Source organism: Dendropsophus ebraccatus, chromosome 8, assembly GCF_027789765.1.
Source record: "Dendropsophus ebraccatus isolate aDenEbr1 chromosome 8, aDenEbr1.pat, whole genome shotgun sequence".
In the NCBI taxonomy this organism is placed as follows: Eukaryota; Metazoa; Chordata; class Amphibia; order Anura; family Hylidae; genus Dendropsophus; species Dendropsophus ebraccatus.
Genome location: NC_091461.1, coordinates 86,917,558 through 86,979,936, shown reverse-complemented (window position 1 = coordinate 86,979,936; position 62,379 = coordinate 86,917,558). Strand labels below are relative to the sequence as shown.

Sequence of the window (62,379 nt, the reverse complement as noted above, 5' to 3'; positions counted from 1 at the left end):
GTACTGGGTGAGAGGGAGAGTGGAGGAGGGGCATGGTCTGCATAGCGGGGTCTACAGCACTGTATTCTGACCCAGTAAGTCTCCCTCACCTTCCAAATCATGGCAGATCCTCAGGCTGGGGCTTACATCAGGGTACAGGACTGTGGAGGTAATCTCTCCATAGCTGTAACCCCTCTCTCCCCAGACAGTGCTGCATGTATGCGCCCACATATATCCTGCTCATTCCTTAATGCTCCCTGCTAGAGATGAGCGAACCTAGAGCATGCTCGAGTCCATCCGAACCCAAGCATTTGGCATAGCGGGTGCTGCTGAACTTGGATAAAGCCCTAAGGCTATGTGGAAAACATATCCATGTATTAATGTTTTCCAGACAGCTTAAGAGCTTTATCCAACTTCAGCAACCCCCGCTATGCCGAATGCTTGGGTTCGGATAGACTCGAGCATGCTCGAGATTCGCTCATCTCTACTCCCTGCAGTCCCTGTCAGCCCTTGTGTTTCCTATCTTCATTACTGTACAGTAACTTATAATATAACATATTCTGCTGTTTCTGAATGTTTGTTTCATTTGTTTTACATGTTATTCGGAAAAATAAATCATTATTTTTGGGCCAATAAACCAATAAGCCGATAAACATGCAGGGGGGATGGACAGGCACTACGAATAGGCAGGACTTATATATAAAAAAAGCGCTTTAAAGTGTCACTGTCGTGAATTTTTTTTGTTGCAGAAATCAATAGTCCAGGCGATTTTAAGAAACTTTGTAATTGGGTTTATTATCCGAAAAATGCATTTTTATCATGTGAGAGGAATGAGTTAACCCATCCAAAGTTTGAAGGAAGAAAATAAGAAGAAAAATAAAATTCTTTTTATAATGAACTTTCCTATATGACTGAACTTCAAGGACACACAGCTGGTCCACCACCTGTTTCTAGCAGATAATAAATGTTATTTTATTATTCACATTTTTGTAAGTAGATAACAAAATGTTCATGTATCAACATCCTTATGTAAACAATTTTTAATATCAACATCCTTATGTAAACAATTTTTAATTGAACATTTAATCTTATTGTATATCCATATCTGTCAAAACATATCTGTAGTTATCCGTTCTTTTGAAGTTGATGACTTGCATAGTGTATGACTTTGCATTTTACATTCATATCCATTGGTTTTTTCCTGTATAAATAAAGGTGGGTTCTTAGAGATAGGAACACACCAGACTTGTTTGCAAGATACGTAATCTGTGTCCTCATTCTAAGTGCATGGTGTGGGAGAGGGGATCCGGACCCATTCTCCAACTCAATTAGGAAACAGCCAACAACAGTAGGCCTTCTTTGGGAAGGCACCTCGACATTTTTGGCGCCCGAACAGGGACACGCCCATTACATCAGGAGATCGGATGACCTGCACTGCTGTACCAGGAGAGAGAGGGGTGAACAAGGAGACCACAAAACCTGTCCAGGTAAGAGTAAAAAATTTTGTTTGCTCTTTTCTGTGCTCTCCTCCTTCACATCTTTCTTACCTACCTCTGCAGAGTAAGTTATCAAAGTGAACTCACGATAGGCGTGTCAATTTGAACTTTGTTCTCCTCTTGTTGGCTGTTCTATGTCTGTTTGTCCTAACCTGTGAGGGATAGTATATAGTAGGCGAAGAATTGCTCATTCAGGCTAAAACTGTTACCCAGAGCCCGGCCGTGGTTGTCACAGGTCCTCACAGACACGGAGCGTTGTGCGGTGGGAACAGTGCCAGTGCTAAAACCACTTTGGAATGAGCCTAGTAGCCTAACTATACAAGGACGCTGGACAGTGGTCTGGTTGTTTCCAAGGGAAAGATCTGTAATATGCTAATCCCTGTCCTCTGTATACTTGGGGTAACTTGTTTTGCAATCTACATAGCAGCAAGAGTATATTTCAACATAAAGAAAGGAAGCCCTGAACCGTGGAATATTCTAAGTCCCAGCTTTTGGTAGTGATCCGTGGTCATAAGTGTACAGGACACAAGAAAGAAAATCATCAGTTGATTATTCTGGGTGCCTCCTGTTATACGATCACGAAGTAACATAAAATGGGACAAACAGAATCAAAAGGGGTTTCTGCAACCCACATAGTGACCTGCCGATATGGCAAAGAACAAGCAAAAAGGGCAAAAGCAATGTTGAAATATTTTAACATCCAACACGATGCTGTTTTTAACCCCAATACTTGGACGAAAGTCCAAGGAGAAAGGGGAGGATTAATAATTGATAATGGATGGGAAATCACAGTTGCCCATATGAAAGATCTATTTCAACAGGCAAAAGACCAACAATGGATGTATGACTGGACAGAGGGAACCTGGGATATAACCCAGAGGGGAGATAACAAAAAGGGACCGAGCCTTACTTCAGCCTCAAATTCCCCTCCTTCTTACACAAAAACAGTAAACGAACCCCCGGGATGGGTATGTTTCAACTGTGGTCAACAAAACCCAGACTGGGAAGACACTTGCTTAGCATGTGGGGCACACAAGCCTCATCCTGATTTTTTGCACCCTGTGATTGAGAGAAGGGCATTTATTAAGGAACCAATAGATCCTAATAATCCTGATGCTCCACGAGATTACCAACTAAGGACATTTGATGAATATAAACCCTGGCAACCTGGGGATCAAATGTCCCTGTTGCAGAATGCACCAAATCCTGGAATAGCTCCTGTTAGTTTTTGGAGGTACCTAAATCAAATTCAAGGTACATATAGAGCCGCTTGGATAGACATGATGGATCTCTGTAGAATGAAAATGAGCCCAGTTCAATTTTCCCAATTCCAGGCACATATTGGCAATCGTGTACCTCATGACATAAGGTCAATGGCATCAGGACAACAGTTTATGCCACATTTAAATGCTTTTTGCCAAATGCAACAGAGACAAAAGGGATCCGCAGGACCAGTAATACAAGGTCCTCAGGAATCAGTGACTGACTATTCTTTCAGACTAAACCAGTCATATCAAGATGAGGGACTGGATATACAAGATGCAGCAGTCAGAAGATTGCTAGCAAGAGCTTTCATAGATGGTTTAAGACACCCAATTGCAGATAAACTGAAATTATGTTGCCCAGAGTGGAGACAGGCAGATAATGTGGATGATATGATTACAAAAGCATGTGGAATCCAATTGGATTTGCAAGAAGGAAAACAAAAAAGAGTAGTGGTAGCTGTGGCCAATGAACAGCAACCTGGCCAGAAACCACGGAGAGGTCCCACTTGCTACTATTGTGGTAAGATAGGACATGTGATCAAGGAATGCAGAAAAAGAAAACGGGATAATAAAGAAGAAGAAAAGGAGGAGTCAGAGCCAAAGAAACAACAATGACTATATGCAGCAGAGGATAAGGACACTAGAGGACCATTTGTCAAAATACCCATACAAGTCTCTGGAATTCAAACCCAAGCTCTAGTAGATTCAGGAGCCTCAAGATCAATGATACCCTCTGATAAGTTGTCTCCCAATGATATATCAGATGATGCAGTGAGTGTATCTGGCTTTGATGGTCAACTACAACAAATTTCTCTTACCCACCCACTAAAAACAAAAATAGGTCCACATATATTGGTATCCAGATTTCTTGTGGGTGGATCTGGGACAATGGCACTTTTGGGTGCTGATCTTTTGTCCCGCCTGTAGGGGAACATACAATATATGGAAGATGGGAATGTTATGTTGAAAATTCCCTCAGACCTACAATCTGAGGCACTGTGTCAAATACTCAGCCTTGAAGAGCAGAATGACAGCATTCCTGCTACTTCTCAGTCTACACTCCTTGATTCCTTACCTCCCATTTTATGGGCTAAGGATAAAATTGATGTAGGAGACATGCCAGTAGCACCAGTAAAAGTGAAATGGAAAGAAAATATCACACTGCCTCAACTTCAACAGTACCCTCTTAAAGGGGTTGTCCGGCGATAAAAAATTATTCACAGAATAACACACATTACAAAGTTATACAACTTTGTAATGTATGTTATGTCTGTGAATGGCCCCCTTCCCCGTGTCCCACCACCCCCACCCGTGTACCCGGAAGTGTGGTGCGCTATACATTACCTGTCGCGTGCCGACCACGGTCTCCGATCGTCAGCAGTGACGTCTTCTTCGGGAGCTTGGCGGATCTTCCCGAGTGCCGGCCGCCCTCTGCAGCGTCATCCGAAGCTCAGCCGCGATTGGCTGAGCATAACTGTGCTCAGCCAATCGCGGCTGAGCAGCTGATGACGTGGCCGCGTCATCAGCCGCTCAGCCGCGATTGGCTGAGCACAGTTATGCTCAGCCAATCGCGGCTGAGCTTCGGATGACGCTGCAGAGGGTGGCCGGCACTCTGGAAGATCCGCCAAGCTCCCGAAGAAGACGTCACTGCTGACGATCGGAGACCGTGGACGACACGACATGCGGTGAGTATAATGCACCACACTTCCGGGTCTAGCGTGGGTGGGGGGAAACACGGGGAAGGGGGCCATTCACAGACATAACATACATTACAAAGTTGTATAACTTTGTAATGTGTGTTATTCTGTGAATAATTTTTTATCGCCGGACAACCCCTTTAACTCTGCTCAAGAAAAGTCATTATCTGAGCAAATAGAACCATTGTTGAAAAGGGGGGTACTGATTAGATTAAAATCTGCAGCCAATACTCCATTATTCCCTGTTAAAAAGAAGACCATCAAGGGACAACCAACTGTTTACCGAATGGTTCATGACCTCAGAGCTATAAATGCAATACTGGAACCCCTCACTCCAGTAGTCCCAAATCCCCATACGCTGCTCAATCAAATACCATCTGGAACACAGTACTATACTGTCATTGACTTGGTCAATGCCTACTGGTCAGTGCCATTGCATCCTGATTGCTACCACCTGTTCACATTCACACACAAGGGTGTTCAATATGCATGGACAAGATTGCCACAGGGAATGGTTCACTCGCCAACTTTATACTCTGCAGCAATGGCATCTGTCCTAGAAGCCTTTCAGCTGCCACCAGAGACTGTGCTCTTACAGTATGTTGATGATTTACTTCTTTGCTGTCCAACAAAAGAAGTTTGTGAAAAAACAAGCATGGAATTACTGAATTTCCTTGTTACAATACACTGCAAAGTGTCCAGAGACAAATTACAATTTGTCCAGGAGAAGGTCATTTTTCTAGGACATTGTCTATCAGCTGGCCAGAAACATCTGAGTCCAAATCGCATACAAACTGTACAGCAAGCCAAACCTCCAACCAATGTGAAGAAGCTTCGTGCTTTTCTGGGACTCGTATCTTACTGTAGGCAGTGGATACCAAATGCTGCAAAACTAATGCAACCATTGTATGACTGCACAAAAGAAATTCCTTTCAAATTTCCAGCAGAAGCGGCAGCTGCATTTCAAACTCTCAAGCAAGAATTGTTGAGAGCCCCTGCCTTGAGTTTGCCAAATTACGAGTATCCTTTCTTTCTCTTTATTAGAGAAATAGATGGGTATGCTTTGGGAGTCCTTACTCAGAAACATGATGGCAAACATAGACCTCTGGGGTACTATTCAGTCAAATTGGACTCAGTGGTCAAAGCAGCTCCCACTTGCCTAAGGACTGTTATATCAGTACAAGTCATTGTGGATAAAGCATCAGATGTATCTTTAGATTATCCTACCACCATTCTAACTACTCATGACGTCTATGCCATACTAACACAGGTCCAAACTAAGCATCTGTCAATGGCTAGACAAGTCTGTATGCAATGTGCACTTCTCCTTCCTCCTAATTTCATCTTTCAAAAACTTACAAGTCTAAATCTGGCTGAACTTCTCATATTCACAGATTTGGACAGGGGGGAAAAGGACAATGACAATGGTGAAGAAACACTTGAAATCATGGAACACGATTGTGCTGAACTAATAGAAGCAGAGTCACAACCTATTCACAATATTTCAAGAATCCCATTGCCAAATCCTGTGCAAGAATTTTTCATTGATGGCAGCAGGTTTGCTGATGAGCATGGCAAATTCCATACTGGATATGCTGTGGTAACCCTGCATGAGACAGTGATATGTGGCCCTTTGCCGCCAGGCTGTTCTGCCCAGGTTGCAGAATTAACAGCACTGAAAAAGGCCATAGAACAAGCAGGAGATGATGCCACCAATATCTACACTGATTCAGCATACGCACATGGCGTAATCCATGACTCAGGCCACATTTGGGCAGTAAGAGGGTTTCTGACTGCAGCAGGAAACCCTATTAAGCATGGGACTCTGATCAAAGAACTCATAGAGACAGCTGCAAAAACCAGAGATCTTGCAGTGATAAAAGTGGCTGCTCACACACGAGCAGATACCAAGGAGGCCAGAGGGAATGATTTGGCCGACAAAACTGCAAAGAAAGCAGCTCTTCTTCCACTAGAACCTGATGAAGAAGTGGATACTGTGAGTGAACAAACAGAATTATAGAAAGTCATTCAGTCTATGACAGAGGAAGAGCTTGACGAATGTACAAGAAAAGGGGTGTTGGTGGATGGAATATGGCATATTGAAGGGTTACCAGTTTTGCCAAAAGCCTGGTTTCCAACCCTTTACTCAGCCCTACATCTACCTAGCCATGTCAGTGCAAATGTGATGTTGCAACAAAGCAGAAAATTCTGGTATGCACCAGGATTCAGGCACTATGTGAATGGACGCCTAAGGGTATGTCACATCTGCCAGGCCAATAACCCTGGACAGACAGTAAAAGTCCCACAAAAACATTTACCAAGGGCTTATTATCCCTTTCAGAGACTTCAAATTGACTACATCCAGATGCCAAAGTCTGGTCCACATGAGTATGTACTTGTCTGTGTGGATCTCTTTTCTGGATGGCCAGAGGCATATCCGGTAAAGTCAGCCAATGCCAGAAATACAGCAGCTAAGATTGCTATGGAACTGGTTCCAAGATTTGGCCTACCAGAAGTCATTGAATCGGATCGAGGGACGCACTTTACTGGTCAAGTGTTCCAAAATGTGTGTCAAGCTTTGGGTATAGACTCAGCACTACACCCCCCCTACAGGCCACAGGCCTCAGGAAAGGTGGAAAGGCTGAATGGTACCCTTAAGCTGAAAATACAAAAAACAATGCAAGAGACACATAAACCATGGCCACAGTGCTTACCAATTGCTTTGTATTCAGTGAGAACAGCCCCTCAGGGCAAGACTAAACTCTCTCCGTACGAAATATTGTTCGGGCGGGCACCACAGTTGGGGTGTTATCTACCACAGCAGTTGGAAATGAATTGCGATAACCTATCTGCATATGTTATCAGTTTGCAAAAGCAACTAAATAATAACCATTCTAGAGTTTTCTCTTCCCTTCCAGACCCTGAGGCTGATACTGGAAACCATAAATTACAACCTGGTGATCTTGTCTATGTAAGGAAGCATACTCGAAAAAGTCTTGAGCCCAGATTTGATGGTCCATTCCAAGTGCTTTTGACAACACCTACATCTGTCAAGTTGGAAGGAAAGGAGACATGGATCCATGCCAGCCATTGCAAACTTGCATCATGATTTTGATCCTAACTGGGTTGAGTATATCCTTGTTAAAAAAAATCTGAGTCTCGAGAAAACATGTTACTAACACATCACAAATTACTTAACATGGAACTAAGTGTATCTGACTGTTGGATATGTACCCACTCCCCAGTAACCGCATCTTCTCTTGCTTATCTAGCTATTCCTGTCCCATTAGAAGAATTTCTTGATGTTGATTCCTGCTGGGACCAATTAGCTAATAATGATACACAGTACAGTAGTCAGTGGAATGTCAGTGTCACAATTCCAGTAGTAGGGTGGATGTCTTTTCCATGGTGGGCGGGTGAAGTGAGGTCTCCAACCAAAGGTTACCAATACCTAGCATTCAAAGGGGGTAGTTGGGTGAGGAGAAACTCTACTCAAATAATACACATGGGAGATGTGCCCTTAGAGAATGTAAAAATAATATTCAATAGGACAGATGCTAGTAAAGGGACATCAGATGTATGGAAACCATCCCTATTAGAGAGAAAGATCATAGATTCTAAATGGGAATGGTCACATTTATTCAAAGGTGGTAATGAGACAACCTGTCAGAATGAACAACATAATTTGTGGTGTGATGATTCATCGGCATACAGTCCAAACGATCCTACATGTGGAAACCCAGATGCTGGATATTGTAGCCCTTTGGGACAAGATCCTGAGTGGTGTGCAATAAAGAGTGTAAACAAATTGATTGATCTTGCCCATCATCTATTTTTACAGCATTCTCACCTATGGGACCTCCCAGGAGGAGTGTATTGGCTCTGTGGAAGGAACGCCTACAAATGGCTCCCTGTGGGGATAAATGGTACCTGTACAGTGGTAAGATTGACACCTGCTACCTTTATAGTACAGACTGACGACCTCCCAATAGGTAAAGTCCCTAGACATTCACTGACAAAAAGGGCCAAGGACAATAAACCGCGACATAATGGAAGACCTCATCTAGTGCAGATGTCAATGGCCAACAAATTCTTTAGTACTTTATTTCTGTATCCTCTGGTGATGCAAACTTGGGACAAATTAGTTGAAGCCACAGACTATTTAGATGATCAGATATTTGACATACTGGATATACTTAACACCTCAGTAGCAGTGCAGAGGCAACTTATGGTAGTTACTAACCAGCACACTGTGGTACTTGATTTTCTGACTGCTACTCAAGGGGGGATGTGTCAGGTAGTTGGCCCTACATGTTGTCATTATGTAAATGATCAGGGAATAGTGCAAATCACAGCAGGACTGGATAAAATTGCACAACTAAGGAAAAAACATGAGATGATTTTGGCAGACCAGGATAAATGGTGGTCAGGGGCATTAGCTAGCTTAAATCCTGCAAATTGGTTCAATGGTATGGGAGGATGGTTCATGGGAATACTACAAACAGTTTTTCAGATAATGTTGTTTCTTTTATTGGTCTACTGTGTAATCAAAGGATTATGCTGTTGTTGTCAACAAGTTACAAAGACTAAATCTTATACTATATAAGTAATGATGTTTGTTTCTTTTCCTTCTAGATTGGCGTTATGATGAGGAAATTTCTTGGAGGAGGATATGCCCATGTGGCTCTAGGTGATGGTGTTGGACCCAGAAGCATCCGCACCCTGACAACCCTCGCCGGTCAGAGAGTGTTTAGGGTACATATTGGGATTTAATCCTGTCCAGGACCCAGATTTCTTCATCATCGCCAAAAAGGGGGGAATGAGAGGAATGAGTTAACCCATCCAAAGTTTGAAGGAAGAAAATAAGAAGAAAAATAAAATTCTTTTTATAATGAACTTTCCTATATGACTGAACTTCAAGGACACACAGCTGGTCCACCACCTGTTTCTAGCAGATAATAAATGTTATTTTATTATTCACATTTTTGTAAGCAGATAACAAAATGTTCATGTATCAACATCCTTATGTAAACAATTTTTAATATCAACATCCTTATGTAAACAATTTTTAATTGAACATTTAATCTTATTGTATATCCATATCTGTCAAAACATATCTGTAGTTATCCGTTCTTTTGAAGTTGATGACTTGCATAGTGTATGACTTTGCATTTTACATTCATATCGATTGGTTTTTTCCTGTATAAATAAAGGTGGGTTCTTAGAGATAGAGGAACACACCATACTTGTTTGCAAGATACGTAATCTGTGTCCTCATTCTAAGTGCATGGTGTGGGAGAGGGGATCCGGACCCATTCTCCAACTCAATTAGGAAACAGCCAACAACAGTAGGCTCTCTTTGGGAAGGCACCTCGACACATGAAAAAGCAGTTTGAAGCTCTCCCCCCTGTCTTCATTGTTCTCCTATGGAGAGAGCTAAAGACCAAAACAGGACAACAAAGAGTTAATCTTCAAATCCCTCACGGGATATCTCCTGTGACAGTCACCAGTGACCTGTCTGAGCTCAGATTACAGCTGTCACCCAGCTCCATGCCTGTAATCCTCTGTTATCTGCTTTCTGCTGCCGGCTAACTCCCTCCTTCCTCCTCCTCCCTCCCCTCTCCCTAGAACAGACAGGGTACGTCTCCTGCAACAAGTCACAATTTTCAGATTTTTCAGAGTGGATGAAAAAGAGGAAGGAGGGGGGGACCTGGGAAAAGGCTTTTTACATGCAGATAATGGCAGATTTGGCTAATAAACCGAATTACAAAGTTTCTTAAAATCGCCTGGACTATTGATTTCTGCAAAAAAAAAAAAAAAAAAATACGACAGTGACTCTTTAACTGTGATGGGCTGGCTAAACTATGCCTCCTAAGTATACAAATAGGGGTGGGGGAGATTTGTCAAAGGGTGTAAAATTTAGACTGGTGCAAATTGCCCATAACAGCCAATTACAGCTCTCTTTTGTTTCAGCAGAGCTGAAAGCTGAGCTGTGATTGGCTGCTGTGGACAGTTTGCACCAGTCTATATTTTACACCCTTTGATAAATCTCCCCCAGTGTGTCCATGGTCCTATTTTTAACGTTTACCGATAAATGATTGCAAACAAGATTGTTTATCGTTAACCTGAAATCGTTCACCATATTACACAGAACTATAGTTGTTAGCTCCGATTGTTATAGTGAACGTTACTAAGCTCGTTTTATCCATCTGATCCCAGCCAAACAATGTGCAATTACACTGAACGAGTAGTAAACAAATGCGGAACTTGAGCGAACGAATGTGGAATTACAGCGAACGATTAGGTGGTGTCCTGAGGTGTCATTGTGCACTTGGTGGCCTCCAAGTAGTTAAATATTGATCCAGAGTATTTTTCTCCCATAGACTATAATGGGATTCGATATTCGATCGAATATACGAATTTTGGGGGCTATTCGAATCAAATTTTTCACTATTCGCTCATCTCTATTGTCCTTGAGCTATTGGGTTATAAGTTATAAGCAATCTAAGCTGAGTGAATCCAGCTCTGTGGTGGGCTCTAACAATTGTTATAAAATCTCATAGTCTCTACATCTTCTTTATTTGCCTTCCTTTCATTCTAACCCCATCTCATCTCCATCGGACACAGTGTAACATGATGAGTGATGGTAAGTTTTCTAAAGGCCCTATTTCACGGAACGGTTATCATCCGTATTCGGCCGATATCTGCCGCTACGGATGATAATCGTCCCATGGAATAGAGTGCAACGATCAGCCGACATCGTTCATGTCGGCTGATCGTTGTAGTCGCTTGTTTTTCAACATGTTGAAAAACAAGCAACTGATATAGCAGCGATCTTCTGCCGTCGCTCCGTTGAATAGGAGCGTCGGCAGCAGACGCTGCTATATCCTATGGGCTGCCCGGACGATCAGCGATCCCCCGGGCAGCCCCCTCCCGCACTCACCCGCTCGCTTGCTGCAGCCGCGTTGAGAGTGCTCGCTGAGAGCGCTCGTTTGCTTCTCTTAACGACCCATGGAATAGGGGCTTAAGCCTGTTTATTTTATCCCAATTAACAGAGACTCCTTTTCACATTCCTTGGGTTTGACAGACTGTAAATTACCGCTGTTTGATAGCGGAATGTCCAGTTTTTTACAGTCTTCAAACAAGTATGTGCCAGCTTGAAAGTAGGAAGTGTACAATCTTACAGTATATACTGTATGTGCTGTATTATTGACGGCTAGTTGTATCACTGAGAGTAATGCTAGATTAATCAAAATATATATATCTGTGGAGAATTGTCATTTGTCAGAATGCAGCCTAGTATACAATGACTTAAAAGGGAACCAATAATGTTCAAAATCAATATTAAAGTGAATGTACCATCAGTACATTTGCTTTAATTTTTGCACCTTCACTAGTTATACATTACACTTCATACAACAAAAAGGACAAGTCAGATTGATGAAGTCACTCTGAGGTTTAATACTTTTCCACAGAAATGTAAACAATACACACATCCCATGTTCATTGTTAGGTAACGGAATACAGTCCTGTGTTGCAGTCAGTAGTAACATGGTGTAAAAAGAATGAAAATCTAAACCAAATACTGTCAGATAGGTAAATGCAGTTAAAGTGTAAACAATTCTAATCAATACCTGACGTTGGGAACAAAAAACGGTACATAAATACCACACCCAAGCTTGGGTACTGTACTTAGAGGGTCATCGCTTTGGAATGCATTTTCTCTGACAATGTGCGTTCTCATATATTCAGATCAGATGAAATTTCTGAAGAACCTATGCTTCTCTAGTATAGGTGACTTACTGCACACCAGTGTTCAAGTACATAATGTATCTGTAGGACATGAGAGATCTACTTAGAATCACAGTGGCTAAAATTATTTAGTGGAAACAAAATGAAAAAATTTTTTATACCAAGACCAGGCTTTATTTAAAACATGTGTCGCTGAACTACAATACATAACCGTTTCCAATATGTTTCTATGTCATTTACCTCACAGGAATTTTAGCTGCATGACAGTTTTATGGTATTAAAAGGGGCAAATAATAAGCCTGTGTGATTTCTAATGAGGAAAAAAAAATAGCTAAATGAATATAGACCATAAGCATATGCATGCAACACAACTGGCATGTGTCACATGCAGATTTTTCCACAGGCTTCACTCTTTACATAGCAAGTATCAGTCACAAACATTTCCAACAGAAAGAACATACTGCAGAGTTGAAAAGTCACAGCATGCCCTCAAATTTCTGTGGATTTTTCCCCAGTGTGTGCTTGGGGTTTTGTGTGACCAATGCTCAGTTGCACTTTTACTGCATGATTATTGCTACAAATTTTGCACACAGAAAATGTGCAACTAACAAAGCATATGCATCCTGATATGAGAGCTAAAACGATGATGACATCAGTCTATATTTTACACCCTTTGATAAATCTGTGCCAGAGTGTAGACAGCTTCACGCCGCTGTATATCAGTCAGTTATTGTAAGCCAAAACTTTGGGGGGGGGGGGGGGGGGGGGGGAGATACTTATCAAAGTCTGCAGTTGGCACAGAGAGGCAAGAATTTACCACATTTGACAAGTGTTCAGGACTTAGTGCTGATAAGAGTGTTTTTGAGTGATGGGGTCTTCTTTGAGCAGCAAGTTTACTACAATACCTGCTAGCAGGCACAAACTTTAGTTGAAAGCTCTAGGCAGATGTAGACAGGTAATGGTGCCACACAGGCACCTCACACGCACCTGGATTTATAAGAGGTGGGAACCTCTTGATAAATCCAGAACCATCATGCACTGCTGGAGGTTTGAGACCAGGGTATGACATGCCAATCTTAGTAAATTCCCCCCTATGAGTTTTAGCTTACCAACACTTTATCTCAGTGTTTGTTGCTCCACTCCTGCTTCTGGTTTATAAATACTAAAGCAGAATAGTGACCAAAATGCTGCCATGTGATAGAGGCCATAGAGACAGCTAGAAAGATTATAGAAAAAAAAATAAAATGGACTAGCCCACGTCATAGATAAAAAAAAAAAAAACAAACTATTAAATAAATAAAACAAGTGTTATTGGAGTAAACATAGCAGCAATGTTAATAAAAAACATAAAAAGTGTACCTGTCACTTCAAAACTTTTCATGTCTCCACACTTCTACTGATTGGTCAGGGTCTGATCAAAGAACATGGCGGTTAAAGCACATGGCCAAGGAGATGGTCCCCTAGACTTTCCTTAGCAAAACAGTCTTTGGTGGCGCACACAGAACTGGAGGAGAATGCACACTTCTCTTGGCTATATCTAGCGATCAGTGTGGGTCTCAATACTAAGAACCTGATCAATCTAAACGACATAATAAAAGTTTTTGAGGTGACAGTGGGTATTTAAAACAAACTCTTTTACCCATTGTAGTCCAAGCATTCTGCCCATGGTAGTGTTCAATATTAAAAGGTTATTTTTAGCCCAACTGGTATTTATGCGACAAAATGGGTTTACCAGCACCCTGCCTTGACTACCCCACTCCACACCCCCTGGTATCTGTTAACCCATTTTTTAAAAAATTGGGCTTCTCTTTCATTTTACACATCTATAGCAGTTATTATATACCTTATATATATTGTTAGCAGAATATGGTTCCTTTTTAAATACCGGATACAGAGTTTCTGGATAAGACTTACATGCATGTTTTTTAAATTTATTAAAGCCAAAGCCATGTTTACTTATAGGGCTTTGATGCTGGTTTATGTGCACTAGGAAAATATCTGAATGCTTTGAACTTTTGCCGTTATTTGACTGATGCACATTTGCTAGTCTGCAATCCTTCTATACTTAGGCAATGGGGGGGGGGGGGGGGGATCACCTTTCATAAGGTAAAGTTCTGCAATCCATATGGGTGCTTCATGCTTCCAAAGTACCCAAATACATAGAAAACCAAATGAGGCAACAATGGAACAATGGAATAAAAATGCTGCAGCTCCAAACTAAAAATCATTGTCAATGGGTCTAACATTTTTCTGCTTCAGTCCCTGGTAATTTTCTGCTCGAGCACAATAAATTAACTGAATAAGTTTTTTAGAAACGTAGGCCTAGAGAAGGGCCAGCAGTACTCATTAGGAACGGGTCCTTTTACATTGCATTCAAAGAAAGAGAACATGGGAAACCAGATTCGAGCCCGTCTGCTCTGTTGGTATGCACGTGTATTGGCCAAAGTGTGGTAATAGAGGAAGAGTCTTGTGGTGATATAAAATGCAATGAAGACATCAATGGAATAATGTTCATGAGCAGCCAAGATGAAGAAGATGCCAAACAGGTTGAGGACCCAGGAAAGAGTATGTAGGAAGTTCCAGCTTCGAGGCGTGTCTGAAATAAAGAAGAGTGTTTAATTATATATGTTCATCTAATATTTTCCTTTCACAACTACTATACTGTAAATTCTGGTTGTGTAGTGAGGGGGATGCATCTGCCACACTAGTGTGTAACTGAACAGGGCAGCATAGGTTATGCTTTCTTAACTTATAGAATCCATCCCACATAGAACCTAACTTAACCCCTTAACGACATCGGGCGTATATTTACGCCCTGATGCCGGTAAGGACGTTCAGAGCGGGGCCGCGCGGCGACCCCGCTCTGAACGGCGGCGGTCCCGGGTGCCGCTTGTAGCCCGGGACCGTAGGTATTAGCGGGCACGCTCCGATCACCGTGCCCGCTAATACAGTAATCAGATGCAGCTGTCAAACATGACAGCTGCATCCGATACCGGATTCAGCTGTTCCCTGGTGTCTAGTGGCGGAGATCGCTCCCCCGGGATGTTATCCTGGAGGAGCGATCTCAGTTTCTGAAGCAGGCCGGGGACCGCTCCAAGATGGCGCCGTCCCCGGCTCGGCACTCGTTTACTTCTGGCTGCAGCAGCCGGAAGTAAACGAGTGCCTATCTCATGGATCTCTGCAGCATATCTATGCTGCAGAGATCTCTATGAGAGATCAAAGCACTTATACTAGAAGTCCCCTAGGGGGGCTTCTAGTATAAGTGTTAAAGTAAAAAAAAAAAAAGTGTTGTTAATAGTAAAAAGCCCCCTCCCCTAATAAAAGTCTGAATCACCCCCCTTTTCCCAGGTTATAAATAAAAGTAAATAAATAAACAAACATGCTTGCTATCGCCGCATGCGTAATCGCCCGAACTATTAATCACATTCCTGATCTCGCACGGTAAATGGCGTCAGCGCAAAAAAATCCCAAAGTGCAAAATTGCGCATTTTTGGTCGCATCAAATCCAGAAAAATTGTAATAAAAAGTCATATATGCGCAATCAAGGTACCGATAGAAAGATCACATCATGGCGCAAAAAATGACACCTGACACAGCCCCATAGACCAAAGGATAAAAGCGCTATAAGCCTGGGAATGGAGCGATTTTAAGTGACGTATATTTGTTGACAATGGTTTAAATTTTTTACAGGCCATCACAATATAAGTTATACATGTTACATATCGTTTTAATCGTAACGACTTGAGGAACATATATAACAAGTCAGTTTTACCCCAGGGCGAATGGCGTAAAAACACATTTCCCCCAAATAAACAAAATGCTTTTTTTTTCAATTTCACCACACTTTGAATTTTTTTCTGGTTTCGCAGTGTACTTTAAAATTCAGCCTGTAATTGCAAAGTACAATTAGTGACGCAAAAAATAAGGGCTCATGTGGGTCTCTAGGTGGAAAAATGCAAGTGCTATGGCCTTTTAAGCACAAGGAGGAAAAAACTAAAAAGCAAAAATCGAAATTGGCTCTGTCCTTAAGGGGTTAAAGAGATTTTAACACTTCTCCCCTATCCTGTAGACAGTTGATAAGTGTCTAAATGCCAGATTGTCCCTACCAAAGAGTGATTTGGATAAGAAATGGCAGGACAGTTCAAGGTAAACATCATTTTCAAGAAGCTTTGAGGCAAAGGGGAGAAGTAAGATCTGAATAAAGCAGATGAGCGGAGGGAGGGCTTTTTAAGGATGGGTTTGATGGTTGCATGTTTACAATGATGAAGGAAAGATTCCAGTCTTTAGTGAAAAATTGAAGTGATGGGTTAAGACTGGGATAAACACTACAGTAAGGTAGTAATAAGGTGGGAAGGGATTGAGGTTGTCAGTGATGTTGGACAAGTGAGTTATCGAAGAAAAGCACTGTGCAGGTGTGAAGATGGGATGCGAGGATAGCAAGTTAAAACTTTGAGGAAGCAGTGCATTTTTTTTAATTATTATTTATTTCCTCCCCTGCTGCTGGCTTATATGTACACTTAATATTGGTGATCAGTGCGGCTTATTCTGGCGATACGGCACCATTCAGGTTCTGCTGGCGGTGACTCTTCTGACCCCCTCCTTTATTGTTTGATTTTGAAGACCGGAAGTTGGGGTCTCCAATGCATCTCAGAGTGGTCTCCTAGAGATACATTGAAGAGTCTGACTTCCAGCCACCGGCTGGCCCACAGCTAATGAGAATAGGTCACATAGGCATCAGTGGGACCCAAACCGGGCTGTACCACCGGAATGAAGCCGCGTTGCTGATAACCGATTGCCAATGGTAAGTACACATATCAGCCTGCAGCAGGGAAGGGAATTAAAAAAAAAAAAAAAGTGTACTTCTTTGCTTCTAATGTTGTCAAACTAGTTTGAAGTATTTGAAAAAGTCCTCAGCCAAGAAGAGAAATGTAGAAGGGTGGCAGCTGGGGGCGAAGGAGGGAGTTGAGATTTTAAACCATTGGAGTGGGTTTTCTCCCAGCATCAGCCCTAGAATCTTGCCTTTGTTTTGTCAGATTGGTGCACCAGGGGTGTCTATTGATATGACCAGTTCTACTGTGTCTGAACTGAGAGCTGATTTATTTAAGGCCCTATTACAGAAAGCGATTATCGGCCGTATTCGTCAGACACCGACCGTTACGGCCAATAATCGTTTTGTGCAACAGAAGACAACGATCAGCCGATCTGCGTCTTTCAACATGTTGAAAAGGCAACAACCAGGATAGCAGCGATTTGCTGCTGTCACTGCGTGGAATTGGAGCGGTGGCAGCAGACCGCCACTATCTTCTATGGGCTGCCCAGACGATCTAGTGATTACCCGGGTAGCCCCCCAGCTTTAATACGCTCCCTGCCAGCACGTGTAATAGAGCTGGCAGCAAGTGGGGAACGAGGAGCAAATAAGGGCGCTCGTTGGCTCCTTTGACACACCCTGTGTAATAGGGCCTTTAGTGACTGCGACTGCATCATGGAGAATGGATATGTTGCAGATAGGCAAAAAAGTGGCATAAGATCTCAGACCATGAAATCAAATGTATAGAGGCCCCCCCATTCCCCCCCCCCCCCTTCCTTTTTTTTTTTTACACTAAATAGGAAAGCACAATTCATTACACAATTGTTCACTGAGGCATCCAGTGGCAAACAATATGACTCTACATATAAATTGAAAGCTCCCTTTAAGAAATCCTTCCAATGTCTACTTTAAGAGAAGGTTCACATTAAATGTGACCAGAGTCAGAGGTATAAGAGTTTGCATGCAACTGCTACATTGTAGTAACAAAACATTTTTATCCTTTAAATTTAACTTACATTCAGTGACAAAAAAGTTTAGCATGGTAAGGACTACAGTATGACCGCTGAACATGTAGTCTCCACAAGTGTGCACTCCAGTTAACGTCATGCCAAATCCACTCCAGATGGCGAAGGCACGCTGAAGCTTGGCCCACATATTGTCATATAGCTGAAATGACAAATCACAATATTGCTTAGAAAAACACAATAGGAGAAACTTAACTTCGTTGCAGGTTGCATGAATTTCTGTGCCAGTAACAAACAAAAAAACAAACAAACATATTGTGGCACATATATCAACTCAGCATGTTTTACTATATATTAAAAGCAACTCACTAGGCATGTTCTATTCACTTTCTCTTGCTTACGCCCCTTGTGGCTGGTGTACAACAATAATCTGTGCCATTAAAATGCAGCACTTTATGACGCTTGCCAGTTCCTTTTCTTGATATTTTTCAAAAAGGGATTTTCTAACCCCCATAAAAATAAATATTTTCCTAAACAGTCGATAATTTTATAATAAAACAGAAGTAGTAAAGCTCACCTAACTTCCTGCAGATACTTCTCTGGTCTCACCGTTATCAAGCACTAATATGGTGTCTCAATATGTGATCGCTGGCTATAGCAGCAACATTGTGACACAGGGGCCAGCAACTGCCTGTAGCAGTCATGGCTGGGCGACTGAGGAAGAGTTAGAATGTCAGATGCAGGATATTAGTAAGGTTAACGCATTTAATCCTTTTGATTTTCAGTATTACATACTGCTACTAATAACTATATCAGTAAACTAGTGGTGGCATGCAGGAATCCTCCATATGGTCCCTGCTCCATTCAGGAGTTAACTCTGCAAAGCTTCAGAAATTACCTCTGCTTTAGAATGAAGAATAAACAATGAAGCCAGAAGGTGGCAGCAGCAGCATACAGTGAAGCAGCTTCCTGCTCATGTCAGGACTTGGCAGATGTTTTCTGCCAGCAATGGATGAAGAAGATGCAGTGTCAGTTTAACTAAGGTCTCAAGAAGGCACAGGCAGAGAGCCGTGACTAGTCACTTTTTCCCCCACTGTAAAGCTACCACTGCAGACACGGCTGGTAAATTGGGGAGTTGCACAACAGTGCCATGCTGTGCAGCAGGGAACGTATCAACACAATAGTGCTGATTAGTTCCCTTTACGGCATCAGTAGTTGATTTGCCCATTTTCCTAATTCAAATAAACCATGGCTGATGTGACCATGCACAAAATCCATAACCTTGTGCCCTAAAACCAAGGAAGCAGTTGCTGAAACAAAACTTGGATCCCTAAGGCAAAAATATATTCTGTGTTATTCTACTGAAGTGGCAAGATTTATTCTTGGACTGATAAAACATTTGGACTATTTATCAAATTGTGTAAAACAAGAAACAGGAAACTTTTACACCATTTGATAAATCTGGGCCTTGGTGCATGAGAGATAGACCTCCACGTAGTTCTTCACAGATCAGCAGATTTGAGGCAACAGTTTGTTGGTTCACCCAGTTATTCAGTGGTTCCAGAACTAGAACTACAGTACGATAGCAAATCTTAGACAACTTCCTAAGCTAGCTGCCTGCAGCCTAGTTATGGGCACAAAGATCCCATTGTTGTATTGCCTCCAGCACAAATAAGAATTGGGCTTAGCCTTATACTTTGTTTTCTTTGGAAATAAGTTGACAACTCAAGGGCACTTAGAACCTCTCCCACAGTGTGTCAGCACTAGGACTGTCAGTGAATGTCCTCTTGCAGCGGTGCAGCTACCAGGGGGCCTGTCTTAACATTGAGAGGCCTGTAATAAATTTCCCTCCCTCCTCCGTTCTTAGTATCGTACATCATGAAGTAATGTAATTTAGAGGCTGCCAAGTCACCTGTGCCCGCCAGCCTGTACCGACTCTAGGAGCTGTCCACCTCCTGCTGGACTCGCACCCGCTGTTTCTTGAGTGTTTCTGGTGCTGGAGACAGCGGTCCAGCTGCTGCATCTGCACAGATCTAACACTTCTCCCAGGGAGCTGCCGCGCCTGCTGAAGATGATCATCCTGGTGTCCAGAGCCACCCTCCTGCAGCCATCCACCTGGGGAAGGTCGGCAGCTGGGCGCTGCTCTTCTTTCTGGTCACCAAACTGCTCACATCTGAGGGTCAGTCTAGCGCTGCTCATCCACCCCAGGGACAGGTCCCACGGCCTGAGCAGCAGTGATCACAAAGGTGTGCAAGTAAGGAGGAGTCAGGGGCCACCAGTGTGTGTGTGTGTGTGTGTGTGTGTGTGTGTATGTGTGTATGTGTGTGTGTGTATGTGTGTGTGTGTATGTGTGTGTGTGTATGTGTGTGTGTGTATGTGTGTGTGTATATGTGTGTGTGTATATGTGTGTGTGTGGGGACTTATGAGGGGTCACAGGTAGGGGGATATGTGGGGCCACAGACAGAAGATTGGGGGGATAGGTAGGACCCCAGCAATAGTGGGGAACATTAGTGAGGTCACTGGAGATTACAGCAAGGACTGGCAGGAGGCATGGAGGTTCAAGTGATATTGGGGTCTGCCTGGGCTGACTCCCCCCACCCCATTGCTGCTGGATACAGGGGGTGACTGACACTGAACCAGGAGGATCCGTTTGCACCCACCTGGTTCTCAACATTCGGCAGCCAGTACAACCGCCCCCTTCCCCAATTCTCAGGTTTGATCTCAATGTTTAAATAAGAGTTGTGAGGGGAGCCCCATGAATCCTAGATATCCCCCTGTGTAAGAATAGAAAAAACTTGCCTTTCTCTCACCACGCTGGCAAGCACAGCAAAACAGTTTCACATGCAAAACTTTAGTACTAGGTAGAAACCTCATAGCCAAACAGGGAAAACCAAGAGTTCAGGACAATGCAACATTACTTTAACCCACACAGGGGAGTGATTAGAATTCGATTTCTAACTTCCTGACCCCTCTTTGCTAAGCCTCTGCAAACACCAATAGATTTATTTTGTGCGGGAAAGTGCAGGCACTGATACTAAGTATGTGGCAGATTTACAGCATTTTAAATACCCATCTAGTTTATCTGTGCTGCACACATATGTATAAGGTGTATGGGCACCTTAAAGTGGAAGTCTGGCGGATTATAAAATCCGGCAACGGGGGAATTGATTAAAAGTACTAACTCCCCATGCCAGCGGTGAGCGTCGGGACCCCCGCGGGTATGTGGGATGTCTGGAATTGACACATCACGACAAAGTAAAGTGGTAAAAAGCTGCTCACTTAGATAGTCAGAAGTTTATTAAAGGGGTAGTGCGACGCTAAACAATTATTCACTAAATAACACACATTACAAAGTTATACAGCTTTGTAATGTATGTTATGTTAGTGAATCCCCCCCTTCACAGTTATGCTCAGCCAATCGCGACTGAGTAGCTGATGACGCGGCAGAGGGTGGCCGGCACTAGGGACGGTCGGAGCGGTTCAGCCGTCCGTATGAAGATTACATCATTGGCACAAGATGGCGGACGGGGGTCGGCAAGAGGCAGGTATGTATAATAGCAATCTAGTTTTGGAGGCCAAAGGGAGGATACAACTAGTACTCATCAGCTATTGCTAAAAGCTTCTTTCACACCTGTAGAGCCACAGATCCCTATAAACTGAGCTGGTGCTGCTGGTGACAAGTACATGGGCAGCTGGAAGGTTACTGTGACTTAGAGGTACTGTACATGGGGACCATTAGAGAAGTTGTATTGGGTGCTTTATGAGGCACCCGACTGGCTTTATGTATAATGTTAAAGGGGTTGGCCACTTTATAGTAAAATAGTTCAGTATACAGTATGAGTAACTCTACTCACTGTATATACTGACAGCAGCTCCCTGTGTACCTCATAGACCTAAAATCAGACTTCCTTCCTCCAGGCTGTGCTGCCCTGCTCTGTGGTGTTCCTGTCAATAAAATGGCCGACATGGAGGAGCATGTGACCGTGCCCCGCCCCCCAGTGTCCACTTTTGAGCCTGTGTATGTCTATGGAGGACATCGGGGGGAGGGGCATGATCACATGGAGGCATGCCCCTCCATGTCGGCCATTTTATGGACAGAAACAAAACAGAGAAGGACAGCACAGCCTGGAGGAGGGGAGTCTGATTTTTGCTCTATGAGGTACACAGGAGGAAGCTGCTGTCAGTATATACATTGAGTACACTTACTAATACTGTACACTGAACTATTTTACTATAAAGTGGCCAACCCCATTAATTTAAACATTGAAAAAATAAAAACGAGTATTTTGTAAAACTTATTGTGGTCACAACACTTGTTGATTTCTTTAAAAAAGGTGTCTGCTGCGACACTGGGAAGATTGAGTGTCTGCTCTAATGACTAAGGAAGAGGAGTGACAAACACTTAATGGTATTATTAAAAAATTTGTTTATGTCACAACTATTGTGTAATATATCACCATAAGGTCTTCCAGGAAGATTGCTGTGCATTTATTTTTTAAATGTGGAGCAATCACTCCTTAACTGAACAGTATGGACCAGGGACTACACATTGTAGTTGTTGTCTCCTAACTTTTGGAGCTGGTCCCTAGACCTGGTCTGGCTATTATATGCAAAATATAAATAGACTGGAAATCTGTTATCATACATCTAAGCTAGTCTTCTCAAAAAGGTAATGTTTCAAGAGGTTTCAATGTAATATAAAAGAAACTTTATTGATGAGTATCTGTATAAAATTTAGACGTCTAAGGGCTCGGCCACACTAGCATTTTTCCTTTGTTTCTAACGGATCCGTCTATATTAATTAAACGGATGAGCATAAACTGATGAGCAGACTGATGCAAACGGATTGCAAAATGTTCATCTTTTTTTAATGGTCCGTTTGTATTTTGGCTTAAAAAAACTGACTTTTGTGCATCAGTTTGCATCAGTCAGCATCCGTTTTTCGATCCGCTTATTTTTCTTCTTTGGTTTCTTGCTGCTTCTGCGCATGCTCAGTGCAAAAACGGATGAAAAAAAACGGATGTGAACGGAAATACCTTCCTTTTTAGATCAGTCCTCATTGACTACAATGTAAAAAAAAAAAAAAACGGAAAAGCACTTTCCGTTCGTGATCCGTTTTTTTAAGTGGAAAGAAAAATACTGCAAACACTATTTTTTCTTCCGTTCAAAAAAACAAACAAACGGATCTTGAACGGATTGCATGCACAATTGGAGCACAATTAGGGCAAACGGAGCACACTAATATATCATGGGAGTCTATGGGGATTTTAACGGATCCGACAGTTTCCGTTTTGCTTACTCCAAAACGGAAAAGGTAGACGGAATGGTGTCGGATGGTCAAACGCTGATGTGAACGTAGCCTTACCTTTCCTGAACACTGCAAATGTTCACCAGGAACAGAAAGAGATGTAACAAACATGGTGACACATCTTAAAAGAAACACAGTACCCATCAAGCTACAGAGTCGACGTAAAAGGATAGACCTGGAAGAGAATAAAACTGGATTAAATAATTATGTACAGGGACGTTTAAGCTTTCTAAAACATTGATATCATATTGCTGAACCACACACCGATTATTACTTTTCTTCTCCAACCCTCTAAGGGGAAAATACCATTTAGCTAGCAGAAGAATATTTATAGTAAAACTTTGGACGCTGCTTAACCAAAAACTATTAACACAAAACTGACCGCTGCAGAAATCTTGGAAATAAGCAATGGTGAATAATGAAGTGACGAAGTAGGAATCAGCCTGTCAATAACCTACCACAATGTAGGCCAAAAATGTTAGAAATATAAGGCCGGTGTGGTAATGACAATACCCTGATGGATATGGGAGCACATAACAGGTGAAAGGCAGCAAGGAGGCATCTATTTGAGCAGTTAAAGGTGTCTGCAACATAAAATGTATTTAAAGACTAAAGCATTTATCTTATTTTATCCAAGGGACCTAAATAATATAGATGGGAACCACAGTCCTAAATAAGAATACATTTAAATACACAATCCCACAGAACAGAAATCTAATTTAATTTATTATCTTACTAGCTCTGTATAAAAAGTTAAAGGGGTATTCCACTCAAACATAACTTTTGATATGCTGCGGACCATGGTGAGACTAACAATTTCTTCCTGATGTGAAGGGGTTGAAGAGATATTCAACTCAAATTAAACTTTCAATATGCTGCTGCCCTTGTGGAGAACATAATATCCCTGCTCCCCCAGTGTCCTCCTAGGTCATCTTCAGGCCCCAACTGATCAATCCCACCACTTCAGAGACGGACTTGTTTTGGGGTAACAGTCCACTCACTCACTAAGAAGGGACAACACAGCAGCCAGTGATTGGCTGTCACACAAAAACACAGAAAAATGCAACAGCTCACCGCAACAGCAAGATACAGACCCACCATAGACATGAAAATAGTTAAAAGCAGCCCCCCCAACTGCTAAAAAAAAAACTCCCACAAAAATATTTTTGTGGGTTTTTTTTTTTTTTTTAGCAGTTGGGGGGGCTGCTTTTAACTATTTTCATGTCTATGGTGGGTCTGTATCTTGCCGTCGCGGTGAGCTGTTGCAATGTGTTTTTGTGTGTTTGCGATTTCGGCCTTGGCGACGTGCTCCTGCCTAGTGTGAACGGTGTTCTAGGAGAGCTGACCAATATTGTCCTTTTTTTTCAGTGTTTGGCTGTGCGGGCTGTTTCCCCTGGAGACAAGTCCATCTCAGAAGTGGAGGCAGTATTGTTCAGCCGGGACCCAAAGATGACTTAGGAGGACATCTGAGAAGAGCAAAAAGGTAACAATAGGCTGTCCATTATATTTTCCCAAAAGGCAGTAGCAGATTATAAGTTTAATTTGCACAAAATACCCCTTTAAACATAGCTTCCGGAGTACCCCTTCAAGTTTTTATCTATATTTAACAAATCTTGAAAATTTCATTGGACCTCTTACAATATGCCAGGGGTGTCAAACTTGCAACCCTCCAGCTATTGTAAAACTGTCTAGGCATGAAGGGAATTGTAGTTTTGCATCAGCTGGAGGGACACAAATTAAAACCCGTGCAATAAGCTGACACTTTCCATTTCAGAGATGACTTAGCAGCTTGTGCTGTGCAAACTGAGGGCACGGTCAGTAGTAACCATGTTATCATTAGCGGTCAGGATTACAATGACAGGTAAGAGCTCTGCTATAAAGCTGTAGGCAGATAACACAGGAACATTCACACCAGGTAATAGACACAGCTCAGCTCTTTTGCACAGTAATGACCCATTAACACAAGCATGAGTCAGAGGGTCATTCTTCAACTTGCCAGCAATTTAAAATGTGGTTATTTTAAAGCAAAAGAAAGACTGTCAGGGATCTGACAGGACATGTTCACTTCGAAGGGCAAGGCTAGCATAGTAGTTTTCTTATGTTACAAATAGGCTCTGTTCACACATCTGCTTGATCCTACAGTCAGAAGCATTCTATGAAAGGATTTGAGGAGACACACGAAGTGTCGCCACTTCCCTGTGCTCCTCTATCGCAGCCAGGTGTACGGGCGAGGTCAAATAGCAAAAGAACCAAAATGCTCTGGGGCGCTGTCCGGAGGGGGCAAGTCAGGGGGACGGGGAGGCCTCTACACAGCGTGCTCTGCATGGCCTCATCTTACTACTAGGAAGACTGCACCGCTCCACCGCAGGATCACCCCCAATATAATACTACAGCTACTACTACCCCCAATATAATAATACTACAGATACTACTACCCCAAATATAATACTACTACTGCCCCAATATTCAGCTCCTCTACTACAGCTGCTACTACTCCCAATATACCAGTATACAACTCCACTACTATACTAAAAACAAAAAATGGAATAAAAAAAGAAACTTATTTGGCATCATCGCATGCGTAACTGTTCTATTAATCCCTTCAGGACCGGGCTAATTTTCATTTTTTTTCCTCCTTGTGTTTAAAAGGCCATAGCGCTTGCATTTTTTCACCTACAGACCCACAAGAGCCCTTATTTTTTGCGCCACTAATTGTACAATTTTTTTCCATAAAGTACGCTGTGAAACCAGAAGAAAATTACTTGTGCAGTGAAACTGAAAAAAAATAAAAAAATATATTTGTTTTATTTTGGTTTTTTGTTTTGGGTTTTGTGTTTACGTCATTTGTTCTATAGTAAAACTGACATGTTATATATGTTCCTCAAGTCAGTACGATTATGATATGTAATTTATATGACTTAAAAATTAAAACCTTAAAAAAAAAAAACTAAAAGCAGTCAGATAAAATAAATGTGTTTAAAATTGCTCTATTCCCATCCTTATAACGCTTTTATCCTTTGGTCTATGGGGCTGTGTGAGGTGTCATTTTTTGCGCCTTGATCTGTACTTTCTATCACTACATTGATTGCGTATATGCGACTTTTTGATCACTTTTTAATTACATGAAGATGCACAATTTTGCACTTTGGCTGGTTTTTGCGCCTACACCGTTTACCATACGAGATCAGAAACGAGATAATTTAATAGTTCAGGCGATTACGCACACGGCGATACCAAATATGTTTATTTATTTTAATTTATAAAATGGGAAAAGGGGGGTGATGCTAACTTTTTTTAGGGACTTTATTAATAAAAACATTTTTGTTTTAACTTTAACTTTTAGTCCCCATGGGGGAATTTTAGTATTACTGCATTGATCTCCCAGAGGGATCACTGCAGTATTCTTAATATGAGTATTCAGATCATTGCTGTATTACTGTAGCAGACCAGATAAATCTATTGCCGAGCTGGGATCAGCGTCAGTGCGACGCCGAGCGGATCTCCCCTCAGCAATCGCATCGTGGGGGGGCGGGGGCTGGGTCCGTAAAAGTACGGACATATTTTAATGTTTTTTTAATACGTTATTAAGTATCAAAATGGCATAGAGTATGGAAAAAAAAAAAAAGTTGATATTGGTATAGAATTTAAAATTCTGGTATCGTGACATCACTAGATCACATACGGTAAAACATTAAATCTAATTTCCAGCTATTACCTGTGTTTGTGAAGAAGTAATACAAGAAGCCAGATATAACAAAGAACCACTCCACACATCTCAGTCATTGCAAAGGCCCAAGGAATACGAGGAACGCTGCAAAAATAGAGGAAATATTAGCTACATTATATTCTGTATATATCTGTAATATAACAAATATTATTATTTGATGCCTCTCAGATTAGCACAATGTGCCTCATCATGGCACGTGTGTTGCATCTGCATCTTCATGTAAAGAAGCAAAGAAGATTTCTTGTAACATCTGAACTCCCTTCTAGACAGACTGACATCTAGCATAAACTGAGGTAAAATTGCAAAGTAATATTTTTGTTTCTATAGGAAAAAAGTAAAAAGTCAAAAAGCACTGTCAAATTTAAGACACAGCCTTCATTGAGCAGCCAGTTGCACCCTAAGGCCTTATTCACGCGTCCAGTAATTTTAAAGGACCGTGATTTAGTCCTGCTAGCAAGATATGTGATCCGTGGAAAACTATCTGTGATTGCATCCGCTTTTACATCCATGTCTGTGTTTTCCACTGATGTGCATCACATCACTCCAGTATGTATTCCACCATGTGTAGGCATTATGCTGTGCCCTGTAGTCCCCCTCTATAGCATGCTGGGCCTTGTAGTTTCCCTGTATATGGCATGCTGGGCCTTGTAGTCCCTCTGTACATGGCATGCTGGGCCTCCCCAGTAGGGGAGGTCGCAGTCGGGGCTGTCAGGTCAGGAGACATGGAGCTGGCATACACATATTGGCTTTAGCCAGCATAGTCCCCAAGCATTCGTTCTCCCGTCTCCTGGTGCCCAGGTGACGTCGCTCATGCGCTGAAGAGCCGAGAGAAGAGAACGGTGGACTACACTAGTTCAGATCAATATGTGTGTGCCCATGCCACATCTCCTAACCTGACAGCGCTGTGAAATCAGTGAAAAACACGGATCCCATAGAGTTCTATTGGGGGGATCCGTGTTGTGTATATGCTCTGCACAACGTCCTGTCCCATTTTTTTGCAGCACGGATTATGTGAATAGGCTCATAGGATTCAATGTCCATTAAAATTGTCCAAGGTCATGAATCCGATCGCAACCAATTTCACAGGATGGGTGAATAAGGCCTAACACTTTTCCTGACACGATCGCAGTGTCCGGCAGACTCAGACTGCCATCACCGCTCACTGTGCTAGAAGCTAAGAGCAGAGTCAGCGGTAACAGCAGCCACCACCCTGTCTGTTGAGATTGATTGATACAGCAATTTTGTAGGGCACTCCGCCCTCATGTACTGTATATGAGAATGTACAGTACACGGGGGGGGCTCTGCTCTTTATAGTGCTAAACAGAGCAGGGGGATTAGGAACTGCAATGCTCTATTTAAAAAAAAAAAAAAAAAAAAAAAAAAAAAAAACACCACACACAATGGTGGCAGCAGTGGGGCCTTACTGCTGCCACTAAAGTGAGTATGTATGTAAAAAAATATATTCATATAAAGTAATATTGCTTTTTTAAAGTTATGTATTAGCAATAAAAAAAAAATTGTTTTCTTCATGATTTTTCATTCACAAACTAGCGTTTTTGGGAACAACCTGAAATTGTTCACTATAACACACAGAACAACACTGTTTAGTTACAATTGTTACTAAGATTGTTACTTATTCTGATTCCAGCAAAAGGAGGAACGATGTTTACCTACACAGAAGATTAGTGAATATTTAGAGAATTATTAGCATTGATTTTAATGTCAGCTTATAAGATGCGACCAACGACACGCGAACGATTTTATAATCTCATGTAGCAGGACCCCAACAGTCCTAATACACAGTGTTTAGGGGAGAGGCTAAGGGCACCTTTACACACAGATTTATCTGACAAGTTTTTGAAGCCAAAGCGAGGAACAAGTCATAAAGGAAAGACTGAGATTTCTCCTCTTTTCAGAGCCATTCCTGGCTTTGGCTTAAAAAAAAAAAAAGAAATCTGTCAGCTAAATCTCTTTGTGTGAAGGCACTCTTAGGGTGCTAACACACACGACTGATGCGCAGAACATGTGAAGAATTTGTGCACCCCCCCCCCCCATAAAGACAATAGTTAGAATTCTGCCTGCGTTTACGCAGATAGATTTATCTGACAGAGTATTGAAGCCAAAGCCAGGAACAGATTTGAAAAAGGAGAAATCTCAGTCTTTCCGTTACGACCCGTTCTCTGTTTATAGTCTGTTCCTGGCTTTAGCTTCAATAATCTGCCAGATAAATCTGGCTGTGTAAACACACTTTTATACACCCAATGGATCAGGAAAAGTTAAGTCTTTCCCTGGGCTTTGCATAGAAATAATAGAGCAAAACCTGCCATTGACAGTCACCAATACGTTCTATTTCCTGTACCCTCTTATCTCATACGACTTCAGAAATGGTTCCCCTTAGACAACCCTTGCTACCTACACTTAACAGAAAGTGAGAGGTGGTATTCAGATATAGTTGGGTGTGTAATGCATAATGACGTATTTGGAGATACTTACAAAATTACCTGTTCTCTAACAGATGTGTCCTTAAAGGGAACCTGTCACCCCCCGTGCCGGGGTGACAGGCTCCCGACCCCCCCCCCGTTAGAGCCCCATATACTTACCTAATTTCGCCGGGTCCCGCTTCTGGAGGTGGTCGGGTGACGGAGATCTCAGCCGCTGCAGCCCGGCGCGCGCTCTGAGAGATGAGTCCAACACCCATAGAGAATGACAGGAGAGTCCAGCGCTCCGTCATTCTCTATGAGCGTTGGACTCATCTCTCAGCACGCGCGCCGGGCTGCAGCGGCTGAGATCTCCGTCACCCGACCACCTCCAGAAGCGGGACCCGGCGGGATTAGGTAAGTATATGGGGCTCTAACGGGGGGTCGGGAGCCTGTCACCCCGGCACGGGGGGTGACAGGTTTCCTTTAATCAAAAGTTACTATTGATAACACAGCAGCACAGAATATGCACTGCTTGTGTGTTTGGTAACTGACAGAATTGATATTTGCAGATCTGTGTGGTTAGTTTCCCTTTGCTATGGTCCCTACATCCCGTTACACACGAAAGTGTGTGGCCAATGGCGATAAATTTTAAAGCCAGTTCAAAAGATGCAATCAGCTGAGGATCGGGCATTTTCCCGTTCCTCAGCTGATCGCTGTCACTTTTTCATGTTTCTAGCAACGCTTCTGGATGAGGATTCAGACTAAGAAAAATAGGAAAGGGGATAACAAGCTGAGAGGGGAGAGGGTCCGACTGTTGGGACCACCGGTTCAAAAATAAAAAGGAGACATTAAAGGATTGTCCCAGGAGTTATTGGTGCACACTGACATGTCACTGCTCCCATCATTATCTAAGTGGGAGAACTGTGTGCCTGGTCTCAGGATAAAACACCCAACGTTCAGCTTATTATCTTCTTTTCTATGCACAGGAGATGATTTCATGGGATAAAAATGTCCCCTTCCTTACCATTCCATGAAGTTTGTCAGTGACTGAGAACACACTTGCTTATTCCCATAGGCTGCAGACCTGTCCACCTCTCTCAACTGAGTAGTGCACCATTGTATTAAGTCTAGTACATTGTTCGTTTTTTTTGTTTTTGTTGTATGATATACATTAGTTGACACTTTTCTTTTTGCTGAAGAGAGCATTTAATCCCAGAACTGCTTTGCGATCACTTGACATTTGAGCCATGTGATTGGAATCTCAGAAGTCACTGTAGTTCACCCTCCCTTGTAGTGTAGACATTGCAACATTTGTCTCACAGCTCAATGTGTTACTCAATTTCTCTCCTGAATCTGAGCAGCTGATAGATGTAAACACACATTTGGCCTCATTATAAAGTGTAATGTAAATGTTCTTACAACGTACAATTTGGAATCATTAATGGAGTTGTCAAGTATTTGTATTCTACTTGACACCACTACAAGAAAACACGGGCTCTTTTGGATCTTTGCAATATTCTCATATACAATATATATTTACGCACCTGTCTAGGAAGATGTCTGGCAGCGGTGGGTATGTCTGCATGTCAGGAACTCGCTCATGTACGATGACCATGACAAAGGAAGTAAAGCCAAAAACTATAAACACGTAAATACAGCTGATGGCCGTTTTCCAATACTCTGGGTCCAGTCTCTTTGGTGGATGTTTGTTTTTTCCATTGGAGTACTGGTGTGGTTCGACACTAGAATCTGTTGCATGTCCATCAAGGTCTCTTGTAAGATCTCCATTACATAACCAGTCAGGACTTGGTGGTGAACTTATGCTGAGGGCTCCTGAGGCTGGCTCGTTGCTTAACCCCAACTCTTCCAGGACACTGACATGCTGTTTTTGGAGTTTGCGGATAGAAAGCATAAGACGTTTGATATCCCCTAACACTTTAATTTCCAGTGGCGGAGAGCGCAAGTCATATTCCGTCAATGCTAACAGTGCTGTGCCATCTAGACGATGTTTGTTGCACAGAATATCTACATAGTCACAAAAGCCTTCTTCTCTCAGCCATTTGGCCACATGTTTTGTAGTCCATCGCCGAATACATAACTGACTGTTTGACATTGTTTTAGCAGATACCTGTAGAAAGAGAGAAAGTTTTTTTTATCCTGGCTTGTACAGATGGCTATTTACTCCAATCTTAACTACTACATTTAAACAATGAATACTTCTAGCTCCATTGTACATATACACAAAAATGTTTTACTTTTTGACACCTTGCTAAAGGTTGGTAAAGGCAAAGCATGCCTAATTTACTAAAATACATGCTAGATACATACTGTAAATTGCAGCTGAAATCATGTCATTTTGGACGTTGTCTAGATTTCACAGCACATTAAAAAGGGGCAGCAGCTGCATGGCCAGATTCATTATGAAACATGCATCTCTTATGGTCCTTTTAGACGGAACGAATATCGTAATCGTACGTGTAAATACAGCGAACGATCAAGCGACGAGCAAGAAATCGTTCATTTTGATCTTTCAACATGTTCTCAAATCGTTGTTGATCGTTCGCAAAAAATTCGCAGATCGTTCAGTGTAAACAGTCTTTCAACGATTTCACCTATGTGTGAGTTAAGCTTAAGCGATCGCAAAACGATCACAAAACTATTTTTCCGTACGATGTATCGTTCAGTCTAAACGCTGATCGTTATAAAAAACACATCATTCATTCAAAATAGTTTATCGTGCGATTGGGCAAATTATCGCACCGTCTAAAAAGACCATTAGTCATAGGGCTATATCAGGGTCTATTTACACAGAAAGATTATCTGACAGATTATCTGCCAAAGATTTGAAACCAAAGCCAGAAAGACTATAAACAGACATCAGGTCATAAAGGAAAGCCTGAGATTTTTCCTCTTTTCAAATCCATTCCTGGCTTTGGCTTCAAATCTTTGGCAGATAATCTGTCAGATAATCTTTCTGAGTAAATGGACCGGGGGGGGGGGGGGTGGGGGGGGGGGGGGGACTTTTTCAGCTGGGACCGGGGAGGAGGTGGCTGAGGGAAAAGACGTCCACTCACCTCAGCGGCGGGTCCCGCATTGTGGCGCTCCGGTGCCCGGCCGCTTCCGGGTGTCTGACGCGGGCCCGAGACATGACGTCTCAGGTCCGCTCAGCCACCCAGTGAAGGAGACGGGATCCGTTTCAAGTCCACTCAGATCCCGCCTCTGTCACCGAGTGGCTGAGCGGACCTGAGATGTCATGTCTCGGGCCCGCGTCAGACACCCGGAAGCGTCCGGGAACCAGGCACCGGAGCGCTGCGATGCAGGACCCGCCACTGGAACTGGAGAGGTCTTTTCCCCTCAGCCACCTCCTCCCCTGTCCCAGCGAAAAAGTGCCCCCCCCTGCCAACGTCTGCAGTATGGGGTTAGAAATGCCTTAATTAATGTCTTAATAAACCTATGAGTCTGTCAACCATTGCAAGCAGTCACTGTGAAGTGTTCATTTATCATGATTGCTGTAATTGGACAATGTGTATGCACCAGACCAGTGACAAGGTAATCGTACAGGGAGGGAAGGAGGTGAGAAGGGTGGACCTGGTACCTATATATAGCTGCTAACTTTGATTGTAATCATGCTTGTGACAACAATGAGATGGCAGCTGAGAAGTGTCATTCTATTATGAATCTCAGTGTCTAGAGTACAAAAAAAAAAAAGTGTAAAAAAGTAGATGTTTTGAAAAATATATAAATGGTAAATCAAAATATAAAACAAAAAAAAAACACCCCTTTCCCCATATTTTCAAATTAAAAACAGAAGTTAAGGCGACTCTGTACCCACAATCTGACCCCACCACTTGTACCTTCTGATAGTTATTGTCCTAAAAAACAACTTTTAAACTTCCAGCCCCATGCCAAACGGGAGTATCTGTGCCCTTACTTTGCACCACCCTCCGTCCCTCCTTCTCACCCTCTCCATCATTAGGAATGTTCCAGGCAGATTGCCTCCTATTCCTCAGCTGTCTCAGCCCGGCACCTGTGCAATGTTCAGCATGAAAAAAAATGTTCCAGTGGCATTCCTAATAATGAAGAGGAGGGGGGGGGGGGGGAGGAGGAACGGAGGGGTGGTGCAAAGTTAGAGAAGATACTCGCGTTTGGCACGGGCTGCAAGTTTAAAAGTTGTTTTTTTAGGACAATGACTGCATCACCTGCCGAACAGACCGCAGGACAGATCTTGGATTAAAATCAGCTATCCAAAAGGTACAAGTGGTTGGGAGGGGGGAGGGGGGACAGATTGTGAATTAGAAAATTCTAGGTACAAAACCAGGGCCACTTTGGGATGCTTTGGAAAATAGTAAAAAAAAAAAGGCATCAGATCGGTCTTGAGTTTCTCCCGACTTTCTGTGTTATCACAAACTGGTGGGAAATACCCACTAAGCCAGTAAGTGGCTACAGGGGTGTCCCGTTTGAGTGACTGACTGGCTGAGTGGGCATCTCTGAGCAAAATTATAACATTGCAGGACTGAAAGCAACAGGAGTTAAGCGGGGGTACATGAGCAGTGACGCTGTTGTGTGGCACAGAAATGGACAAGTATGACTTTGTTTTTATGCAATAAAAAGAAGTTTTTGCCAATAAATTACACAAATAATGCTTGCATATGGTGGAGAGTGTCGCTTCTTCTTATTGCATTGTTGGAGCGACTACTGATTTTCACAAAGAGCACCTCACCGAAGCAGAACCCATCCACATCATTGCACCTGTTCACTCTTACATACCAGTAAGAGTGATCTCCTAGAGGCATAATAACTTAAAAAAAAAAAAAAAAAAGTGCTGTGCCGGTCTATATTCGCTATTATATTTGACCTTGTTTTTATTGTGTTCAGAGCCACCCTGGTATTTCCTGGTTGATGGTGTCCCAATACTCGCAACTGATTGGGACTTAAAGCGACTCTGTACCCACAATCTGCCCCCCCCCCCCCCAAACAGCTTGAACCTTCGGATAGCTGCTTTCAATACAAGATCTGTCCTGGGGTCCGTGGCCTAGAATGGCACAACCTCTCTGTCCCACCTCCCCGCCCTCATTATTAGGAATGCCCCAGGCAGATTGTCTCCTATTCATCACCTGTGAGAACACAGCACATGGGCTGGATCGTTAAGGCACCTGTGTAATGTTCACTGCAGAGGAATAGGAAATATCCTACCAGTGTCATTCCTAATGATGAGGAGGGTGGGGAGGAGAGACAGAGGGGTGGTGCAAAGTTCGGCACAGACACTCTAGGCCACGGCTTTTTGGCACTGGGCTGCAAGTTTAAAAGTTGTTTTTTTAGGACAATAACTGCATGACCTGCCGAACAGACCCCAGGACAGATCTTGGACTAAAAGCAACTATCCGAAGGTACAAATGGTTTGGGGGGGGGGTACAGATTGTGGGTACAGAGTCGCTTTAAGGCAGGCACCCCTTGGCAACAGATTTCCTTTACTGGAGGGATAACTGTCCATTCCCGTTCTTTAAGGCTCCATGGACCACTTTCTTGCATATTCAAATTTTATAGGGGGCAATGTATCAATGGAGACTCTTGAATGAGTATTCCATTGTTTTGTTTTTTTGTTAGTCTCCCCGAGCTCAGTGATTGGTGTGTTTTGTAGGAAAGATTGCTGCAGCAAGAAGAGATTCAGCAAAGAAAAAAAAAAGGAATGGGGTCTAGCCTGCCTTGAGGGTATAAACCCACACACCGTATATGCAGCGTATTTACTGCTGCGATACGCAGCAAACTCGCAGCAAAATCGCAGCAGATTAGATCTAAATAACTGAACACAGCATCAAATCTGTACCAACAAATCTGCTGCGTATTTGTTGCATATCTGCTGCATATACGGTGTGTGGGTTTAGACCCTGAAAGTAATAGTTGTCCCCCTTCCCCTAGTTGACACCAAGATTAAAAAAAACTAATCATAATCCCCCTAGTATGAATATCTTTATATAGAACATATATCACAGTTAGTATTTTAGTTCTTGACTTACCCAGTTACCCTAAACTAAATATTATAGTGTTCCTTTAAATGACCACAACTATGACAATGACTATATGACTAACATTCTGGTAAACTGCAGTGGAGATGAGCCAAGTCATACCATGTGGTCTCAGGAGGAAAATCTGTTCAGCAAATAATCCATATTACTAGAGTCAATTCCTAAAGTAAGTGCAAATACATCTCGGCACAATAACAATTTATTACAGTAATGCGGCACATGTTTTTAGCCTGTTACTACACTAAAAAGTTTTCCATACACTTTGCTGACCTTTTTTATGGTTACCTTGTTTGTTTTCCTTAATTACATGTTTCTGTGACATTTAGCAGATTGCCTCCTAAGGGCGATACTCTGGTGTATTCGCCACGTTGGTTATTTCAAGAATTTGAGACATTTAAAAAAAAAAAAAAAAAACACACATCTGTTTTAGAATTCACAAACAAAAAGTTATTTTTTAAGTCTATAGTTAAACTTAACAATGTTCAACATATCACAATGTATAGACATAGCGCTCTGGAATCAAGGGTGTTTGGAAATAATGATAAATATAGTAAAAACCCATGTTCAGAAACCACATGATACAAGTCTGCTTGAAGTCAAGTAGGAGTAACAGCATGTGACTGATCAATATAATCTACAGTATTTAGAAGTACCCACGTTTTTCTTCCAGTTTAGCTGGATTTCGGTTACTTACCTGCGGAGTCATCTCTGCGACGTTGTTCTAGAACCAAAAAATTTTCCCAAAAATGTCACAAAGTTTGAAGATCAGTTGCATTTCATGGAAGCCCAATGTTCAATACATCTATTGGATACAATTTATCAAGAAAAAAAACATTAACACAGCACATTGTTAGTGATAAGGGGGAGTCAAAGGGCTTTCTAGCATCATCAGAGTACATTAGAAATACTATCAGTGCTGATACAGACAAGGATGCCAAGTGCACTGTGGCAATGGGTGAAATCACTGAGCTCTAAAGTCTCTATCTCCTGTATACACTTTTACTGCGTGTTAGTCGTGCAGTGGGCGGCCTCCTCAGGGCGGAACAGGGGATGAATCACAGTGACTTTCTCCTGTGAGCTGGAACCTTACGTCTTGAGCAACTCTGCCCACAGCACAGGCTGTAATGTGAGTGCTGGAAATAGGAAGGGAGCAAACGTCACTTAGGCGAGATAGGGGAACCAACAAATCAAGTTGTTTATGTGATAATGCAATGGAGTGACGGCTCCAGTAGCACTTAATATGATAAAGTTCAAGTTAAGAAATAAAGAGACAGTAAGAAAACACCTGCCGGTCTGTTGACTTCCAGTAGTTTGCACAAAGTTCAGGGTTGTTTGGTATGTGCTAGAGGAAAGGCTATAGGCTGGCTATATAAGCTTAAGCTACAGGAGCTCCATACACAGAAAATCAGGTTATGTACAAGTGCAAACACTGTATTACAAAACATGTGGGAACATGGCCTTATACTTTCTTCTACCTGTTTCCTATAATGTGCTAATGTACATCTAGTAGGTTATTCAGAAGTAGAGACAACATGACTGCACGTTTAAATGACAGAATTTATTTGCGGTCTGTGACTATAGTGGTCTGCACAGGAGCTGTAAAAATAGCAACTTTACTATGGTTTGTTAGCTTTATGGGGACCATACATAAATGGTCTATACAAAGGTGAAACCTTAAAAGTTTTTCAATTATGAGCTCCAGAGAAGTATGGAAGGGTGTAAATTGAAGATGTAAGGTGCCTTTATGGTGCGTTTACATGGAACGATTATTGTGCGAACGATCAAGCGACGAGCGAGAAATCGTTCATTTTGATCTTTTAACATGTTCTCAAATCATTGCTGGTCGTTCGCTAAAAGCTCGCCGATCGCTTCGTGTAAACAGTCTTTCACCGATTCACCCTGTGTGTGAGATAGGCTTAAGCGATCTTAAAACGATCGCAATAACGATGTTTCCAAACGATATATCGTTCCTTCTAAAACCTGATTGTTATAAAAATCACATTGTTACTTTGCAATCGTTAGATTGGGCGAATTATCGCTCTGTCTAAAGGCACCATTACACAGGGCGATTATTGGCTGAATGAATGTTTATAGGAACCCTTTTTTTCAAAACCTTGCCCATGTGAGGCTGTGTTTCCACAATGATTATGTTAAAGAAGATCTGTCACTAGGTGTATGCTGAATTAAATCATAAACTAGCGACAGAATTGCTAAACACATTGGTGTTTTACTTAAAGTGACACTGTCACCTCTTTTTGCATTCTGACCTCTCTACACAGGTATAATGGGTAAATTTTGCAGTTTTCATACCTTATTTTATATCATACGTCATGGTGCTTGTTCAAGTAAAAAGTGATCTTTTATCAACTGCAGATTGTGCTAAGGGGGCAGGGCTTCGCAGCATTAGCACCACTTAGCCCTGCCCCCACCCCCTCTGTGAAGTCTCAGCACATTGGCCCTGCCCCCTTGACGCCCATTAGTATGGTCCAACCTAGAGGTGGTGGGGCCAAGACTTTTAGGAAAGTCTGTTCCAATGGTCGGCGAGGGGGCAGGGCCTCTCCCTGTGACAAGCAGCGGGACCCCCTCCAGGCTCCGGGATCTCAGGAGTGGCCAAGTCCATCTGCTGGGAAAGGCCTTTCCGACGATCATCGTGGGCATGGAGAGATAAGTTAGTACTTGTAATCAATTTTCCCCCTGCCCATGCTGGATTTTATAATCCGAAAGACTTTTTCTTGAAATCATTCTGTTTAGCTGTTCTACTGTTCATAAGAATAGGATTCTTGCGGCATCCCACCAACTCTGATGAGCACAACTGCAGTTGTCTGAAGGCCAACTATGATAAGTCTCTTGCTACTCTTTGCCACAGGCAAATTGTAATGAGACAGGCAGCTTGACAGTTCACCACAATACATATGCACTGCAGTGTCCTATACAGGCGATTAAGCTATCATATGTTTAAAGGGAACCAATCCCCACAAAATGAGACCAGAGGCTAGTAACATAGCATAATACAGACAGTAGCAGTGTCCCAGACATATACACACTCTGTTTCCACCTTACACATACCCCCAAAAATCAACTTTGAAGACTTCCAGCACTGTCTGTAAATTACCAATATCTAGTCAGAGATTATCATTTCATGTAATAAAAACAAAGATCAGGTGATCACTGTCATTTGAACTTGCTTTAAAATCATAGGTCGCCAGCCACGCATTGCTACAGATTCTGGTGCGCAGCCAACTGCTGATGGCAGGGTAAATATAATAAAAGTTTATACTTACCAATTATCCCCCATTGCCTGCAGCCTTTTACCCGCGTTCCCTGCACACCAATGACGCTTTTGGCCGGTCTCTTCAGTGACAGGTCACTCAGCCAATCACTGACTGGGGGCTGTCCTGTCTCTGCCAGCGATTGGATGAGCGGCCTGTCACTAAAGAGAGCGGGCCAGAAGCTTCAGTGGTGAGCTGGAAACACTGGCAGAAGGCTGCAGGACAACCGGGAAGCACAGCTAAGTATTAACTTTATTATTTTTTTCTGTAAAAAGCAAGGACTGTAGGGACATCACTATATATACATACATATCAGCCCTTGCTGCACAATTATGCTCCGTGGAGCGGGCGGATACAGGAGAAAAGCCTGGAAAACTGGGATACAGCCTATGGCTATGGCTGTATCCCAGTTTTCCAGGCGGACCTCCCGCTGAATCCACCTGCTCCACGGAGCGGGCAGACAGCGGGAATCATTACCGAGGGTTCGGGTTCGTACGAACCCGAACCGAACTCTGTTCGGACCATCCCTAGCTGTGAGCTCCATGCGCTCTCCTCAGTGCAGGACACTAAATCACTGCTTATTAGTTCTGATAGCACTGCCTCCTGTCAATCGACCTCATATGTAATGAATCCACATCAGCCAAGATCTGTCCTAGATCTTGCCAGACCTACTTATGCCCAACTTAGCGACTTTGGTCTCAGCAAAGGCCTTGTTCACATGTACACTTTTGTCTTTGCCGTTTTCTTCTCCATCATAGGAAAACAACAATTACATTAACAGCGACAACAACTCCATTATACACAGAGGGCCCATTATTAGGGTCAAATAAAGGAAGCAAATACGGGGGAACTGTACTTGCATAACATGTAAATGCTAGCCAGCAGCATTTAGTGGTTTCAACGCCACCTTATTTTGCTGGGCTTACATAAATTTACAAACAATCATAATAATGATCGGAATTATGATTGTCACAAACGACTATTCACCCTTAGTGCAGACTTCCATTGTAGTAGTTGACATGAAGTGTTATATATCTGTGGGTCAGCTAAGGGTGCCTTTACACAGAGAACAGACTATAAACAGGGAACAGGTCTTAAAGGGGTTATCCAGCGCTACAAAAACATGGCCACTTTTCCCAATACTGTTGTCTCCAGTTCAGGTGCGGTTTGCAATTAAGCTCCATTTACTTAAATGGAACTGAGTTTCAAAACCCCACCCAAACTGGAGACAACAGTAGGGGGAAATGTTTTTGTAGCGCTGGATAACCCCTTTAAAGGAAAGACTGAGATTTCTCCTCTTTTCAAACCCATTCCTGGCTTTGGCTTCAAAAATCTATCCGTGTAAAGGCACCCTTAGACTTTAAAAGGGTTATCCAGACATTTAAAAAAAAACAAAAAAAAAAAACACATGGCCGCTTTCTTCAAGCAACAGCAGGACTTGTCTCCAGTTTTCTGGAGACAGGTCTGACAGTGGGAGCAGCAGGGGAGCGAAGAACGCAAGTATGCACTCTCACTGTTTAACTGCACAGGGAGGCAGGCAGTACTTGCCTAGAAAACACCTTAAAAATATTAACAAATATATCTCAAATATACTATAATTGACTGTACCACCAGGCCCAGGCTGAAGCACTGGAGGCGGGCCGATCCACCCTTAGTGGGAGGAAACCCCTGCCCCTCTATGATAGGGTTCCATTGATTCTAATGGAGTCACGTCCTGGAGGGGCTGGGGTTTCTTCCCACTGGGGGTGGGTCGGCCCGCCTCCAGTGCTTCAGCCTGGGCCTGGTGGTACAGTCACTTTAATGTGTGAGACAATAGAAGTTCTCAGCTGAACACCTCCTGCTGCAATGAGTTGGGGAAAGTCTGAACACCCAGGCCCTGATAGAGCAAAACATTATCTGCATGACAACATATCTGTATGGGATGTCAGCTGTTTACTCCTGTTCATACACTTCTCCTGCAGGTGGTAGCCTGTAAAGCAGAACATAGTAACATTACCTAATGGTGCTTTTAGACGGAACGATTATCGCTCGAATTTGCACGATAACGATCGGAGTCGAACAATAATCGTACGTGTAAACACTGCGAACGATCAAGGGGAGAGCGATAAGTCGTTCATTTTGATGTTTCAACATGTTCTTAAATTGTCGTTCGAAAAAATTCGCAGATCGTTCCGTCTAAACAGTCGTTCACTGATTTACCCTATGTGTGAGATAGGCTTAAGTGATCGCAAAACGATTTTTCCGTACGATGTAACGTTCCGTCTAAACGCTGATCGTTATAAAAAAAACACATGGTTCATTCAACATCGTTAATCGTACGATCGGGCGAATTATCACTCCGTCTAAAAGGACTATTAGGGTATGTTAATAATAAAGAGTCAGTCATTTTACCCTCTCAGTAATAAACAGGCTGCTATTAATATACTATATTTTGTACAATTTTGCACACTGCATGATAAATAACACCTACTTCAGCGTTTCTTATCCCGCTGATCATACACTTCTATTTGTACGGTTTTAACCCATTTTCTCTAATCTGCAGCAATGTAACTACAAGAAAATATGCACAAGGTCAGGACAAGTAAATACTTGGCTTGTGAGATTGATCTACTCCTTTGTTTCACAGGTCAAGTGACTGCTAAATTGTTCAGAAAGTAGGATAGATGACTGTGTGCACTGGAGGGAAGTGCAGGGTGTAGATAGGCCTTTTTACATAAATACACCCTATTTCAATGTAAAAGGTTACATCCACCTTCACAACTAGTATGTTGTATTCCTGAGCTGGACAGCAGGGACACTGCACACAAGGCAGCAGTATAACACCAAGCCTACACCCTAAGGGTGCCTTCACACTTACCGGATCCGCAGCGGATTTCCATGCTGCGAGTTTGCAGCGAAAACAGCTGCGGATACAGCTGTACTGTGAATCTCAATGGGTCCCATACACGCAAGGGAATCCGCTGCCTGCATGGGACCCGACCCCTTTAAACCCTGCGCCGCCACCCGCAGCTTACAGTCCCCTTAAACCCCCGCACCGCCCCAGCCCCCCCCCCGAACGCCCGATCGCCTCCCTGCCCCCCCCCCCCCGGACGCCCGATCGCCGCCCGAACATACATCACCTGCTGGGCCCGTGGCTGTGATGCTCCCGGCCACGGCCCGAGCAGGTGATGTATGCGGCGGCAATCGGACGTGCGGGGGGGGGGGGGGGTTGGTGCGGGGCACCCGATCGGGCATGCGGGCATTTAAGGGGGCCGGGGCAGTAAGCTGCGGCCGGCGGCGCAGGGGTTAAAGGGGCCGGGTCCCATGCGGGCAGCGGATCCCGTGTATGGGACCCATTGAGCTTCACAGTACAGGATGCTGCGCTGCGGATCCTGTAGGTGTGAACGCACCCTAAAACGTGTATAGTAAAGGTCCTATTAGACTAAGGACCATATTACACGGCCCAATATTCCGGATAAGCAAGCGCCAATCTGCTAGATTGGAGTTCGCCTACTGAGCCTAAGCTCCTTTTACCCCGGCCCCAATTATTGACCAGAAACGTCGCTACAGAGAGTACTGCAGCCGATAATCACCCTAAATAAAACGGACATCAATCAGCTAAAGACCGGCAAACACCTTGTCTATCGTCTTTCATGTGGCCGAGAAAGATAAAGAAACTGACAGCACATATGTAAATATCTGTGCTGCCAGTTTTCGGATCACCAACAGCAGGCTATACCTTGCTTGTGATCCGGCATCTGGTTCTCTGGTCGCTGCTGTAACTTCAGGCCCCACCTCCTCCGGAATATTTTGACAGCCGGAGGATGCTGGGCCTGAAGATACAGTCGGCGCAAAGACTGGAGAGCCAGATGCCACAAGCAGCATGGCTGGTATGTATAGACTAATGCTTAAAGTGACTGTACCACCAGGCCCAGGCTGAAGCACTGGAGGCGGGCCGACCCATCCCCAGTGGGAAGAAACTCCAGCCCCTCCATGACGTGACTCCATTAGAATCAATTGAACCCTATCATAGGCGGGCTAGGGTTTCCTCCCACTAAGGGTGGGTCGGCCCGCCTCCAGTGCTTCAGTCTGGCCCTGGTGGTACAGTCACTTCAAAGGGGAACTCCGGATAAGAAAAACTTGTTTTCTATTAAAAGTACATTAAAAGTTAAATATATGTGTCTATACAATGTATTACTTTACCTGTATGGTTCTGCCACACTGGTAGCTGATAGAAATGCAGGAAGTGAAAAAAAAAATGGCCCCTGTGCATATCCACATTGTCTCCTGCTCCTTCTGCTATCCCTACTTAGGAGACAAATCTTCCATGCCTCTGTCTCACATTGTGTGTGTTTGCTGAGATCAGGCTGATGATGCAGACAGGGGGCAGGATGTGATGTCCCAGGAGGCTTGGCTGGATAACCCAATCCCCTGAGTGATTCACCATCTCTGACCAGCCAGAAGCAGGTGTTGCACTGATTTCTCCAATTGTTCATGTTCACACATGTTGGAGTGTCATTGCAGTACTGCAGCGTATTCACAAAAATGATGCAGTAACACAAGTAAATTATGCTAAACGGCAGAGAGGATCAAAGCCTTATTGTGGGGCTCAACTTCAAAGATAAAAGATGCTTGATCATAATATGTGCGTGGAAATGAAAAGAAAAAAAAAATTCAAAAATTTACTTTATTCCAATATCAGCGTTACAGGCAGAGAATATAGTGGGCTGTGTGGTGTTACAGGTAGAGAATACAGCGTGCTGTGTGGTGTTACAGGTAGAGAATACAGCCTGCTGTCTGGTGTTACAGGTAGGGAATACAGCCTGCTGTCTGGTGTTACAGGTAGGGAATACAGTGTGCTGTGTGGTGTTACAGGTAGAGGATACAGCGTGCTGTGTGGGTGGGACCACAATGAAATCATAAATTACTGCAAATAATTCAGTAACACAATGAAACTGCAATGTGTGAACACAGCCTAGATGTTCTGCAACAGCTTTGGGCGGTGAATAGGCAAGGTGGAGGACTGTGATGAACAGCTGAGGGAAAGCATTGCATTCTGGAACCTGTAGTACTGTGTACAACTGATAAACCAGAAGTGCAGAAACACAAAACAGAACAAAACCCCCCAAAACGAATGGATTTTTGGTAGTTTCAAAAATGGAATAGATAGGTAAGTAATGCTTTATGCTTCTGCAGAAGTTTTCATTTTTTTACCTCTACCTGGAGTTCCCCTTTAAGATCTGGAAACTAACAACACAGATATATACATAGAGAAATCAAGCATATGGGCTGCATGAACATCTTTGTATCGTTCATACAGGCCATCTGCTCAATTTCCCGTGCCATGTAAAGCACCCCAAACAGGACGATTATTGCTGTTCCTTTGCAGCACCCACTACCAAGAAATCTCTGTCTAAATGGACCCTTACACGACTGGATAATTGTTAGCAATGTCCGTGCAGCCCTTGCCAAGTGTAAAAAAAATAAAATAAACGTTATACATACCTGTCCACACTTCCCGTTCTTTTCGCTTCTGCCCGCTCCCCTAAGCCTCCTCTAAAACTTCAGAGCTGGTCTCTGAAGTGACAGGCCGCTCAGCTAATCACCCGGCTCAGAAGTTCCAGGAGCGGCTGCAGGCAGAAGGAAGAACACCAGGAGCGTGGACAGGTACGTATAGCATTAATTTTTTAACACATTCTGCAAGCGTAACACGCTGGAAGCGTAACGTCTCAAGCCCCGTCACAGACCAGGAAGCAGCCGGGCACTGCAGTAGAGAGCAGCACAATGCGGGACCTGGTGCCAGAACCGGGGAGGTAAGTGGACATTGTTGCCTTCATCCACCTCCTCCCCAGCCATAGGGGAAAAAAAAAAACCTCCTGCCCGGAGTACCCCTTGAAATGACACAATAGTTCAATGATCGCTCAGTGTAATAGAGAATATAAAAGCAGTTTAAGGCCCTGATTGCCGATAAAATATCACTTTTGCATGATCCCCATTCTGCCATTATTACACAATGATGGGCAAACTGATCATGCAATCCTGTCTTTACTTGTAATCTGCTCACATATCATTCGCATCAACAATCACTCGTATGATGGAATGGAATAACCAATGAGGATTTTTTTTTTTCCACATGATCGAAGAGAATAATCAGTGACGTCATAAAACTTGATGTTCAATCACAACATATTAGACGGGAAGCTAATCATTAGTTTTCAGTCATTTTAGCAAGGTTTTAAATGATTATGGCTTTGTCTTCCTCAGCACAGAAGGAGTGGGGAAGGCTTCAGCAGCAGCCAATGTAAGCAGCACACTTCAGTTCCCATCATACACTTCTGCCATCTACTTCATACCATTCCCCTTTTCTGTATACCCTGGGCAGCTAAAGGAAGTCATCACTCTCTCATGCACTTGATTTAGTGCTCCCTTACTGCTAAGCCTTTAACAATCGTTACTATAGTAGTTTCCAATCTCTGCTGTTTCAGAATTAAGGAGTTTATGCAGGCTTAGGCCCCCTGCAAACGTTTAAGAGATCTATATAGATTTATCAGGCAATCCGGAAACATTTCTTGATCCACATGATTCTATTAGTCCCAGTTTAGGATTTTCCCTAAAATCCTATGCGAACATCTGGTATTCCGGACAGCTCCAGATGCACATCTGGAATCTGGTCAGTATTCCGTATGCGCTGCTAGCCAGACCACAACCGGGCAAGTGCTGTGCATCTAACGTACGCGCCATTGGTTGCCTGCCCTGTCAATGACTCTTCTGGCCAAAGGCAGTATTATACCTCTGGCCACTCTCTCCCCAGCGCTCCGGCACAGAGCGAGAAGGAAGAGGAGCTGGAGGCTATTGGGCAGCAGGTAAGTCATATATTTTTCCCTTTAGGGTAGCTTTACACGTACCGACTCGCAGCGTTAATAACGCTGCGAGTCGGCTAGGTCCTGGCAGATCACTTTCACTACATACACACAGTGGTCTAAACGGCCGCTGCGTGTATGTAATTCTGCCGGCCGCTTAACCCCTTTAGCTGCCGCCCGGCTCCCGCTCTGTATACATTACCTGTCCTCGCTGCAATCAGTGTGTTGCCCTGCCGCAGCCACTGATTGGCCAGGCAGGAGAGCAGTACGCCGGGACCCCGTGCAGAGAGGACAGGTAATGTATACAGAGCGGGAGCCGGGCGACAGCTGAAGGGGTTAAGCAGCCGGCAGAATTACATACACGCAGCGGTCGTTTAGACCACGGAGTAGGTAGTGAAAGTGATCTGCCAGGACCTAGCCGACTCGCAGCGTAATTAACGCTGCGAGTCGGTACGTGTGAAGCTACCCTTACAGTCAGAAAATACTGATAAGTTATCGGAGGCGTCCTGATCAGTATTTCCTGACCATCGTGAGCACAAGGCCTTAGAAAAACATGGCCGCTTTCTCACTGAAACCTCATTACTCGTCTCCAGTTTGGGTGTGGTTTTGCAGCTCAGTTCCATTGAAGTGAATGGGGCTGAATTGCAATACTACATACAACCTGAAGGCAGGGGTGGTGCCGTTTTTGCAAGAAAGTAGCTGTGCTATTTCTAATCCTGGAAGAACACACCCTCAATTAAAGGGGTTATCCAGGATTTAAAAAAAAAAACAAAAAAAAAAAAAAACACAGCTACCCTCAGGTTGTGTGTGGTATTACAATAGATCCAGTTTAATGGAAATGAACTGCAGAACCATTCCCAAACTATGACCCAGCCATGTTTTTACAAGTCTGGATAATCCCTAATGCCAAAAGTCCTAATGCTGCAAATGAGCACTTGTAAACAACAAGCTGAAGTTAAACTGAAGTTCGTAAGCCTAGGCGACAAACTATAAACAATTTCTGGCCAGTAAGGCCGCATTTACACGTTCTGTGCTACGCATTGAACACGTGTGTGTGGAATGCCTGTAGCTGTGTGTGCCCCCCCCCCCCCCCCAGGCAGCATCTGTGATAAGATGCTGGGAGTAGGGGAGCTGTATGAATATGTGCCACGCAGTAGAGAAGCTGTTGCAGAACACCTAGGCTGTGTTCACACATTGCAGTTTCGTTGTGTCACTGAATTATTTGACTGCAAGCACTTTATCATTTGCAGTCCTGCATCACTTCATTGTGGTCGCACTCACACAGCATGTTGTATTCTCTACCTGTAATGCAGATATTGGAATAATGAACTTTTTGAATTTATCTCTTTTCACCTCCACACACGTATTATGATCGAGCATGTGTTGTCTTTCAGTTGAGTCCCACAATAAGGATTTTATCTATTATTTTACACTGGATATATTCTTTATACCTCGTTTTGTCCAAGTGGGATTGGCAGCAACGGCTCTGATGCTCTGTGCTGTTTAGCATAATTTAACTGCAGTAGTGCATCATTTTTGTAAAGACGCTGCAGTACTGCAAGGAAACTTCACCAGGTGTGAACACAGCCCAAATTTCAATGAACACTTTAGCACAATCAGTAAAGCTGCAGCAGCTGCTTCTGTCACTCGTCTGCTCAGGTGTAGGCTGGTTAGAGATGGTGAATTATGGTGCGTTTACACACAGATTTATCTGACAGATCTTCAAAGCCAAAGCCAGGAACAGACTATAAACAGAGAACAGGTCATAAAGAAAAGACTGAGATTTCTCCTCTTTTCAAATCCATTCCTGGCTTTGGCTTCCAACATCTGTCAGATAAATCTCTCTGTGTAAACACACCATTACCCAGGGGGGTGAGAGATCCAACCAAGCCTCCTGTGACATCAGAGGATGATGTCAGTGGTGAAAAGGCAGAAAATCCACTGAAGTGAGGACTATTAGTAATAACATTATATTAGAAAGTTATATATCTTGGGGTGATCGTTTCATTTAAATACAATTTTCTCATACTGGAGTACCACTTGTAGTGGGAAACTACCAAAAAAAAAAAGAAAAAAAAAAAAGAAAGAAAAGTAATTACTATATATACACGTTGTCCGTCATACTTTTAGCTGACAATGTTTTGTATACTGGAATAACACTTACATTTTTGTCTAAATAAAAGGGGTTTCTTCTGGCTCATTAGACAAATTTACTAGGGAAAAGGCAATGACAGCACAAAAAAAAAACATACGATATGGAAAACTGGTAATTGGTTCTAAATGCCCCAAAATGAGAAAAAAAAAAATAACATTTAAAAGGAAAATAAGCAGCTAATATGGATACAGCAAGAGCTACAAGGGCGCTTAGAGAGACTAAATTGCTAAATTTCTTTCTATGTAGAGGACTGGACCGTTTTAAAGGGGTTATCCAGCACTATAAAAACATTGCCACTTTCCCCCTACTGTTGTCTCCATTTTGGGTGGGGTTTTGAAACTCAGTTCCATTGAAGTAAATGGAGCTTAATTGCAAACCGCACCTGAACTGGAGACAACAGTAGAAGGAAAAGTGGCCATGTTTATGTAGCGCTGGATAACCTCTTTAAGGCCCTATACAGGTCCCTGGAGCGTTTTCAGGGCCTATACAGGTCCTAGAAAAATAAAACTAAGCCACCCGCACCTGGTGCCCAAAACTCATCCTGGTACAGGTAAAGAGCAGCACAGGACATGTAGTATCACACTGTACTGTAGAGAGGAGATACCCGACAGCCAATCACTGCATGCACTTCACTAATACTGGGATTTTACCAGTAAAATGGCCACTTTCATTGGTAGATCTGATAGTTGTTTTTGTTTTTTTACATGTTCCGCAGATCTGGACTGTCTGTAACATTGTATGTTGAGTCTGTTCTCAAGTTACGATGGTCCAGAAAGTAACATTGCATGTTGAAAATTTTGTATCTTGAGTAGAGATAAGCGAACCGGGTTCGGGTTCAAGTCGATCCGAACCCGAACGTTCGGTATTTGATTAGCTGGGGCTGCTGAACTTGGATAAAGCTCTAAGGTTGTCTGGAAAACAGGGATACAGCCAATGACTATATCCATGATTTCCACATAGCCTTAGGGCTTTATCCAAGTTCAGCAGCCACCGCTAATCCAATGCCGAAAGTTCGGGTTCGGATGGACTCGAGCATGCTCGAGGTTTGCTCATCTCCATTTTAAGTTGAGGGATCATTGTATGTATATACAAATATATATATACCCCTCTGCTAGCAGCCAGTCCAGCTCCACCACCATTCACGACTGGCAGGCGTGCCCTGATGACTTCACCATACACAGGACGCTGTGGCCAATCACTGGCCCCAGCATCCATATCCATTTACTCATCTACTTATCCCTGAGCTCCCCTCAGCCTCATTTTGATGTGATAATCCAGATGTATACTAGTGTCCAATGGCATGAAACATTTGACATTGTTCCAGTTATGTCCCTACCTGACCTCTAAAACCAAATCTCTAGACCACTTCTCTAGTGAAGCCAGTTACTACTATCCTAGTCTAGAGTAAAGTCAGAAAATACATTTTTGCTTAGAGACAGTCATCCTAAACAATAGTTTTCAGACAATAGGTGTCAGACAAGAATATGGGTATTATTGAACATATACTGTACTTGTATCCACATTAGTTTTAGTTCAGGTAATCTGTCAGCTCAGACATTGTCAGCTAGTAGTGAGTGCAGGTAAATGAAGCACACCTGTGTTAGCGGATGGATTCCTGAAGACTTTATTCTCTAAAATTCATGTAATACTCACCTCCCTCAGTTTTCCGCAGCTACTGTGCAGAGGCCCCAAGTCCTTCGCTTCTTCTGAGTTCCTGTATTATCCCAACCCTACATGAACAGACCTGGTCGTCCAAGCACTGACTAAAGGGGTACACCGCTGCGGATACTGATGGGCTGTTCCAGTTCCCGTAAGAACCCAGAGGACTGGAGGTTTATTAATACTTACCCTTGTCATGGAGAACGTTCTTCTTTCTCCTAGACACAACTTTAGTGAAGAAACCCAGTTTGGTTAGCCCCCTCCTCTATGACAGACCCCACAATGTCCACTACACAGCAGCCACTTTACCCCTGGGTTGGCACATGGCTGTCAGGGATATGACATACACTGAAATGGAAGACATGTAAGGGATAGGTCGGCCAGGAAATACACAGGCTATGGCTGTAATAGGGGCGCCAATGGATTAATAAACCACATGGACGCCTATGGATCATGACCCTTGAACTACAATGACAACAAACTGTCCATAAACACATAGAAAATGCGACCGTCCCCGAGTACAGACACCGACCCCACAACTTCCATCATCTCCATGAAGCTGCCGGAATAACCCCTCACACACACCGTACAGCCCCTCCGGGCAGTGTCAGCAGCCGCGCTCTTACCTGTGTAGAGCAGAGAGCTTCTCCGGGACCCCGCTCCACAGCTAAAGCCACCGGCAGGGTCCCTCTTCTCGGTCACCCGGTAGTTTTACTCGAAAGCAGGCCTTCTAAACGGGAGTAGGCCGCTGGCGTGTCCATAGAAACGGCGGTAACAAGAGGCGTCTCGGTGACGAGGATAGAGCGTCTATCGGCACCGCCGCACGATTCACTTACACATCACAGCAGACAGTTCATGCTCCTACGCAGCGCCACCTCCTGGGCGATAGGCGCAAGTAGTGTATAGATAATACGTATCGGCCTTATCTCCTCTCATCAATCAGTTTAGTGACTGAAACGGCGCAATGATTCCTGGATACATCGTCATAGGAGTATATAGTAACCTGCACGTCAGGGGATGCTAGGAACCCCTTATGGGACACGGCCTAGTATACTCCTCCTTATGACTGAGCAATTTTCCCAGCCCTGTGTAACATCACCAGTAACATAGTTGATTGGAGGTTTTTTGCGGGAATATTTAATGGCATCATTTTGTTGTTTAGCTTGTGCTATATATATGAAACAATAAATTCAGAGACTTTTTTTAGGATTCCAGATTTAGGCCATGTTCACATTCTAGAAGAACATGGGCCGTTTTTTGACATGGCTGTATCAAACAAAGGTCAATACTGCAGTATCCGCTGGATTAAGGGTGCGTTTACACGGAGAGATTTATCTGACGGATTTTGGAATCCAAAGCCAGGAACAGACAATAAACAGGGAACAGGTCATAAAAGAAAGCCTGAGATTTCTCCTGTTTTCAAATCCATTCCTGGCTTTGGCTTAAAAAATCTGCCAGATAAAATGTCTGTGCACCATTAGGCTATGTTCACACTACGTAAAAGTAGTGTGCCAGATTTTTGCAGCCAAAACCAGAAATGGATTTGAAAAAAAGAGAAATCTCAGTCTTTCCTTTATGACCTGTTCCCTGTTTATAGTCCATTCCTGGCTTTGGCTGCAAAAATCTGTCAGATATCTGTCAGATAATCTGTGTGTGTAAACGGACCCTTATGCTGCATATACACGGAACGATTATCGTTCGAATTTTCGCAATAACGATAATCGTTGAGCGATAATCGTTCCATGTAAACACAGCACACGATCAAGCGACGAGTAAACCCTATGTAAAGATGGGCTTAAGCGATCTTAAAAACGATCGCAATAACAATTTTTATTACAAATATTCTTACGATTTTTCTAACAATTTATTCGTGTAAACGTTGATCGTTATAAAAACCAAATCATTGTTTCAAAATCGTTAAACGATCGATTGGGCGAATTATCACTTCGTGTAAACGCAGCCCTACTTTACACTGTGAGCACAGACTATTTCACCGAACAACAGCCCTACAAAATAGACCTGACGATTATTTTTTGCGGCCGTGAAAGAGCGTCCACTTTTCAATTTAAAAAGATGTCCATTATTGCCGCAATGTACTTGACTTCAATGCAAGCAGTGCTCATAAAACCACGGCCGTTGTGTGAACATGGTCTAATGCACTTTTGCTTCTTTTCAAAGTGGAAACAGCTTCTTTTCTGTGTGGCTGCACCCAGGGCTGTAACATATTTCTTGTGAAGAGAGATGTATGAGGGTTTAGTACTGGCGGATGGGTAAGTCTAGGTTCACACTAGCGTTTTTTTTTGTTTTTTTTTTGTTTTTTTTTTTGCTATTAGATCCGTCCGTATTGAACGGATGAGCATAAACTGATGAACAGACTGATGCAAGCTGATTGCAAAATGTTCATTTTTTTAATGGTCCATTTGTATTTTGACTTGTCCATCAGTTTGCATCAGTCAGCATCCGTTTTCATATCAGTTTATTTTTCTTTGGTTTCTCACTTCTTCTGCGCATACTCAGTAAAAAAAAACTGATGAAAACTCTTAACTCGAAAATAGATGTGAACAGAAATACCTTCCGTTTAGATCCGTCCTCATTGACTATAGTGTAAAAAAAAATGGAAGTGCACTTTCCGTTTGTGATCTGTTTTTTGAAACAGGAAATAAAAAATACTGCAAACTATTTTTTTCTCCGTTCAAAAAAACTTGATCGGATTGCATGCAAACGGAGCACAATTAGGTCAATCGGAGAACACTAATATATCATTAAAATCTTTGGGGATTTTAACGGATCCGTTTGATGACGTAATGGTGGCGGATAGTCAAATGCTGATGTGAACGTAGCCAATCTGGCTTCATAAACTATTGGCCAAATAGAAAGTATAAGAAGTCAGTGTGGAGCCATCCAGCAGCTTTGCCCTTAGCTCATGGCTCCCTAGGCCAAACCCACCAAGTCATTCTCTTATAGTATGCACACCAGCAACCAGTAATTGACAGGGATTGGGAACCTGCAGACAGGGCCATTTCTGTCATGAGAGAAACAAGTTTATTGCTCAGGCAGCAGATTTGTAGGGGTGGGAGATTTTATAGATTGGTCATAAATTATGCTGTCTGCTACACAGTGGTGACTTCATTGACCCAATGCCCTGCAAATGATAGCTAAATACAGACGTAGAATGCAGGAAAGTCAGGACTGCAATCACTCTGCAGGTATTGTTATGCTTCAGACATCACCACACAAGTGATCACTACCCCTTTAGGGTATGTGCACACTACGTTATTTGCACGGATAACATCTTACAGATTCTGCTGCTCGCTCCCACTTGAGTCTCTACCCGTCCCATAAACTCAATTCTATGCTCAGGCGGATTCCGCTGTCCGTCCAAAGAATTGACATAGGGAGGGCTTATACCACTCCGAGCCCCATGCCAAGTGTTGCAGCGGTACTGCAACATCAGCCCTTGAAAATACCATCAAGTACCCCTTGGTCATGCAATACCAGATTGGTTTACTATTTTTTTATTTGGAAAATGGGGTGATTCAAGGGGGGGGGGGGAGATAAGAAGAGCGTTGTACCATATTATGACCAGTAACAGATATAAATGGCTGGCAAATGTGGAAACAGGACCACCAAAAGTCCATTTGTTTTGTTGGGACTTAGTTCTGTACTTCTTGACTTCTTGGAGGTGCTTCCTGGCAATGTTCCCTCTAAGCTTCAGTCACAGCTGAGCGGAATGGCAAGAGAGCTGAGCAATGGTCAGGCAAAGTTGGACAAATCAAAAACTTGACACAGGAACATACATTAGCCCAGCTTTTTTTTGCTTTCACAATAACTGCGGCTAAGCAGACAAAGGTAGCCACTCGCCCTGGACTCCTGTCAGGGTCACTGTCATCGGTAGCGGTACACCCCAGAGGTGCACACCACTGCAAGAGTTGCCCAGGCAGCTCCTTTACACCTCCCCCTGTACGCACAGCCTCTGGGAGGCTAGCCCCTATCCTATAGGCCTGTGTTTCCTAACCTTTTCTACAACAGGGAACTCCTACCAGATAAAGTTTTACAAAATGCAAAAACCTCATTCAGTGACTCACAGGTGACGTTTTCTTTGATCTGAGATGTTCTTTTTTCCTCTCCATCTGGTCCAGGCCTCCATGATGATTTCTTGCAGCTACAATTCGTCTTTTCAGAACCTGCCAGACAAACATCTTAGGCTCCGCACTTTTACAACAACTTCCTTCCCTTTCCCCCTCCTATAGGGTCCCATACAGCAGCAATTCCACTGTTTGGTGCCATGCACAGTAAAGTGAGTAATTAAGTAGGTTGCCCCCTGTATGTAGGATCCCCTGCTGTGCCTAATGCTATGCTCTCCATATTATAATGATGCCTCCTGCTGTGCCCTCCATAAAGTAATAATGCCTCCTGCTGTGCCCCCATAGTAATAATGCCCCCTGCTGTGCCCTCCATATAGTAACAATGCCTCCTGCTGTGCCCATATAGTAATCATAACCCCTGCTGTGTCGATATAGTAATCATGCCCCCCGCTGTGCCCCATAGTAATAATGCCCCCTGCTGTGCCCCATATAGTAATAATGCCCCCTGTTGTGCCCCCATATAGTAATAATATCCAGTGCTGTGCCCCCTACATAGTAATAATGTTCCTGCTGTATCCACCAGTTATAAAGTTCCCCCCTCTGCCTGCAATTAACCTAACCCCTCTACACACAAACTACCCCACCTGACCCCCCACACACACACACTTCCCCCACCTGACCCCCATCCCCACACACACAACCCCACCTGACCCTCCCACACACACTACCCCACCTGACCCCCGACACACACACACTACCCCACCTGACCCCCCCCCACACACACACACACTACCCCACCTGACCCCCCACACACACACACACAGAACCCCACCTAACCCCTCACCCACACACACACTTCCCCACCTGACCCCCCCACACACACACTACCCCACCTGACCCCCACACTCCCCCACCTGGCCCTCATCCCCACCTGACCCCCATCCCCATACACACTCCCCCACCTGACCCCCACACACACTCCCCTACCTGACCCTCACACACACAATATCCCAGCAGACCGCCATCCCCCTCCCCAAACACACACAGTAACCTTAGACCCCCCCAGGGTTTACAATACTCACCCCCGTGCAGCAGTCTGAGGTGGAGGAACGTGGCGGAGGAGAAGCTTGGCGCAGCTACGGCCAGCTGTGGTGCACTAGTGGACGCAGGGTGACGTCACTGGAGTGCAGGAGAGAGGCTGGGCAGGAGCGTGCGGCTGTCCACTGCGGCCCTTCGTCCAATGAAGAGCAGGGAGATGTCACTGGAGTGGCATTCGGGCATACGTCAGGCACTAAGTGGGGCCAACAGCGCCGAAGTAACAGCAGCCTGGGGCCTCTGATAGTGATCTATCAGAGGCCCCGACTGCTGTTATTTCTACGCTGGAGGGATGAAAAAAACTTTCGTGCCTAGGCTGAATTCATGCCTAGCAACGCCACTGAATCTCGGGCTGAGCGGGCGGCTGGAGGCAGTGAGCTGGGCCTTCCTGTCAGCTAAGCGGCCATGCACCGTGCAGCTTAAAGGGACTGTTGTTTCCTGGTTGAGCAGTTGCCCAGTACTACAATCCCCAGAATACATTGCTTTTCCGTTGCTCTCATCACCAGCCTCCTGCCCTACCTACTCCCCTCCCCCCCTACAGCACTCCTCCAGGCCTGCCCAAATTTGTTACAGAACATCTAATTTTTCTGTAGAAGTTGCAAAACTTGCTGCATTGACTCCATGTCTGCTCTTTCTGTAGCATCATTCATATATGTATCTGTTTATATGACACAAAGATAATGAGGCAAGCTAGAGGGACTGGCCAGAGATAGTTACATCACTCAGGGGGATGGGGCCAGAGCTCAGAAGAAGTCCAGTCAAGCCTCCTGTGATATACAAGGGTAATGTGTTGTCTATGGAAAAATGGGGGAGTGGGTAGCTGGAGGCAATACACATTTTACATAGTTACATAGTTAATACAGTTGAAAAAAGACACATGTCCATCAAGTTCAACCAAGGAGGGGATGGATACAGGGAAGGGGGAGGTATGATAGGTTCTATACATATGCATTTAAGTAATTTTGGTCTAAGAACTTGTCTAAGCCTGTTTTGAAGCCCTCTGCTGTTTTTGTTGTGACCAGATCCTGTGGTAGTATGTTCCACAGATTCACAGCTCTCATTGTAAAGAAGCCTTGCCGCCTTTGTAGATCTATTTACAACTTCCTGTCTTAACACTATTAGTAAGTTATATATCTTGGGGTTATAGTTTTAATTAAAGGGAATCTGTCAGGTCCGTACCAGGTACAGAGCTGCAGACACAGGCCTTTGTCTTTTCTGATAGCCCTTTGCAAAGTTATAAAATTGCATTTTTCCTCAGAAGATGAAGTGCTACAGCTATCTCCTTTTATACTTTTCCTTGGAAGCTGAAGTGCCACACCTATCTGCAGCTCTACCTGGTAGAGACCTGACAGATTCCCTTTAAATACAATTTTCTGATACCAGATAACCCCTTTAAGGCCACAGAAGAGGAGTCCGCATAAGAGGAGCTGGACAGTACCAGAACAGGGCTGAACTATGCTGGCACTGAAGCAAACGGGCCGCCACTCCCACGCCGTCCACCATGTGTTGCTAAAAATACTGGTATGTACTGCATTAATCCTGACGAAGCTACGGTGATGTAGCAATACGTGTAGCGTACACTGTTGTTTCCGGGTGGGAGATCCTATTCAGGTTGTATTGGGCCTATTCTCTACATTGATGATTTTGTATTATACATCATGTACTTGTGCATAATGGCATGTCATTTTGTAAAATTATACCAGCATGGATGTAACTTTTTTAGTGTTACTATAAACCAGGATTTTCTGTAAGGGTTTTTTTGGGCTACAACAGTGCTTTCACACACCCCATACCTGGGATAGTATGTATACATTTGCGCTTTTAAAGGTTTTTACTTTGTGTATCCTGTAAAAATAAAGCTATTTAATTGTATGGGTGTGCATTTCATCATTGCCCCAAGCTCTGTTTCTTCTTCTTACTATTGTATTGTTACATTGGGGAGTTGTATTGGGGAGTACAAATGCACAATAGTGGGCACATCCAAATGTTAAAGAAATTAGAAGAAGCGGTGCAACTTGAACCAGTTGTCGGTTATATCTTCTGCCTGCCTGCCATTCTCCCATACGCAGGAATGTTCTGCATTGCTGAGTGTTCCTGTGTTCTCTATGGGGAGGGGTAAGCCACAGCAAGAGTGCTCTCACTGCTCTTGTCTTTCTCTAATGAAAAATCACGGCTGACCCCTATGAGCACCGACATCAGGGCTGGCTTACTCATTATACTTACTATACAAGATGCTGGGAAAGCTGAGTGACCTCCAACTGGCAGTGGTGAGTTACCATCGCTTTCTCCTACTCACGCCCAGCCCACTCAGGCTAATCCTCCACCTGCGGTAGGCCCCAGGGACTGAGCTTGGGTGGGGCTTACTCGGCAAGTGCCAGGGTCCAGGCTCTTGAGGCGCTGTCGGCCCAGCATTTGCCGAGTAAGCCCTGCCCCCACCCAACAAGCTCCGTCCCTGGGGCCTACCGCAGGCGAAGGATTAGCCTGAGTGGGCTGGGCGTGAGTAGGACGATTAGCCTGAGTGGGCTGGGCGTGAGTAGGAGAGAGGGACTGTACAGCAGGAAGGATAGTAACTCACCACTGCCAGTTGGAGGTCACTCAGCTTTCCCAGCATCTTGTACAGTAAGTATAATAAGGTCACCCAGCTTTTTCCAACATCTTGTATAGTAAGGATAATGAGGTCACCCAGCTTTCCTAGCATCTTGTGTAGCAAGTATAATGAGGTCACTCAGCTTTCCTAGCGTCTTGAATAATGGGGTCACTCAGCTTTCCTAGCATCTTGTATAGTAAGGATAATGAGGTCACCCAGCTTTCCCAACATCTTGTATAGTAATCATAATGAGGTCACCCAGCTTTCCTAGCATCTTGTATAGCAAGTATAATGGGGTCACTCAGCTTTCCTAGCATATTGTATAATGGAGGTCACCCAGCTCTTCTAGCATCCTGTATAATGGAGGTCACTTAGATTTCCTACCATTTTGTATAATGGAGGTCACTCAGCTTCCCTTGCATCTTGTATAATGGAAGTCACCCAGCTTTTCTAGCATCTTCTATATTGGAGGTCACCCAGCTTTCCCAGCATCTTGTATAGTAAGTATAATAAGGTCACCCAGCTTTCCCAACATCTTGTATAGTAAGTATAATGAGGTCACCCAGCTTTCCTAGCATCTTGTATAGCAAGTATAATGAGGTCACTCAGCTTTCCTAGCATCTTGTATAATGGGGTCACTCAGCTTTCCTAGCATCTTGTATAGTAAGTATAATGAGGTCACCCAGCTTTCCCAACATCTTGTATAGTAAGCATAATGAGGTCACCCAGCTTTCCTAGCATCTTGTATAGCAAGTATAATGGGGTCACTTAGCTTTCCTAGCATCTTATATAATGGGGTCACTCAGCTTTCCTAGCATCTTGTATAATGGGGTCACTCAACTTTCCTAGCATCTTGTATAATGGGGTCACTCAGCTTTCCTAGCATCTTGTATAATGGCGTCATTCAGCTTTCCTAGCATTTCTGTAGTTAAGTATGATGGTGGTCACTCAGCTTTCCTAGCATATTGTATAATGGAGGTCACCCAGCTCTCCTAGCACCTTGTATAATGGAGGTCACTTAGATTTCCTACCATGTATATCATAAAAATCAAAGTCTGTCTGTCTGTCTGTCCTTCTGTCTGTCTGTCTGTCTGTCCTCTATAGACTTCCAAACGCCTGAACCGTTTGACCCCAAATTTGGCACACAGATACATTGGTTGCCCGGGAAGGTTATTGCGAAGGTCCCGTCCCCGACAGATGTACAGGAGGGGAGGGGGAGGGGAAAGAGAGGCGCCCCATAGAGATGAATGGGAAAATCTCCTCACTGCAAACACAGGTGATATAATTAGCTGCAGCAGAGACGGCAGTTGGAGCCTTAGCAACCAATAGGATTACTGCTTTCATTTTCACAGGGAGCAATGGTTGCTAGGGAAGCTGCCTCACAACATCCACAGTAATAACTGGTAGACCCCCTACTCCATCTATACAGTACATGTATATACAGGACCTCCTACTCCATCAATACTGTACATGTATACAGGACCCCCTACTCCATCTATACAGTACATGTATATACAGGGCACTACAGGACAGGTATACCAAACTGTGACTGGGTAACACCGCCACACCAGACCTGACCAATACCGCCATACTGTGACTGGATAACACTGCCATACCAGACCTGACCAATACCGCCACACTGTGACTGGGTAACACCTCCATACCAGACCTGACCAATACCGCCACACTGTGACTGGATAACACTGCCATACCAGACCTGACCAATACTGCCACACTGTGACTGGATAACACTGCCATACCAGACCTGACCAATACAACCATACTGTGACTGGATAACACTGCCATACCAGACCTGACCAATACCGCCATACTGTGCTGGATAACACTGTCATAACACACCTGACCAATACCGCCACACTGTGACTGGATAACACTGCCATACCAGACCTGACCAATACCGCCATACTGTGACTGGATAACACTGCCATACCAGACCTGACCAATACCGCCACACTGTGACTGGAGAACACTGCCATACTAGACCTGACCAATACCGCCACACTGTGACTGGATAACACTGCCATACCAGACCTGACCAATACCGCCATACTGTGACTGGGTAACACTGCCACACCAGACCTGACCAATACCGCCATACTGTGCTGGATAACACTGTCATACCAGACCTGACCAATACCGCCATACTGTGACTGGGTAACACCGCCACACCAGACCTGACCAATACCGCCATACTGTCACTGGATAACACTGTCATACCACACCTGACCAATACCGCCAAACTGTGACTGGATAACACTGCCATACCACACCTGACCAATACCGCCATACTGTGACTGGATAACACCACTATACCAGACCTGACCAATACCGCCATACTGTGACTGTAGAACACCGCCACAACAGACCTGACCAATACCGCCGTACTGTGACTGGATAACACCGCCATACCAGACATGACCAATACCGACACACTTTACTGAATAACACTGCCATACCAGACCTGACCAATACCGCCATACTGTGACTGGATAACACAGCCACACCAGACCTGACCAATACCGCCATACTGTGACTGGATAACACCGCCATACCAGTCATGACCAATACCGACACACTGTGACTGAATAACACTGCCATACCAGACCTGACCAATACCGCCATACTGTGACTGGAAAACACTGCTATACCAGACCAATACAGCCATACCCCCCTCGAAAAGACACCAGATTTTCTGGCAAGTCTGAACAGGAGGGTACTGCCCCTCTGCAAGGTGCTACCCTACACACCAGACCATGGGTGCCTAATGGTAAATACGACCCTGCAGGTATACAGGACACTGACACTTTATACCCGGGCAGCCCAGGTACATTTTCTAGTTTTGTATAATGGAGGTCACTCAGCTTCCCTAGCATCTTGTATAATGGAGGTCACCCAGCTTTTCTAGCATCTTCTATAATGGAGGTCACCCAGCTTTCCCAGCATTTTCTATAGTAAGTATAATGGTGGTCACTTATGGCGCATTTATACAGACAGATTTATCTGACAGATTCTTTAACCCAAAACCAGGAATGTATCTGAAAAGAGGAGAAATCAGTCTTTCCTTTATGACATGTTCCCTGTTTATAGTCTGTTCCTGGTTTTGGCTAAGTCTTAGCTTATGAAGGCCATGCTTGGCTGAAATCCGTCCTGGCTGTAACATTGATGCTTACTGCACTTGAATAAATAAACCCACAGGTGAGTGCCGGGCTCCTCTATTTACCTGTTCCTGGATCTACCCACCACGTGCACCACCCCATTGCTGAAGTGCCGTCCTCTCTACCCATACCACTGTTGTTAGTGTCTTCTATGCACAGCTGAAGTCAATGGTTAACTGTTTTGTATTACGTTTTTGTGGGCTGACCAATCACAGGTGCTTGCTCTTTCTGACCTATGTCCTATTCTCTTTCACACACACACTCACAGGAGGGTTTAGATTTGCCCTTGTAGAAGGAGTTAGTTCCTGGTGGGAGGAAGTTAGAGGAGGTAGCAGTTGGAAGTCTAAGCAGACAGATGTGTGAGATACTAGCTTGTTACAAAGTTATTGTACTATACACTACAGCAAATATGCAGTGCTAAGTTCACCTTAGGGGAGAGAAGCCACCTAGGATAACCATTGCCCACGCCAGGAACCTTTCTAAAATATGCAGGGCAGTCTCTTGAAACAAGAGGAACTGACCCCAGTCAGGACAGAGCTAACAGGGAAAAGGTCTACGTATCCTACTGCGCAGTGCAGGACGAGTAGGAAGTCTCGGCAGCCTGCTACACCCAGATAACTGACGACTGGGGTTCGTATTACCCACCTAGGATGAGTTCTATGCAACTAGGGGGCATAGGCGGTTCAGAGCCATAACTAGGCATCTGTGACTATGAGTATCACTTATCTTTTCTTTCTACACACCTGTTCCAGCAGAGCACACTTACTACTTAGGCAGGGCTCCTTTGCAACTCCTTTCCTCTTCCTTCTCTCTCTAAAGCACCAACTCTTACAAGCACTGGTTCTGCCTCACTGTCTGCCACAACGTTTGCTGAGTCAAAATCTGTACTGTTGCATTACGTATACTGTTACTCCCAAGCCGTATTCAGTAAAGTATATTTTTCACTGAACGCACAGGACTCAAATCTGTTTGCACCTGCACCTACGCACACCACCGAACACTTGGGTTATTTTTTCCCTTTTCTGTGAGTGGCGATACCAACATCCTGCATCGGTCTGTTACCACTCCAGGTTACCGTGACAAGTGCCCAAGTGACCCTAAGCACTCCCGGAGGTTACCGACCATTGGGGACAGCAAACCGACCAAAACATGTATCTACATCACACCTGTATAGACCTACACCTTAGGTCCAAATTCCATCACAGAGGTGGATGAGTATCACACACCCAGCTTTCCTAGCATCTTGTTTTGTAGTAAGGGCCTGCTGAGACCCTCTAACAATGATGCCACATGATTTGCTATGCAAAGAGGCCCTTTGAAGCTCTGTCGCCCAAGGGCCCACAAAAGCCTGGAGACGGCCCTGACCGACATCATCTGTCGGTGGTTGTTCTAGATAGCCCTATATACCTCAGGGTGCCTTTACACAGAGAGATTTATCTGACAGATTTTTGAAGCCAAAGCCAGGAACAGACTATAAACAAGGAACAGGTCATAAAGGAAAGACTGAGATTTCTCCTCTTTTCAGATCCATTCCTGGCTTTGGCTTCAAAAATCTGTCAGATAAATCTTTTTGTATAAAGGCACCCTGAGGTATATGGGGCTGTCTAGAACAACCACCAACAGATGATGTTGGTCAGGGCCGGCTCCAGGCTTTTGTGAGCCCTTGGGCGACAGAGCTTCAAAGGGCCCCTTTGCATGGAACCAGAAGAGTACACACAGGTCAGGTTATTTGTTGCCTTACTGGAGTACAGGGTATGGTAGAAGAAGAAAACACAAAAGATACTATTTTTTATATCAGATATTTTTTATTGAGATTTTAAAAGTTATTCTAGCATACAAAAAAAATACAAAGGGCCTCCTCTCACCGCGCTGAAGAACGAACAAGTTAATTTTTCAGCACGGAGAGAAGAAGCGCGTGAGCCTCCCATAGACTGTCATGATAAGGAGGCTGGCGGGATTCGGAATTTCGCCACTTTTGCTCCGTGTGCACGTAGCCTTAGGCCCCATTCCCATGTCTGTGTCAGTTTTTACTGTCAGGAAATCCTGATCAGGAGGCCTAAAATGGCTTCAGGAAA

The 62,379-nt window shown here is 43.8% G+C and overlaps 1 protein-coding gene across 4 annotated transcripts; it reads right to left on the bottom strand.

Annotated features, from left to right (window-relative positions):
- Window positions 1-12,948: 12,948 nt before the first annotated feature.
- On the bottom strand, window positions 12,949-50,334 carry SAMD8 (sterile alpha motif domain containing 8). 4 transcript variants are annotated; one of them, XM_069980858.1, is made up of 8 exons: window positions 49,988-50,331; window positions 36,134-36,241; window positions 35,725-35,790; window positions 30,961-31,544; window positions 26,985-27,080; window positions 23,327-23,444; window positions 18,013-18,163; window positions 12,949-14,785 (listed from the first exon to the last, which is right to left on the bottom strand). In XM_069980858.1, exons 4-8 carry the CDS (start codon window positions 31,527-31,529, stop codon window positions 14,481-14,483), a joined length of 1,239 nt encoding a protein of 412 aa, XP_069836959.1. In that variant the 5' UTR covers window positions 31,530-31,544; window positions 35,725-35,790; window positions 36,134-36,241; window positions 49,988-50,331; the 3' UTR covers window positions 12,949-14,480. The 4 variants fall into 4 exon arrangements, with proteins under 4 accessions (XP_069836959.1, XP_069836958.1, XP_069836961.1 ...); XM_069980857.1 differs by lacking the exon at window positions 35,725-35,790 and having other exon boundaries at window positions 49,988-50,330; XM_069980860.1 differs by lacking the exons at window positions 18,013-18,163; window positions 35,725-35,790 and having other exon boundaries at window positions 49,988-50,334.
- Between the last annotated feature and the right edge of the window lie 12,045 nt (window positions 50,335-62,379).

Bases quoted from the DNA above. Each gene is read 5' to 3' on its own strand.
- SAMD8 (XM_069980857.1), bottom strand. The intron at 18,164-23,326 runs GTAAGGCTACGT...TTGTCATTTCAG, and splicing joins ATTTGCAGTGTTCAGGAAAG to CTATATGACAATATGTGGGC. The intron at 14,786-18,012 runs GTAAGTTAAATT...TCTTTATTTCAG, and splicing joins AAACTTTTTTGTCACTGAAT to ACACGCCTCGAAGCTGGAAC.